The 72,089-nt window shown below is 35.1% G+C and overlaps 1 long non-coding RNA gene across 1 annotated transcript; it reads right to left on the reverse strand.

The window, feature by feature from the left end:
• Window positions 1-30,499: 30,499 nt before the first annotated feature.
• LOC116667126 lies at window positions 30,500-51,753 on the reverse strand. The gene is made up of 3 exons (XR_004323889.1): window positions 51,741-51,753; window positions 48,195-48,199; window positions 30,500-30,599 (listed from the first exon to the last, which is right to left on the reverse strand). It is a non-coding gene; the product is annotated as an uncharacterized LOC116667126 (long non-coding RNA).
• Between the last annotated feature and the right edge of the window lie 20,336 nt (window positions 51,754-72,089).

Raw genomic sequence — 72,089 nt, forward strand, 5'->3', positions numbered from 1 at the left:
GCGCCTAGTCAGAGGGAGATGGCTAACTTCCCAATTATTTGGTTTTTATCTCACTTCATCCTACCCTCAACTTGGTTAATATATTTCATATATAGTTTTATCTTTCTTCCCAATACAATCTTAAATTAATTTTCAGTTAAACTAATTAATGTTCAATTAAGCAAACTTGGAATATAGCGAAAATAATAGCAAACAGAATAAATACACCTAGTATGATACATTATCCTCATTTCATGTATACTGTTTCATATACTTAAAAGACCATAATTTCACTAATTTTACACCCCTTTAAAATCCCATTTCACGTAATATATTTTGAACATTTGGTCTCTTCCATCTCATTGGCGGAGGGGGGGTTGCCCTTAAGAGGATTTTTTAGGAACCAATGAAAAACAGGATTTTCAGAGCACATCAATGCTTGGCTTTTCCCTAGAATTTCAGAATCATCTAACCAGGAAGCTAAGAACTTGTTGATTTAAGAATATGTGCTCCATGTTAGTTTAGGTCAGACATCAAGATTGGATTCACACACAAGGATCATATCAAGAGAGATGCTTTTGTAAAAGAAAATAGGGAGGTATCTGTGAAAAGCTGGGAGACCCATGTGACTAAGATGCCAGTTTGACATTGCAGAGAGGGAGAAAAGGTTGAGGGAAGTATACTTAACTGCTATACAACGAAGTCCTTGAGTCATTAGAGAAACCCTGGTTTGCCTTAATATACCTGTCCATCCCTCACCTTCCACCTCATTGGTTGATAGCAGCCAAATGAGAGATATTGCCTATGGGCAAATTAGACAATAGATTTCAAACCTCAGCTGTTGGACTCTTTCACGTTCTATTCTGGTCAGCCGGGGACAGTCTTATGATTGCCCCTGGTCGTTTATAGGTAAAGAAAGGGCATTTAAAGTTTTCTCACAGATTTTTATTTACAGAAGTGGCACCAATTCATCTTTGGACCAAACATCCTTTACCTTAGGAAAATCAAAATTAATCTTTAAGTTGATTGAAGTCATTATTTAAAAATATAACATTTGGCATGCTACAAAAATTTAACAAAGTTGGATCAGGGCTCGTTTCATACTTAAAACTAAGAGAAAGGTGAGTTTGAAGCCTAGTTCAAACCATCTCTACCCTCATCTTTACATTTCAAAACTTGGTGTACATTTTTAAATGCTCTTAATTAGGTTGGCTTCCCTACAACTTTATCTCAGATATCATTATTCTTTCCTACATATTTTCTCTACTTTTGGCAGCTTTTCTCTCCTGCTGTCTCAGTTGCTGCTTGTGTTCATGTATAATTGTAGCTCTTACCTGAAAGTACCTTTTTGGGTCTGTAAAATCTGTTCGGTGTTTCCGCTGCAGTTGAATTCTATTGTTAAGCCATCCAATGCCACAAAGCAAAGCTTCCGGGATTCTGCAGCAGAAAGGCATTACGCTGCATTCTTTTGTGTAGGGGTCATTTGCTGCTCTTTCAAAAGGGGTTTTCTAGTGGAAATAATTATTTGAATCTGGAGAAAGGGCATTTAAATTTCTCACAGATTTCAGTTTATACGAGTAGTAGTACGAGCGTGTATTTTGAGAAAATCATCTTTACTTTGGGAAAGTAATTAAACTATCTTTTACTTACAAAAATATTAAAGAAACAATGTCCCATTGTCCTTAGAATAATGTCAAGACTAACCTGAAAGCAGATGGTTGAAACTGAAAATACTGAGGGTTTGCTTCAGATATTTAAATGATACATTTAAAATTTTTAAGAATACGTATTTTCCTAAATATGTATTTGGGCTTAACTCTCTGATTTTTTTTGGCAATGTAGCTGTTGTTTTAATCCAATTATTTTCTCAAAAAGATTCTGTGAACAGAATATTTCTGGGAGCATTCGTAGGACTGATGTTTCATGCTTTATATTACAGGAAGGGCTGGGAACAGAATCTCTACCAGGATGCTGGGGTCTTATTCATGATGCTCTTTTTGAATGAATCTCTCAGTATTTAAGAATTCTTTTGTCATATGTTTTGATTTTCCTCTCTTAGCTACTTTTCTGTTTCCAGGGAAGGAAATGCATATTCCCATTGCCAATCATTCTGCAGTGGGAAACTAAATGGCCCTCGGAAGTGGGAAACAGTAACTTTCCTCTTGCTCTACATCCAAAGTCTGGATCTGAGACAAGTGGGAAGGGGGCAGGGCACAACCACTGAAGGAAAGAAACAACAATTGAGGATAGGACAAACTGGTGAGAACCAAGATGGTGGAAGATTCAACTTCTAGTAGATCTTGAGTCTCACGGCACATCCACAAAAGTCATGACAGTTCCCAGGCTGACCTTAAAATGCCAAAAGGTGGGTGGGACTCAATTCCTGGAAATCCCCACCCCTTTCCCAACATAGTTGGAATAATCTCCCCACTCATTAGCATATGAAATTACCCAGTATGTAAAAACTAATAACCCTACACCTCATGGCTTCTCTCCCTCTTGCCTTTTGGCATGGCCCGCACTCTGTCTATAGAGTGTGTATCTCTCTGAATAAACTTGCTTTCACTTTACTATGCCTTGCTCTTGAATTCTTTCCTGTGGCAAAGAGCCTATATTCTCCAGTAACAAATCTCAGTTAGGGGGAAGATTTCTGGGGATGTACTTTGGTGGAGTTTGAGCAGACATCTTCCAATTGGAAGTCCTAAGATTAGTCTTTTTAGTTGCCAGTGTACATTTTTCCCAGTATTGTATTCTCTTGTCTTCAACTTTTGGTAAATATCCATATATAGAGGAATGTTTTTCCAGGAAAGAAATCACATAATTTTTCTTATGTACAAACGATACTACTAATTCTCTCATTTTAAAACATTTCTGGCAGTTACAGGAGTTTTGATTTCCTGACTTTGATAATAATGATTTCAGAGTGTGTGTGTGTATGTGTGTACGTGTGTACTTACGTGTGTACCAAAAAGACATCACCTAATATGTTCAGGTTACAGAGAATTGGGTTTTGTGTGCTAAGTTTAGGTTTGTAAACCCTTCAACTTTTTCCCTTTTCCCTTTTTATACCCTGATATTTTGATACAAATTAACAAGTAGACAGATTAGAATACCAAAGAAGGGTCTTTTTTGATGGTAATACAAACAACATGAAATACATAAATGCAAGAGCGGAAGGAACATGATAACATCTACCTCTCAGTATTGCCTCTTACAGAATTCATTCTCATCGATGTGATGAGTTGAGATAATTGCAGCAGATTCAGAACTTTGTATATATCATTAAAGTTGGTGTACTGGGGGAATGGGTGTGTTAAAGATTAGGGTGGTGGTTTATCTTAATGACTATATTACAGTGGTTCTCAAATGGTGAGATTTTTGCCCACTAGGGGACATCTGGCAATATCTGGAGACATTTTTGATTGGCACAACTGGATTGAGGATCCATTGCTACTAGCATCTAGTGGGTAGAGGTGGGGGATGCTGCTAAGCCTCTTGAAATGTGTAAGACATCCCCCCACAACTATAGCAATAGCGCCAAAGGTAGAAGCCCTACTGTATTGAAGTATGCCTCACTGCAGAAGGGGGAGAAGGCAAAGCACCCATGTGTGCTGAAGAACACCCATGGTGTTCCTAAATATATGCACAATCGGAGAAGGGCCTGGCTGCTTGGTAGGAATGTCCTGCTTTCCCTCGTTTGCTTACTTATAATAAAAGGTTGTTTTCAAAACATTAATATAGTCGTAGTTACCTATGATAGAGTAGAAGCCTTAGGGATTGGGTAAATGCCTCCCAAAGAGTGTTAGCAGGGATCTATTTCTTTATATTTCTGTAGTGATTTTGTCAGTACTGTTTGTCTTGTGCTCTGTCTGAAAATAAAATACTATTTGAAAGTTTGATATAAATTAAACAGGAATTATGGCAAAATATCTGAAGAGTCTGAGTCCATTTTATACTCTCTGAATGTAAACAAGTAAAATCATATTTTTTCTAATGGAAAGAGATTTCTTTATCACCGAGAGAATGGTTTCTTTAATTGCTATTGATGAATCACAGTAGATTATTTTTTAATTTCTAATTTAAGATACAGCAATAATTAATTTCACTTTTTCTGAGGAGTGTGATTCTAAATTTGCCAGAGTCTACATATAGTAGGTTGGTGATCATGACGATGTAGCTGCAATGCCAAAAACCTTGCAAATTCAGTTAAAAGACAGCCCTGTCAGTGAAAACCTCAATCTGGATATTTGACAATAAGCTGGAATGATGTCCAGATGACTGAAACTTTTACTGAATTGCCTGGCTTGTTTTGGCATCTTGATGACACAATCTATATTTACAACTCCCTTCTGACTCAGATTATCTCTTGTACTTGGTTTCTAATCTTCTATTCCAGAATGAAAAGCAGCAATTATGTCAGTAGGCAAGCCACCATTTATTACATTTATTTATGTACTCTGAATTAGGAAAGACAATCCCTGTTTTCATTCACTTCTCAATGGTGGAGTCTCCATATAATCTTAATTACCAAATCAAAGATTAAAAGTATTATGAGAATGAGTTGGCTTGTTTTTGGCCAGAACATTTTAAAAATTTAGTAGCCATGTTGGAAGAAACATCCTCTTAAGTCTAAAACAGCAGGAAAAGGTCAAGTTAAGAAGATGAAAGGGGAAATAATTTAGTTTGATGTTTATTGGTTTCAGCTAATGTTTAATTATCACATAATCTCAGCCAGCCATTGATTATTTTATAGAATTACTATTACAGTAATGTTCACTTAGTGCTGATTATGTGCCAGACATTGATCAAATTGTTCTACATGTATTATGTTATTTAATTCTCACAATATGTCATTTACAGTGAAACCTACATTTTATAGTTGAGGGAACTAAAGCATAAAGGTTTAAATAATATCCCCAACCTTAACAATACAAGTAAAGAGTGCAGCTTGGGTAAACATGACATCGATGAGTGAGATACTGCTACTACCCTTCAGAAACTTTCAGGTTGTAAGAGTTTGAGTTCCATCATGTCCTAGTTTCTCCATTACCCTTTGTACCACCAGAATCTGCATTCATGAAATAGGAATGTTGATCAAACTATGCCACTGCAGTCTGCTTTATTCTAACAAAGTATGTTAAATTTCCCAAACCTATTCCTTAGTTGGTGAAAGCACCTAGCTCACAGATTTATTGTGAGGGAAACATGAGATAGCAGTTGTAAAAACGCTTAGTAATCTGAAGGCTGAAGTTGTAACTGCCAGCTCCAAAGAGCATGATGACACTAGTTTGTAAATTACTGTGACCTCAATGATGAGATGACTAATTTAACTCCTATTTTACTACCAGCATTTAACCGCTGGGGAGTGGGAAAACCAAACCCTTTAAGATGTACTTACTAAATAAATATGAATCACCTCGGGTGTCCTACACCCTCCTTCCTTCCTCCCTTCTTTACTATCCTGAATGTTCAAATCACCTGTATCATTAGCTACTGCTGGGTAACTGACAACCCCAATACAGCAGCTCAAAAACAAACAAACAAACACCATTTATTATTTCTTATGAGCTGAAGAGGTGGTTAAGCAGTTCTGTTGATCCGAGTCAGAAGTGACTATAGCTTGTGAGTTGACTGGGGACTGGCTGGGCCAGGATGACTTGAGTAAGTGGCTTGTCACTGCTTTAAGTGGTTTCTCATCTTCCAGCAGTTTAACATGGGCTTGTTCTCATGACAGTGATAGAATTTCGAGAGACAGAGTGAAAGTACAAAAGGTATTTTGAGATCTACACTTGAAACTGGCACACTGCCACTTCTGCCACAATCTATTGATCAAAGCAAGCCACAAGGCAAGCCCAGATGTAAGGGGTAGATTAATAGACTCCTTTTTATGAGAGAGGGGGTTGCAGCATTACTTTACAAAGGTTGAGAGTACTGGGAGATGTGGAGAACCAAGATCATTTTTTGCAGTCAACCTTTTAGGCCTCCCATGGTCAGTGCTTATCAGTTGGTCAGCTCTCGTTCACGGCTTTACTCCCTTATCTGTTTAACAGTCAGTCTTTGCCTAAGGTGTCCTTCAGTTTCAGTAAAACTCCTGCAACTTCCTTACACTCTTTTACTTCAAATCTGTTAGTTTTCTTGGTTGTTGTATGGCCTGTAGTGGATATATGATTGTTTATGTTCCCTTCCAGATTGACATCCACCACTCTTGACCCCAGGGTATCTGCATTGACTGGTCTTGGCTGCTTCCAGTGTCAAGGTCAGCTGTGTGTGGTTAGCTTTCGGTATCAGTGTTCTCTGGAATCACTTCACCAGAGATTTTTCCTGAAAAACTAATCACCTCCCACTAGACACCGGGGACCAGCATATGGCCATCTACTTTTATAGATCTTAAAACCATAATTTGTGGATTTATGACTTTTTAAAACTTAGTAAGCTGCAGAGATATTGCCTGCATTGTATCTGTGATCTAGTAATCCCTTGTTTTTACTACTCTCTTTCACTTCTAGTTGGTCTTTGAGCTTTATGCCAAGCCAAAGTGGGTTTGTTTGTTTGTTTGTTTGTTTTTTTGAGTCATAAAAGAGTATCAGGATTCTCCTTCTTCAAATGTCAAATAGCTATATCTGGACCCAAAGCATTGGTGATTATGCTGAGGCAAGAATATCCATCTCAAATTGTACCTTCTTTTATGTGACAATTCACATTTTTTTAAAAAATAAATTAGGTACTAGAGCTACATGTTTTTATTTGAATATGCCATTCATTCTGTTTGTAGGGCTGAATAATTTGACCTTGTAAGATTATATCACAAAATATTAATCCATTCTCTTAATAATGGACATTTGGGTTAGTTCAAGTATGGGTTATTATGAATAAATATTTTTATATATATATATGCATGCATCTTTTTTCATTTACCCTGTGAGATGAGTACCTGGGAGCAGCTCTGTTGGGTAGATATGTGCTAAATACTCCTTCATTTTGAAAGAGATTTCTTGAGGTATAGTTTACATGCCATAAACTCACTCACTTAAATATAAAACTCTGGTTTTTGTGTGTGTAAATGTGCAGAGTTGTGTCTCCCTCACAATCCCATTTTAGAACAATTTTATCACAGGAAAAAAAGATTTTTCAATCCACAGTTTTCTTTAACGGCTTCATTTGACACAGTCAGTCTCTCTTTCTTTGTGAAATGTTTCTATGATTCCAGTTCAATACATTCTACCATTTTTATAATTGTTTTTGTGGGTTTCTGTTTTTTAATGAACTTACTGGCCTTTCTTTCTGTGACTTCATTGATGATTTCTACTTTTCTTCCAAACCCTTTAGCATTAGTTTGACTCAGGAATTAGTTCTTTTTTTTTTTTTTTTCCCCATAGTTTACATTAGGGTTTACTCTTGATATTGTACATCCTATGGGTTTTGACAAATGCATAATGACATGTAGCCACTATAGTATCATAAAGAATAATTTCATTGTCCTAAAAATCCCCTGTGCTCAGTCTATTCATTTCTCCCTCTCTCCCTCTCACCAAACCCCTGGAAACCATGATCTTTTTATTGTTTTTGTAGCTGTGCTTTCCAGAATGCCATTTGGTTGGAATCGTAAAGTTAAGTTTGTAGCCTTTTCAGACTGGCTTCTTTCACTTAATAGTATGTCTTTTAAGTTTCTTCTATGTCTTTCATGGCTTGATAGATTTTTTTTTACTGCACATGTATCTTTTCATTTACATATATGTACTGTTCATTGTTTCTAAGAACGTTTAGAGATTTAGAAAACATTACTTAGAGCAAAAGAGACAGACATCAAAAGATTGTGTTTTTTTTTCATTTTTATCAAGTTCGGCCACCATCAAACTGATGGATGTATGTCATGAGAGTGTGTGTATTTCAACTGAAATGTGACAGAGGGTACATATTCTGTGTTAATCGATGTGATTCAAACATATGGTTCATACACTGACTTTTCTGATACTGTCGAGGGTTAGGAATTTGAAAGATTTGTGAAATCATAAACTTTAAATTGACACATTTCACTATTTTTGTTGTATACAGATGTAAATACAAAAAGAAAGAGGTAAGAAAAATTACCATTAGACAATAATGGAGAAAATGACATTTTAGTTACAACCCTTTCTCTGACTACCCCCCATCCTCCCCACAGACACTGACCAGACAACTGATCGATCCAGGATGTCAGTTGCTGGTTGGGTTCCAGGTGGAATGTTCCCCTGGGGCTTGTTGTGGCTGGTGGATCCATGATAACTGGGCAGAGCCCTGTGGTGGACCAGTGCCATGGAGGGGCTATTATCCTCTGTGGAGCTTGGCTTTGGTCTGATCCTTAGGCAGCTGAGTGTGGTCCTGGTGTTGCTGGCGCCCAATGGCCTGTTTCCTCAGTTCATGTTCCAGAGACTCCACTGGGAGACGATGTTGAGTCTGCCTGTCCTCAGCTTATTGGTAGGTGTCTTATTTACCTTCAGACTTATTCAGTCTGTTAGAACTCAAGTTAATGGAAGACATGAAAAGCAGCTGGCAAAAACATTGGCTGCACAGATTGAGGAGAAATGCCACCTCATGGACAAGCTTTGTGTGGCTAAAAAGGAGTGTGCCAAGATGGAGACAACTTTAAAGAATGCCAGGCTAGAGAAGAAGCCAGTAAACATACCCAGCCTCGCTGACACTTACAGAAAGTTGATGATGGTCAACCTGGTTTGAGGAAGGAAATCAATTTTCTCATCCGAGCACTGAAGAGAGAGAGATCCCTACAGTCTATCCAAGAAGAGATGGCAAAGATGCTAAAATCGCTCAAGTTCCTGGAAGAGGTCATGAGAATCAGCACACCACAGGGGCTTTTACAAACCATCCAGGGGCCGACGCACCAAGTCCTGATGGTCCCTTTCCCAGGAGTGGGCCCTTGTATTAAAGCTGTGCTGTTTCCTCCCCTCCACTCAGGCCTCCCAAGCTGCCAGGCTGCATTCACTCTTAGTCAGATCTCCACCTGAGCTGCACTGAGGCCAGTGGAGGGAGGGCAATCCCCTCCTTTGGACCAGAGTTCCTTCAACTTTACCAGTGAGCACAGCAGTGAACTCCTTACATCTCTCATCTAAAATAGATTGGAATTCCCAGAACATACCACAAAGCATGGGGCTTTTTTTTATTAAGAAAATGTTTGGATTATCTCTTATTAGTTGTGAAAGGAATGTTGTAATTGAGACTGATCTTCTACTTAGTTTAAATCTATAGTAAGCCTCATTTCTCAAGACAGTTTGGGTAACTATTATATATCAGCAATGTAAGTGAAGTGTATATATAGTTATTCTGTGTACAAATATTGCATTATAATTTGAAGATGTATGCAATTTGTCAATATTATACTTTTAGATAGCCATAGCTTTTATTTTTAGAGTTTAATTCTGAAGTTATAAGTTTAAGTCAAAGAGGCTTTTTTTACCTGAGTCTGTATAGTTTTTTTAAAAAAATAGATGAACTTTTTAAGATGAAGTTAAATTGTACTCTTAGAAGACGTTTTTATCATTTAATTTTTATATTCTGCTGTAACAATATCCATAATTTAAAAATAAATTTGATAAATTAAAAAAAAAGAATTTCATTTTCCTCTAATTGGTCTTGTTGGACTGAGTTTTTAGGTCTTCTCTAGGACTTCAATTTTATTTCTCAAGTTTCTTTTCTCATCTACCTGAAACCCATCTATTTGGATTATACCAAATAAACTTTTGGTAAATGTATATTTATCTTTATTAGAAACAGGTGTCTTCATAGAATTTCTAGTAGTTTGGAAGAATTTGAATGTACTAGAATCATAGCATGTGTGTCAGCTGCAGTTAGCATTCTAGCTAAGGGGAGTTTATTGTTCCAGTTTTAGTCATTATAATACAGTCCTGTTTAACATTGCATGATCTGTGGATTGCCATAAACTTGGTACAAATTGGAGTGCTGATATAACATGAAATGAAGCGTCTCGTCTGAATGTTGCTTTTGTTTTGCATTTAACAAATTAGTATGTTTCTATTTGTCACTGATGGATTTCATTATTTGCTGTAAGGGTTTTAAGGGGTTTGACAGCATGAATGGTTTGTCCTACAGACTTTTGAGAACTGATAAAGCATCTTTGTTGTTTGTACAAAAGCACCACAGATATCTTATAGATGGGCATAAGGGATGGCTTGTGTAGCTGCAACATAAAATAAACCAAGAAAATAATTTTTGAGTTGCTGAAAAAAAAAAATTAGGTACTAAATATGTGTGGTTCCAAAAATCTGTCATGCTTTATTTCCATATCTACCCAGATACATAACTACTGTTACGCGTCTCTTGAACATTTTTCCAGACTATTTTTATAAAAATATGAAGAAGTTATAAATATATAGTCTTATTTTCATTTTTTCATGACAGATATATCATGCATACTTCTCTGAAGTTTGTTTTACTTCTTATATTTTGGAAATCTCTAGTTTAAAGAGAGCTTTCTCATTCTTTTTTTTTTTCAGTTGCAAAGTATTCCATTGGATAGATGTATTATACTTTATTTAACCAACTCCCCTACTGATAGACATTTAGGTTGTTTTCAGTCTGTTGATATGATAAGCAATGTCTCAATTCTCCAGTAAGTCTGAACATAAGTTGAACATTTCAGATATATGCAATAGTATCTACAGGAAAAAATAATTATTTGCATTATGGCTGCTGGATTGAAGAGTCTATATCTTTATAAGTTTTATATGTTGTCAAATATACTACCATAGAATTTGTACAAATTTACATTAATACCATCCATAATCAAAAGTGTTTTGCTAAGCTTCATCAACAAGGTGAATTCTCAAGCATTTTTTTTTTTTTATTTTTTCCAATTGGACAGATATAAAGCAATATCTTAGAGTGATTTTATTTTGTATGTCTCTTAGGAATAAAATTGAACACCTTTTATATGTTTCTGAACCATTTGTATTTCACTTTCTTTTAACTGTTTATTCATATTCCTTATTTTTTTGGTATTTTCTATTTATTTCCAAGAGTTCTTTACATATTAATATTTCTGATATGAATTTTAAATACTTGTTCACAACTTATTTTTCATCTTTTTATTGTAAAAATAGTGTTTTTATTTTAGATTTTGCAATGTAAAACTTACACACATATATACACAAATTTATCTATCTTTTTCTTCATAATTTGCAGGCTTTGAGTATTGGGAAAAGGCCTTCTCCAATCCAAGGTTAAAATATTTTCCAATTTTTCATTATTTAATTTTTAAAATTTAAATATTTGAGTATATTCTGGTGTATGGTAAAAAGTATAGGTCAGAATTACTTTTATAGATGTTTATCTAGTTGTCCCAACACAATTTATTGCATCTTTCCTTTCCTAAGTGATGTTACCATCCATTCCTAGTTTGCTGAGTTTTTCTTATTAGTAGGTGCTGGATTTTATCAAATTATTTTTCTGCATCAATTGATATGATCACGTAATTTTCTTTTTTAGCTTGTTGATATGATGTTTACATTGATTGATTTTCTAATGTTGATCCCACTTTGCATACCTTGAATAAATCCCATTTGACCAGTATGTGATTCTGTTTATACACTGTTTGGTTTGATTTGCTAATATTTTGTTGGGGATTTTGCATCTATGTTTGTAAGAGATATTGGTCTGAAATTTTCCCTTCTTGTAATAATCTCTGTCTAGTTTTCATATTAAGGTAATGCTGGCCTCATATAATGAGTTAGGAAATACTCCCTCTGCTTTCATGTTCTGGGTGAGACTGTAGGGAATTGTTATGAATTCTCCTTTAAATATTTGGTAGAATTCACCATTGAAACCATCTAGGCCTAGTGCTTTCTTTTTTGGAAGGTTATTAATTATTGATTTAATCTCTATTTACTGGTGTAAGTTTGGATAGTTTGTGTCTTTTAAAGAAATAGGTCCATTTCATCTAAGTTATCAATTTTGTGGGCATGGAGTTGCTCTTAATATTTAATATCCTTTTAATACTCACAGGATAAGTAGTGTTGATTATTCTTTCATTTTTTATATTGGTAATTTGTGTTTTCGTTCTTTTTTCTTGGTTAGCCTGATTAGATGTTTATCAATTTTATTGATTTTTTCAAAAATCACCTTTTGGTTTTGTTGATTTTTCTCTGTTGTTCTACATTTAAAATCTTCTTTAATTTATTCGCTGATTTTTATTATTTTTCTTTTTTTCTGCTTTGTTTTAGGCTTAAACTGCTCTTCTTCTCTAGTATCCCAAGATGGAGGCTCACATTATATATTTAGATCTTTCTTATTTTCTAATATATGCATTTAATATTATACATTTTTCCTCTAAGCACTTACAAATATTGGTAAGTTAGTCATTTTTATATAATTCAAAATATTTAAAAACTTCTCTGACATTGTGTTATTAAGAGGTATCTTGTTAACCTGCAAATACTTGGAGATTTTTCTGATACAGATTTCTTATAATTCCAGTATGGTGTGAGAATATACTTTGTATGATTTGTATTCTTTTTAATTTGTTCAGGTGTGTTTTATAGCCCAAAATGTGGTCTATATTGGTAAATGCTTCATATGACCTTGAGAAGAATGTTTACTCTTCTGTTGCTGAATGGACTATTCTATTAATGTCTACAGATCAAGCTGACTGATAGTGATGTTTATGTCAACTGTATCCTTAGTAATTTGCTGCCTGCTTCATTTATCAATGACAGAAAGAGGCATGTTGAACTTTTAAGCTGTAATAGTAGATTTGCCTATTTCTCCATCAGCTTTTGCCTCACCTGTTTTGATGTTCTATTGTTAGATGCATATATGATTCTTATATCATCCTGGAAAATTAACCTCTTTAACATTATATACTGACTGTCTTTATCCTCAGTAATCTTCCTTGTTTAGAAGTCTGTTTTGTTTGAAATTGATATAGCTATTCCAAGTTATTTTATTCTTTTTGATGGAATTTTAAACTGGATTTTTTTAAACTTTCTTTCTCCTAGTTCATTATTCATGTGTAGAAAAAGATTTATTATATTTATTTTGTATCCTGCAACTTTACTGAAATCATTTATTTGTTCTAATTACTTTTGGGTATCATGTCATCTGCAAATAGTGACATTTTTACCTCTCCTCTTCCAATTTGGATGCCTTCTACTTCTTTTTCTCATCTGATTGCTGTGGCTAGGACTTCCAATGTTATGTTAAATAGAAGTGGTGAGAGTGGGCATCCTTGTCTTCTTGAATTTAGAGGAAAGGCTTTCAGCTTTTTGCCATTGAGTATGATGTTGGCTGTGGTTTGTTGTAAATGGCCTTTACTATGTTGAGGTATGTACTTTCTATACCCACTTTGATGAGATTATTCATAATTACCATGAATGAATGTTGAACACTGTCAAATGGTTTTTCTGTATCTATTGAGATGATCATGTGATTTTTATCCTCCTTTTGTTAATGTGGTATATCACATTGATTAATTTTGGATGTTGAAGCATCCTTGTGTCCCTAGAATAAATTCAAATGGATTGTGATGTATTATTCTTTTTACATATTGCTGGATATATTTACTAATATTTTGTTGAGGATTTTCATATCTATATTTACCAGTGATATTGGTATGTAATTTTCTTTTTTGTAGAGTCTGGTTTGAGTTTCAGGAAAATGGTGGCCTTGCAGAATGAACTTGGGAGTGTTTCATCCACTTCAATTTTTTGGAGTAGTCTAAAAAAGTTAGGTATTAGTTCTTCCTCATGTATTTGGTTGAATTCCCCTGTGAAACCATCCAGTCCTGGAATTTTCTTCACTGGGAATTGCATTATAAATTCAATTTCACTACTAGTGATTGATCTGTTCAAATTATCTGTTTTTTCTTCATTCAGTCTTGGCAGGTTATATATTTCTAAAAATTTGTCTGTTTCTCCTAGGTTGTCCAATTTGTTGGCATATAACTGTTTTGGGTGTTCTAGTATGATTTTTTTGTCTCTCTGTGGTTGTCGGTTGTTATTTCTCTTCTATCACTTCTTATTTTGTGTCCTCTCTCTTTTTTCTTGATGAGCCTGGGTAAAGGTTTATCAATTTTGTTTATCTTTAAAGAAAAAAAACAGCTCTTGGTTCCATTGATCTTTTCTATTTTTTTTTAATCTCTGCTTTATTTAGGATCCTCTCTGATCTTTATTATTTCTTTTCTTCTGCTGACTATGGGCTTTGTTTTGGATTTTGTTTGGTCCTTGTATACTGTTTGTAGGCATGTAAATTGGTATACTCACTATGAAAAAAAAGTATGAAGTTTCCTCAAAAATACAAAATTAGAACTAACATATGATCCAGCAACTTTGCTCCTGGGTATGTATCCAAAGAAAATGAAAACACTAGTTCAAAAACATATATGTACCTCAATGTTCAGAGTTCACTATTTATAAGAGCCAAGACATGTAAAGAACCCAAGTGTCCATCAACAGATAAATGGATAAAGAAGAAGTGATACACATACACACACAGACACTCCACAATGGGATATTACTTAGCCATAAAAAAGAATGAACTTCTGCCACTTGCGGCAATGTAGATAGACTTAGGGAATATTATGCTTAGTGAAATAAGTTAGACAGAGAAAGACAAACAATGTATCATACCACCTATATATAGACTCTAAAAAATAATACAAACAAATGTATATGCACAACAGAAAGTGACTTACAGATATAGAAAACAAACGAGTGGTTACCAGTGAGAAAAGGGAAGGGGTAGGAGCAAGTTAGAGGTATGGGATTAAGAGATACAAACTACTATGTATAAAATAGATAAGAAACAAGAATATATTGCATAGCACAGGAATTATAGCCATTATCTTATAATAACCTTTAATGGAGTGTAATCTATAAATATACTGATCACTATTCTGTACACCTGAAACTAATATAATATTGTAAGTCAATTACACCTCAGTTTTATATATATATGTATATATATGTATGCATGTATGTATGTATATATGTATCTTTACACTACATCTCCTTTCATTGTCTCATTGCTTATTTTTTTAAGTTTCTGAATTTGTGCTTTGCATTCATTTAGAATTAATTGTTTTATTATTTTATTCAATTTGTGTACAAATGTTGGATCGTATTTTTTCCTATTTTGAGCAACACAATTTCTAATAAGTGGGGATTTTAAAGTCTACTTAATACATTTTGCTTCTTTTTCAAAGATTTTCTTTTTGTTGTACTTTGTATAGATGAAGTACCAGTTCTTTTTCTTTTTCTTTTTCTTTTTTTGCTACTTACTTCTGAATAAGTTAGATTTTCCTGAACCTCTTTACAGGGCATCACTCTGCATCAGTAGTGGGACCAAAGCCCTGATTAAACTTTAAGGTTTTCTAAAAAAGGGGCCCCTGTTTTCCTTGCTGCCACAGAGACAGTATTCAGCCCACCTCCTCTATTCTCTGATTCTAACAGCATACAGGATAGTTTCTGCCTCCAACACTGTTATCCCTCAGTGTCTCAAGAACCTCCATAATGGGACATACCATGATCCTCAAGGTAAATTTTTGAGCTTCCAGACATTTATGTATGTCTTGTGGTATTTAGGGCTGTCTACTGATACTAGTCTCTCTCCATATCTTTTGCACCTCCACTTCTCCTCCCCTACACTCTGCTTCTTCTCCAGCTCATTCTTGCTCACCTCAGCTCTTGCTATGGCTGTTGTAAATTCAGGATATTGCTATAGCTTTCAGAGTAAACCTTTCCTAACCAGGGAATGAACCCTGGGCTCATCTCTAAGATCTGCTGACCCTAGAATCCCTTGACATTCTCCATTCTTCTTCCCACTTGGCCACTCTCAGCTGATTTTGACTTTTGAAAGTAAAATTAGCAAAATTTAGTTTGTTTATTAACTTTTTGTTTCTCTTATTATTTTGTTTGATTCCCAGGAGGAGGAAAAGATAGTGAAATATGCTAGAAGTACTCATACCATGGACTTTTTCTGGAGAATTTTTTCTCAGAAAACCGCAGTCGATTTTTCCTCACAATATGGATTTGAGCCACACTGATTAATGGGACATGTTGGAATTTTTGTAACTGAAATAGTCTGGGTTTTGACTAGGAAGGAGTGGGGTCTTACTTCTAGTTTCCCTTCAACAGGTGTCTTTTCCATCCCTAAGGAAATTCAAATATTATAAATTTAAAAACAATATGAGGGAACAGCACTCCCAAGTTCTGATCCAACTGCAAACATGTCAATACTCAGTTTCCTCCAAATGTCAAGCCTCAACATACTAAAAAAGTCAAACAAACCTCTTGAGAAATGTTACTACACACACTTCAATAATTCAAAATGAGGTAGCATATCAAGCTGGCCAAGAGATTGCAGAGAAATGTGATATACTCTTCAAGCTGAGAATCATGACTATTATTTTACTTGTCACTTCTTAAAACTAAATACTTCAGTTTTCTTAATTTTATTTTAATCTCTGCTTTATTAATATATTTACATATAAATTAGAGAGAAACATTCTTCATAACATTTCCTTTGATGCCTTTACCCGTTTTCAAAATACTCCTTTCTCTCCAGTTCTCTTTTGGCTTTTTCAATAGAAACAATCTCCAATAATCCTTGCAAACCTAAAGTGGAACTAATTTAGATTTAGCCTGATAAATCCTAGAAAGGAATTTATCTTCATGTTATTTTTTAACTTACTTGAATCCATACTGCTTGGTGTGGATTCATATAAGGTATACAGTGATATTATTTTTAGTTTAATAGATATTGAGTCCTTACTGGGGAGAGGAGGGTAATTTATGCAAATATCCTATGGAGAGAATAATCATTTTTATTTACTAATATAGTTTAAGTAAAAATCCTTCTAAATCAAGCAGTTCATTATAAAGAACATGGGTTAGTAATAATCTATTTGACAAAATGCAAATTCTGACTCCAAAAAATTGATTTTAATGTGGAATTTTGCCATTTAAATCTAACTCAACAATCAAACACTGAATCTTGACTCTGAGCAGAGTTTTGCTAAAAATAAAAATAAGTTCCTAACTGAAGAATTTGGAAATAAGATCATATAATTCTAAGATACAAAGTATGTTATATAAAGTGACCAAGAATAGCCACATGCAAAAAAAAAAAAGAAAAAAGAAAATGGAACGCTATCTTATACCAGACACAAAAATTATCTCAAAATGGATTAAAGCCTGAAATGTAACACCTGAAACCATAAAACTCCTAGGGAAAAAAAACATAGGCTTTAGGTTCCTTGACATTGGTCTTGGTGATGGTTTTATGGATTTGACACCAAAAGCAAAGGCAAGAAAAGCAAAAATAAACAAGTGGGACTACAGTAAACTAAAAAACTTCTGCACAGCAAAGGAAACCATCAACAAAATAAAAGGTAACCTCCTGAATTGGAGAAAATACTGGCTATTCATGTATCTGATAAGGGGTTAATATTTAATATATAGAAAGAACTCATTCAAGTCAATAGCAAAAAAAAAAAAAAAAAAAAAAAAAGTAAACAATCCCAACAATTAAAAATGAGCAGAAGATCTAAATAGACATTTGTCCAAAGAAGACAGAGAGATGACCAACAGACACATGAAAAGATGCTCAACAGTATTAACCATCAGGGAAATGCAAATTACAAGAGATCACCTCACACCTGTTAGAATAGCTATTATCAAAAAGACAAAAAAGTAACTTTTTAGAGAGGATATGGAGAAAAGGAAACTCTTATGCAGTGTTGATGGGAATGTAAATTGGTGCAGCTGCTATAGAAAACAATTCAGAGGTTCTTCAGAAAGTTAAAAGTAGAACTATCATATGATCTAGCAATTCCACTCCTGGATATTTATCTGAGGAAAACAAAAACATTGGAAAAAAGATAAAGATGGTGGAGTGGAAGGACTCAGAGCTCACCTCCCACCATGAACACATCAAAAATACATTTACACATGGAGCAATTCTCACTGAAAACTAATGCCATAAGAAAGATCCACAGGAATTGGGTAGGAAGGAAAGCAAAGCTGTCAGTTCAGGACCTGTGCCCTTGGGAAGGGACTCAGAAGAGGAGGGGGATTACAAGGATGGAGATCCTCCCCAGGGAGTGAATGGATCAAGCCAATATTGGGGACCCCAGCCCTGAGGTCCAACACCAGGAAGATGAATCCCCTCAGCTAGTTTGAAAACCAGTAGGACTAGTAGGAGGGCTGTAAGAAACCTAGACTCAGCCGATGAAGAGCACGCACATACTTGCTTTCTCCCCAAACAAGGTGAAAGAAGCAAACTGAATCTGTACGGATTCTGGCCAGTTTCCTGAGAACATCCAGGCACATGCCCCAGCCTGAGCCAAGTGCTCTGTCTGGCCCTGCTTACTCCTCAAAGCAGACGCAGCTCCACACTAGGGCAAGGACTGCCGCAGCTGAGGAGGGTGCTTGGTTATGAGGGAAGAAGCCAGCTCTGACCCAGAATGGCATTTAAAGGAAGTGGGGCAGACAATACTGGTACTTATAGAGGCTATATCCGGAACAGTCCTGAATTCCAGGGCCAGGACCATCACAGCTCTCACCCTGACCAATACTGAGCCCCTGTCCCAGCCACTCTTGTTCCAGTACTGCTCCCCTATTGTGGAGGGTGCTGCTGCTGGTGCTGTGAGGGTGGGAGAGCACGCACTTAGAGGAAATGCTCAGACATGACTCTCAGGGCTTCTGCCTCAGCAATCTGGGACCCAACCCCACACCCAATAGGGTAGTGTTGACCACTGAGCAGAAGAGAAGCCCTAGGTCACACGTGGCTCTGGCTCTAGCCAGCACACCCTGGTGGAAGATGTAACTTGTGTTCACGTCAGATCCAGCTCTCCCACCAAAGCCACTGGGCACGTGGAGACTATTCAGGGACATTCCCATATGAGGATACCCCATCAAGCCTGCAGTAAGTAACTCTTTCACCTACTTTCATAGAGACAGAGAACAAACAAAGTGAGAACATGGAGGAATTTGTTCTAGTTGAAAGAAAAAGAGAAAACTCCAGAAAAAAAAAAATCTAATGAAATAGACATAAATGATTTACCAATAAAGAGTTTAAAACATTAGTAATAAGAATGCTAACTGAATTAGGGAAATGAATAAATGAGCACAGTAAGAATGTTAAGAAGGAACTAGAAAATACAAAAAAGAATTGGTCAGAACCAAGGAATATAATAAATGAAATGAAAAACATACTAGAAGGAATTAATAGCTTACTAGGTGATACAGAAGAATGCATAAGTGATCCAAAAGATAAAGAGCTATGCATTTGCATGTTTGGAGCAGAATGTTTGTATAATGGGGAAATTAGATGTATTATGACCAATTAGGACAAATTACAATTTTGTAGGCAGAATTAGTAGGAAATGTCTTGTAAGTATGGCAGGTTGATCACATATATTTATTTTCACTCCTACCAGGACCTTCTACAATGACAATTTTAAAAAATAAATGGAGATAATTATATCGATATATAGATGTGTAGATTAGATTAGATTAGATAGGTTTCCTATACTTGTGTAGATAAGTGGTGGAGACCACCTTATAGATTATGAAGTTACAGAATCAAAGAGTTAGAAGGTACCATAGATCTTATCTAGTCTAATACGTTCACTAAAGTTCAGTCCCAACAGGTAGTTTCCCAAATTATACTTTAGGACATTGCTAACAACCTAAAAGTTATTCCTTTTATTAGAGTGAATGCTGTTTTTTTAGAAACTTCTATCTTCTAACCTTAGTTATGACTTCTGGAGGCACACATACTAAGTATAATTTCAATTTCTAATGATAGTACCTGAGATATGAGAAAGTAGTTTTTGTTTCTTACTGAAAACTCCAGACTAACATCTTCATTTCTTACTTAAAACTTCTCCAGACTAACATCTTCAACATGATGTGGGCCCATTCCCTTCCTGATCACTCTATTCTCAGTGTCTTCCATGTTGCTAATTGTCCACATTTTGATATTTTGGTGCCCAGTGCTAAAGAAAATTATCTGGATATGAGTTGATCAGAGTAAGCTATTTTATGTCTGTCCCCTGGATATGTTTCTAAAGTTGGAATGTCTCTATAAAGAGGATAATGCTTAACCTTGGCCCCTCTCTGACACAAAAAATATTTTAGAGATAGAATATTGGGATATTATTATTTTAACAAATACACAGACAAGAGCTATCTTCTTATCAATAAAGGGATTTTAAACAGATATATTAAGTTCCTTGAGATAATGAATTACTCAGATGACAGATCACCACTCCTATTTTTAATTTACTCTACATGAAGAGAAATGAAGAAAACTGTTCTGTAGAAACATCAGTAATAGGAACTTGATTTTCTCCTTTAAGTTACCCAGTCAGAGGAACATAATTAAGCCCAGTCAGAGGAACACAATCTCTCCTAACAATTCTTTAAAGTCAACTTGATTCCAATCAAACATTCTATCAACCAGTTTCAATTCAGTGTCTTCTATAGTATCACCTAACACTGAGCAGAAATAAAAATGAATCATAAGACAAAGTTCCTTCCACAATTTTGCCACAATCTGGGGGAAAGATAAGGATATAAATGAAATTATTAGAAATATAACATGGTATATCTTTTATTCTACTAAGTGTGTGAAGCATCCTCCAAAAGATGTATGTCATTCATACAGATTCATAACAAATATGATCATATACTCTGTGTCTGGCACTATCATTTTGCCCTTTTAAAGTCATCTGATAAGTAAAAACAAGCAAAAAGACATTCATAATATATAGTATAAAAACAGTATGAAAGATGGCATTAAGTGGAGTCAGAATCTTAGTAAATGGAAGTAATTGATGATTTTGTGTCAATACATTATTTTCAACTTGATTATTGAATTTATGTTTAATGGAGATTCCTCATCTCCCTGTGGTTTTTCAGTTAATTAAAAGAAAGTTTGAAAAGTTCCTTAATATCCATCCTATACACATATTTAATAACTACATAACTCCTCTAATTCACTGTCCATAAACTTATGTTCTTAAATTTTATTGGGATATATCTGACAAATTTGTTGTGTTTGTTCATTCAAGTGACTGTGAACTACTCATTTTTGTAAGTTGCAGTGTTTTTTGCTTTACAATAAAAGTTACCTAAAATTACTTTTTTCTCCATGGCTCATGTAGAGAAAGCATTTAAATTATATTTGATTAAAATTATGTCCTACTGGTTTGTAACAAAAACCTACATCAAGTCACACAAGAGGAAATTTGAACTTAAATATCCCACTACCTTATTATTGCTTTCAGTTCCCTTTAATAATTATTAAGTATTTAATAAGTATGATAACATTTGAATCAAATAAAATATGAAAATGGTCTACATACATCTTTGAGTTTAACTAATTTGGAGGCTACTGCCTATAACTCAAGGGGTACACTTAAAGTCAGGGATGATTTTCTACAAATGTTACAAAAAGGCACTTGCATTCAATACTAATTAAATACTGGGTATCAAGTAAAGATCAGCTAAATGTTATTTTTAAAATTCTGACTCAATAAAATATAACAGAATAATAACTGTATCATTAAAGTATAAATATTATTTGAGATCCATACTTAACAAAAACCAATAAATCTGTGACACCAAAAAGTTATGTCTTCTTTATCATTTTAAATTGTTAGTGTAATAGTTATCTATTGTATAATAACTTACAAGCAAACAGTGGCTTAAAACAGCAAACATTTCTTATCTCATCTTAAGGGTGGTTTGGTGGGTGATCTGGCTCAGTCTTTCTTAACCTTGCAGCCAAGCTCTCAGTTAGGGCTGTGGTCATCTCAGATTGGACTGATAGATTTGCTTCCTAGCTAATTAACATAGCTGCTAGCAGATCTCAAAAGCTCTGCTTCTAAGCTCATTCATGTAGTGCTGGTAGGCTTATCATATGACCTTTTCTTTGGCTGCTTGAGCATCCTCACACATGGCAGCCAGTTTTCCCCCCTCTAGAACTATTTCAGAATATATAGAACTATTTCAAAACATATTATCTGGCTTCCCCAAAGCATGTGCTTTGAGACAGAGAGAACAAGAGAACAGACTTAAGAATTGACAGTGATCACAGTCTTTTTAAAACCTAATAACTTGTTTATTTTTAGAATTCATGTTGCTAAAAATTACTAGAATGCAATAATGAATATATGTATGTTCATGTATAACTGAAAAATTGTGCTGTACACTGGAAATTGACACAACATTGTAAACTGACTATAACTCAGTAAAAAAAATGTTAAAAATTACTAGCAACAAATTATCTAGGGGTGATTTTAAAAAAGTAAAAATAAACTAATATAGAGCAAAAAGTTAAAAAAAAAGAGCTCTAATATCAACAGTGACATCCTATAACTTCTGCTGTATTCTGTTCCCATTCAAACAGAGAGGAAATAAGCTTCACCCATTGAATATAAGAGTATCAAATAATCTGTAGATATGCTTTAAAACAACCACATTTAATTACTAACTATAACTTGGAAAATCTTGCAGAATTTTTAGAAGAGAACTTTGTAAAAAAATTCCTCACATTTTATAGTTGTAAAATAAATATATCAAGGGAAATACCTGGGATATACATTACTAAAAAGTATTCTCAGAGTCAGAAATCTACTTGAAATTCTTACTTAGAAGACTCTACTTCAAGGTATGAGTAGAAAGTTACGACAATTTGACTCGCCCCCCCACCGCCAATTGTAGTAACTGTCATTGTCATAAAGCTTCTTTCCTCTAAATCCAAGCCTGATTTTTCTTACGTCATCTCTTTTAACAAGTTTAGAAAATCAATACTATAAGTTTCAGAGAAAGTATGGTATGCCATATCTTTCTTCAGTTTGTTGGTTTCTTCCTTCTTCAAACCTGGATGAATTTAGACAGTTTTTCCTGAGTGTCAAACCCATTTTTATTTTATAATCATCTTTCCCAGAAAAGACTATGCAGATTTTACATATTCTTCCTTTCTCGTAAAATTAATTTACATTTTATAAGCTATTTCTAAACGGGTTTTCTGAGGGAAAGGATATTTAAAGGCATCAGAAGATTTTTTTCCTCTTGGAAACATATTAAATTTTTCTATTGGTAAGCATAATGTGAACATTGAAAATAAGATTCTTCAATTATATTTAATTGGCCATTTTAGGAAGCTATTTTTAAACATTCAAGAACCATTCAAATTCATCTTGTGATTAAATGGCTAAATAATTTAGTATTGGTATAACATTTGATATGTGGTAAAGAGAACATATTAGTTTAGCACAACTAAGAAATGTTCTACTGATGAAACTGAGAAGACACAATTGAAATTGAAAAGACAAAATTCAGACATCAGTTTCAATAAGAAGCAGCAGAATGAAACTCCTGAAAAAAAAAAAAGGAACATTACTGATGTAGAGAACAATCACCATTTCAGGAAAGAGATAAGGGAATCCATCATACTGAGGCAGATTCAGATAAATATACCAAGACTGATTGCAGGCAGAAGCCTGCAGCTTTGGAAATACTATAAGACTACAGTATGAAAGCTCCTTAAGAATGTAAATATGTATGTAAATATGTATGTAAATATGTATGACTGCCTTTGACTACACTGTGGTCACAATAAAAAAATGTAATATATTTTTGTTACTGCTGTCATTTTAATGTTCACATTTTTGGACCTGACTTATACATATTGAAATTCTGGGGACTCCAAGAATGCTCCAGCAATTTTACTTTGACTCTGCTAATTTGCCTTGACTTCATCTTAATAAACGACCATGTCTTACTCATCTTGGTATTTCCACAGAGATTACATTAGAATTTTACATGTATTAATTATTAAATTTAGTTTGTTTAGTTAAATATTTAAATGTTAGCAATGAGCTGAGTATGCGAAAAAAAAATTCTCTAAAATATCACATGTAAAAATAGTTGACTAAGTGTTAAATAAATTGATTTTTTACATCAAATAAAATTTAAAGATTTTTACATAATTTAAAAGCTAACTAAATCCCACTGAAGATAGATACATCCCTAGGATAATACAAAATTCTGTGATTTTGTAAATAACTAAAGAATTCCCTATATATAATTAGAATATCTCTGTTGACACAAAAATATAAAAATTTATAATTATTTAATTTAATTATTTAATGATATTTTTACTGCTTAATTACCCATATGATCCATCAAGCCCATGGAGAAACTTCAACATCTGGTAAAATGAATAGATGACAGATGTAATTAATCCAAATAATAAGCCACTGATGGTTTTACTGATGGTATTGCTTAACTATAAAATGCAAGTTATGCATATAGTTTTTCCCTAAATTCTAATGGATCCACACAAAAACCTTCCATAAAAGTCTAGGTGCAAAATGTTGGGTTTGTTTTTGTCCACCTTCTATGCAATCAGATTCGTCAGTTGACAGAGAAGGATTAAAGAGTTCTTTTAAATGCTTCAAATTCTGAGAGAATTTTAGAGAAATCTATTGGTAAAACCAGTATCTTTAAATGTTTTATCCTCCAGCTCTCCTAGCAGTCCTTGATGCTTTCAACTATTTTTACGTTTTAAAGCTTATTCTTTACACAACTTCTAGGGTATAATATTATTAACAGCCCTACCTTTTGTTCTCTAATTTTCCCTCCTACTTAAATATTAATTTTGTCAGATAAGAATATTAGAATAAAAATAACTACCATTAAGTAATGCTATCACTATCATTTGACACAAAAGGGAATATTTGATCAGCAAAGTAATCCAAAGGGCATAATCTCAGATTAAACAATTGACAAACTTGCTCTTTATTAAAAAAAAAAGAAAGAAAAATTATACTAAAATGTTTAACATAGATAAATACAAAATATTTTCTCTGTAATATATATGATAATGGCTAACATTTGTTGAGTGGTTACCATGTACCAAACACCATGGTTTATATATACATAAGGTATATTATTTAGTTAATTAGTTATATTATTTAATTATCAATCTCCTATGACAGAGAACTAATGTTAACCCTACTTTACAGAAGAAGCACTTAATTGATTCATGATGAAATAAGATTTACAAAAATAATTTTCTCTACTCCAGGGACTAAACTGCTGACAAATAAATAATATATTTACTACTCTTTTACTGGTACAATTCTTTCAAGTTGGGGATATTTCAAAGAACAACATACAGTAGAGCTCAATTCCAACAACTTATTTTCTAATTTTAGCCATGAATTTTTCAAAAATCAAATTTCACATGATGAAACTCAATATCTTTTCTCCCAAATTTTCCAGTGAATTGAGAGATTACTTCTCAATTCAGTTACTTCTCTACTTTTTTTGCATTTCCATACAGGATTTGGAAAGTGAAAATTGGAGGGAAAGGCAAGATGTCTGCTTTTGAAATCTTCAAAAAGAGATAGAGGGTGATTTTCACTTCACAGTTTCTTATAGTTTGGGGAGATCATTATGACTATAGCCCTTGGTAGTTTGAATGGAACAAAGAGGACATACTGATGAGGGGCCATGATCCAGTAAAAATTACACCTTAAAAGCATTAGATTGAATAATGCTAAGAATATGATTTAAATCCATGACACCATGCTCAAATAACAAATTTAGATATCTGCTTTTGCTAAGAGAGGCAAACACAAATTTAAATTCTATTAAATAGAATGTTCCACTGCCTGAGGTTAACCATGATGTCAAGAGTAGTACAAAGAGTGTAACTGATGAATCTTGGCCTCTAGAATTTGTCCAGTTTCTCAAATACTTCTAAAGTATTTTTATTTATTGAAATATAATTGACTTACAATATATTAGTTTAAGGTGTACTGTGGGTTCGTCACCAGTTGTGGGTTCTGGCCAGCAGAAGTCCCACCGAGACAGAATGAATTACTCGAGACTGTGTGGAAAAAGTCAAGAGAGTGAGAGGGAGTTGGGAGCCAACTCCTCAAGCCTCTCAAATCTCCCATATTTATTGAGTACAGGCAAAGGAGGAATGCAGGAATTTAGAGAAGGACAGGGTGGGATCACAATGAGTACAAAGGCTTTGTTTATTGTTGGTGTTTGGCTCAAGGTCAGAAGACCCTTTTTGGTAAATCATATTCATGTTGAGCCTTTCAGCTTATCAGGGCAGAATGTATGAGAATCAGCTGCTTAACAGTTTTCTTGGACTCAGGCTGCTGTCCCTGTGTCTTAGGTTGCCCCCCTCAGGGGATCTTACTTGTCACTGGCTAACCAGCCTTCTCACCTCTGAGTCTGTAACTTTTTGTAAGTTGTTTACCATTCCAGTTCAAGGCTGTTTTGGGGATAGAAGACTATCTAACAGCAGACACACCCAGCGTTTATAGCTGAGGGCCTGGGTCATTGCTAAAACCTCAACTATGCAAGTAAGGAGGTTACTAAGCACATTTGCTCTTCTTCAAGGAGATAAGCAGCTGGGGTGTGTTACAATTTGTTAACCCAATCATGGGCTCCCACAGTGTACAATGTAGTGATTTGATATTTTTGGACATTACAATGTGATCACCATGATAAGTCTAGTTATCATCTATCACCATACAAAGTTATTACAATATTATTCACTATATTCCCTATGTTGGATTTACCCCCATCAGTTATTAATTTTATAACTGGAAGTTTGTATCTCTTAATAATCTTCAACTATTTCACTGAGCACCCTACACCACTCTTCTCTGGCAACCACTAGTCTGTTCTTTGTATCCATGAGTCTGTTTCTGTTTTATGTTAGTTTGTTTTTAGATTCCACATAAAGTGAAATCATATTGTATATGTCTTTCTTTGTGTGACTTATTTCACTTAGCATTATACTCTCTGTGTCCCTCTTTGTTTTAACAATGGTAAGATTTCATTCTTTTTATGGCTGAGTAAAATTCCATTGTCTATATATAAACAACATATTCTTTATCCATTCATCCATTAATAGATACATATCTTTGCTATTGTAAATAATGCTGCATATTGGAGTGCATATATCTTTTTGAATTAGTGTTTTCATTTTCCTTAGATAAATGCCTAGTAGAACTGCTGGATCATAATGTAGTTCCGCTTTTAATTTTTTGAGAAACTTCCATATTGTCTTCCATACAGGCTGTATCAGTTTACATTTCACCAACAGTGCATGAGGGTTCCCTTTTCTCCAGATCTTCACCAAAACTTGTTTTTTTGTTGTTGTTGCCTTTTTGATAATAACCATTCTGACAGATATGTTATCTCACTGTGGTTTTGATTTGTATTTTCATGATTAGTGATAAGCAGATTTTCATGTGCCTTTTGGATATCTGTATGTCTTCTTTAGAAAAATGTCTATTCAGGGCCACTGCTCATTTTTTATGGATTGTATGGTTTTTTGATATTGAATTGTATGAGAGTTTTATATAATTTGGATATTAAGCCCTAATCATAAATATCATTTGCAAGTATCTTCTCTCAATCAGTAGGCTGTCTTTTCCTTTTTGATGGTTTCCTTTGCCAGGCAAAGCCTTTCTAGTTTGATGCAGCCCCTCTTGTTTATTTTTTCTTTTGTTGCGTTGCCTCAGATGACAGATCCAAAGCATATTGCTAAGACTGATGTTAGAGGGTTTATTGCGTACGTTTTATGGTTTCAGGTCTTATACTTAAGTCTTTAATCCATTTTTAGTTAATTTTTGCATATGGTGTAAGAAAGTTAGCCAGTCTTAATCTTTTTCATGTGACTAGCTTTCCCAACACCATTTATTGAAAGAAACTGTCATTTCCCCATTGTACATTCTTGCCTCATTTCTCATAGACTAACTGGCTTTTGTAAGCATGGGTTCATCTCTGTGTTCTCTATTCTGTTCCCATAGATCTGCATGTCTGTTTTTATGCCATTACAATATTGTTTTGATTACAATATCTTTGTAGTATAGTTTAAAATCAAGGGTCAGGATACCTCTGGGTTTGTTCTTCTTTCTCAATATTTCTTTGTCTATTCTACACAAATTTTAGGATTATTTCTTCCAGTTTTGTGAAAAACATCATGGGTATTTTGATAGGGATTGCACTGAATATGTAGATTGTTTTGGGTAGCATGAACATTTTAATAATATTAATTTTTCCAGTCCATGCACACAATATACCTTCACAATTATTTGTGTCATCTTCAGTTGCTTTTACTAAATGTCTTACAGTCTTTAGAGTACAGGTCTTTTATTTCCTTGGTTAAAATTTATTCCTAGTTATTTTCCTCTTTTTGATGCAACTGTAAAGCAAATTGTTTTCTTACTTCCTCTTTCTGATTGTTTGTTATCAGTGCATAACAATGCAGCAGATTTCTACATACTACTTTTGTATTCTGAAACTTTATTGAATTCATCTATTATTTCAAATACTTTTTTGGTAAAATCTTCAAGGTTTTCTATATAAATAACATCATGTTATCAGCAAATATTGACAGTTTCACCTCTTCTTTTCCAATTTGGATCCTTTGCATTTCTTTTTCTTGTATGATTACTGGGTCTAGGACTTCCAATACTATGTTAAATCAAAGTGATGAGATTGGATGTCTTTGTCTTGTTCCTGATCTTAGAGAAAAAGCTTTTAGTTTTTCAACATTGAATATTATGTTAGTTGTGGCTTGTCATATTTGGCCTTTGTTATGTTGAGATATGTTTCCTCTGTAGACACTATGTTGAGAGTTTTTATTGTAAAGGGATGTTAAATTTTGTCAAATGCTTTTTCTTCATCCATTGAGAAAATACAATTTTATTCTTTGTTTTGTTGATGTGGTGAATCGTGTTGATTGATTTGTAGATACTGAACTATTCTTGCATCCCTGGAATAAACCCCACCAGACCATGGTTTGGATGTTCCTTTTAATGTATTGCTGAACTTCGTTTGTTAAGGATTTTTTGCATCTATGTTCATCAAGGATTTTAGCCTGTAATTTTCTTTTTTTTTTTGTAGGGTCTTTGGTTTTGGTATCTGGAAATACTGGCCTCATAGAATGCACTTAGAAGCATTCCTTCTGCTTCAATTTCAGGAATAGTTTGAGAAGAATAAGTATTAACTCTTCTTTAAACCTTTGGTAGAATTCATCTGTGAACATGAATCATCCTAGAATTTTGTCAGGATTATTTTGTCACTAATTCAATTTTATTACTAGTAAATTGATCTGTTCTGATTTTCTATTTCTTCCTAATTCAGTCTTGGAAGATTGAATATTTCTAGGAATTTATCCCTTTCTTCTAGGTTGTCCAATTTTTAGCATATAATTGTCTGTAGTAGTCTCATGATTCTTTGTATTTCTGCAGTGTTGGTTATAACTCTCTATCATCTCTGATTTTATTTGGGCTCTCTCTCTTTTTTCTTGATGAGTCTGGCTAAAAGTTTGTCAGTTTAGTGTATATTTTTAAAGAACTAGCTCTAAGTTTCACTGATAGTTTCTATTGCTATTTTGTTTTTGTTGTTCTCCATTTTATTTATTTCTACTCTGATTTATTATTTCCACCCTCCTACTAACTCTTGAGTGCTTGTTCTTTCTCTAGTTTCTTAAAATATACATTTAGAAGGTTTATTAGGGATTTTTCTTATTTGAGGTAGTTTTTTATGGCTATGAACTTCTCACTTAAAACTGCTTTTGAACTCCCAATTTATCCCTCTCCATCCCCTTTCCCTGTTAGTAATCATAAGCTTGTTTTCCATGTCTGTGAGTCTACCTCTGTTTTGTAGGTTCATTTGTGTCCTTTTTTTTAAGATTCCACATATAGTGATATCATATGGTATTTTTCTCTACCTAGCTTACTTCACTTAGTATGGTAATCTCTAGATCCACCTATGTTGCTACAATTGGCATTATTTTGTTCTTACTTTTATGGCTGAGGAATACTTCATTGCATATATATAAACCACAATTTCTTTATCCAGTCCAATCTCTTGATGGACATTTAGTCACCTCCATGTCTTCACTATTGTAACTAGTGCTGCTAAAAACACTGAGGTGTATGTATCTTCTCGAATTAGAGTTTCCTCCAGATATATTCCCAGGAGTGGGATCGCTGTACATAGGGTAAGTCTATTATGAGTTTTTTGAGGAATCTCCATACTATTTTCTACAATAAGTGCACCAAACTACATTCCCACCAATAGTGTAGGAGGGTTCCCTTTTCTCCACACCCTCTCCATCATTTATTGTTTGTGGACTTTTTAATGATGGCCATTCTGACCTATGTGAGGTAATACCTCATAGTAATTTTGATTTGCATTTCTCTGTTAATTAGCAATATTGAGAATTTTTTCATGTACCTATGGGCCATTTGCATATCTTCACTGGAGAAATGTTTGTTTAGATCTTCTTCCCAGTTTTTATTGGGCTGTCCGTTTTATTGTTATTGAGTTGTATGAGCTGTATATTCTGGAAATTAATCCCTTGTCAGCTGCATTGTTTGCAAATATATTCTCCCATTCCATAGGTTGTCTTTTTGTTTTGTTTATCACTTACTTTCCTATACAAAAGCTTATAAGTTTGATTATTATTAGGTCCCATTTGTTTATTTTTGCTTTTATTTCTATTGTCTTGGTAGCCTGCCCTAAGAGACGATTGCTATAATTTATATCAGTGAATTTTTTCTTCGAGGGGTTTATAATATCCTATCTTATGTTTAAGTCTTTAAGCCCTTTTGAGTTTATGTTTGTGTATGGTGTGAGGGAGTGTGCTAACTTCATTGATTTACATGTGACTGTCCAGTTTTCCCAGCACCACTTGTTGAAGAGACTGCTTTTTCTCCATTGTATATTCTTGTCTCCTTTGTCAAAAATTAATTGGCCATAGATGTGAAGGTCTATTTCTGGACTCTCTGTTATGTTCTATCGATCCACATGTCTGTTTTTGTACCAATGCTATGCTGTTTTGATTACTGTAACTCTGTAGTATTGTCTGAAGTCTGGGAGGGTTATCCTTCCAGCTTCATTCTTTTTGTTCAGTATTGCTTTCACAATTCTGGGTCTTTTGAAATTCCATATAAATTTGAGGATTATTTGTTCTAGTTTTGTGAAAAACGTCCTGGGCAATTTGACAGGGATTGCATTAAATCTGTAGATTGTTTTGGGTAGTTAAGACCATTTTAACAATATTGATTCTTCCAATCCAAGAGCATGGGATATCTTTCCATTTCTTTAAATCATCTTTTACTTCCTTAACCAGTGTTTTATAGTTCTCAGCATGTAAGTCTTTCACCTCTTTGGACAGGTTTATTCCTAAGTATTTTTTTTTTCTGATGGGATTTTAAAAGGGATTTCTTTCTTTACTTTTCTTTTCCGATATTTCATTGTTAGTGTAAAGAAATGCAAGTAATTTCTCTATGTTAATATTGTATCCTGCTACCTTGCTAAATTCTTTTATCAGCTCCTATAGCTTTTGTGTGGAGTCCTTAGGGTTTTCTATATATAGTATCTTGTCATCTGCATACAGTGACAATTTTACCTCTTCTCTTCTAATTTGGATCTCTTCTATGCCTTTCTCTTGCCTGATTGCAATGGCTAGGACTTTCAATACTATGTTGAACAGAAATGGTGACAGTAGGCATCCTTATCTTTTCCAGATTTTAGCAGGAAGGCTTTCAACTTTTCACTGTTACATATTATATTGGCTATAGGTTTGTCATAAATAGCTTTTATTATGTTGAGATATGTTTCTTCTATGCCCAATTTGGTAACAGTTTTTTTTAATCATAAATGGATGTTGAATTACATCAAATGCTTTAGTTTTTATTAGCACCAAGCTCTAACCAACTGAGCTAAAATTCAAATGCTTTAGTTTTTAGAAACATACAGTCCACCAAAATTGAATCAAGAAGAAATAAGATAATTTGAACAGATCAATCACTAGAACTGAAGCAGAATCAGTAATTAAAAAAAATACTCCCTGCAAACAAAATTCTGGGACTGGATGGCTTCACTGGGGAATTCTATCAAACATACAAAGAAATTATACCTATCCTTCTCAAACTCTCTCAAAAGACTGAAGAGGAGGGAACACTCCCAAACTCATTCTATGAAGCTACTGTCACCCTGATACCAAAACCAGACAAAGACACTACCAAAAAAGAAATTATAGACCAATATCTCTGGTGAATATAGATGCAACAATTATCAAAAAAAAAATTAGCAAACAGAATCCAACAACAGATAAAAAAGATCATACACTATGATCAATTTGGATTCCTCCCAGGGACACAAGGATTGTTCAACATATGCCAATCAATCAAGGTGATAAACTACATCAACCAAAAAAAAAAAAAAAAAAAAAAAGGACAAAAATCACATGATCATCTTAATAGATGCAGAAAAAGCAAAATTTCTAAAATTTCTTTTTGATGGAGCCATTTTGTATTCATCAAACTGACTCCATCCTGACTGTAATTTTTTGTAATATTTATTCTTAATCACATGGAATTCTGAGAGCCTCAGTGGTGAGGTAAAGGGTGTAGGGATTTTCATAAGTAAAGATCTACTTATTTTTCTCTGCCCCTGACACAAAATTTATTATGTGATTCCATCATCACTTGCTCAAAACACTTTGGACATGATAAATATTAAATTTTCCTTATTTTTCTAGCTATTGTGTTTATATTTAGTGCTTATTAATATAGAGAAAACAGAATCACCACTTTTCTATATCAGGGGAATGATGCCTATGAAGCATAAAATAGTCAATCTCTACTGCCCTTTTTATATCTACAAGTCATAAATTAAAGAATGAAAACCTACTTGACATGAGTTAAATCCAGTTTTCTCTCCACTACATTATGTCAAAAACTATATTATTTTCCTAGTGGGAGATAATGTTACTTGTGTCTTCTCTTCAGTTGTCCAAGTTCTGTGAAAGTGTACAACCTGTAGGGCCATTTTTTTCCCCTTTGGTAAAGTGGTTGGGAATCTTTCAGTTAATCTAGTCTTATTTTTGCAAAATTTACTTTTATCATTTCAGGAAAGTCATACTGCTCAACAGTCAGGAATAAGGATGAAATCACTTTTTTTAGGTAAAAAGAAATGTCTCCATGTTCTATATTCTTATAAAAAAAACTTTCTTCTTGCTGTTAAATAGAAAAAGCATCTAGAAAGTAAGTACTTTCAATGGCAAGTCATTTTTAACTGTATAATCATATATTTCCATTATGATGGTTGAAATAAGTGTAAGACAACTCTTTCCTGATTTAGTTTTTCATGGACTTTATGCAGCAAGTATTTTATTTATTTTTTAAGATCTTCCAGAGTCTAACTGGCTCAATTTTTATTTCATTTAAATGTTTTCCTAAGATTCTTAAGATCTCCAAATTTGGTGATGTTTTCAGAGTGAGTATTATATGTATAATAAGCAATGATAAAATATTCATTTTAGTTCTTCCTTGACCAACTGCAGGATTGGACATAATAATAACAAACTATTATCTGTATTGCACAAATGTATGCTACTTGAGCTAAACACGAAGAGTTTCTTAATGGAAATGTCTTCCTCTTCTAGATCCCTTGCCCAGGTAGCCTGTCCTTTTATTTTATGGATGAATTTGCAGTCTAATTAATTTTCTTCTATCTTTTAAGAGGACTTTGGCCATACAATGACAAGGACAAATTTTCCTTGCACTGTATTCCATGGGCACCACAATCTAGACGACTGCATTAGCAACTGCAGCTTGGCAACAGATTTTCTGGAATCAGTCCTAAGAGTGACTCATTCTTTTTGACAGTCTCTGTAAAGTCAAGTCCTCCTGTAAGAAACTCTTACTTTCTTCTGAATACTGATACACATGGCCAGAATGTTGGAGAGGGGAAGAGAGTCTAGATAGACTTCAACAAAATGCTAGTCTCACTCTAACTACAACCCCCAAAGAACAATTATATTATAGCAACAGTAAAGCCCCTGAAATCTCTGCCATATACTGTTTTCCTTTACTTCTAGAACCATTTTTTGACCTTGTATGTGACATAGAGAATGTATCTTAACCATAAGTCTTTAGATTTATATAGCGTCTTCATTACCATGACTCACATTTCCAGAGGCCATGCTCCTTAGCTGCAGTTGGTATGCTTATCTTATAAGTGCTTCATGTCAGTGGATAAGTTTTCTCTCCCTTTTCAAACATACACAATAAAACGTCACTCAAAATTAATCTGAATAGAGGTTTAAAATCTATCTTATATAATAAAAATATTTGTTCACAGAACCAACACTGATTATATTCCCCACTAATTTAATTCAATGTGTATTTATAATAGAAAATGCTGATTTATCATGTGACCAAGGTCTGAGCTGGATTCTTTCACATACTTTATCTAATTTTGGTGTATATTCAGCATTTTGCAGAAGAAAAATATGAGGCTGCATGTAGTTAAATACACAATTTCACATAGCTAGAAAATTACAGACCAGAAAAGTAAGCCCTAAACTGCTGACTCCATGCTCAATACTATTTTTATTAAGTACCATCATTATCAAAAAATAATAAAAATGGTATTTATTGAACACCTATTCTGAAATTGTATATGTACAAGATGCTATAGGCTTTATTTTGTTTAATCTTCACAACAACACTATGACATAAATACTATAATTAATCCCACTCTATCAACGGAGAAACGAAAATTCAATGAATCACTGAGATGAGATATAGCCAGGTAGTGGGTTCCAGAGTACACACAGCTAACCATGCACTACTCCTGAACATCTCATTTAAAATAGTGTGAGAGCACACTGTAGAACTTGGTCATTCCTTAAGTATTTAGCACTCAACTGCATGTTAAATTCATCATAAATTTCATGGAATCACGCATCAGTCACAAGTTCTGTTTTTCAGAATCTCCATGTACACACATGAATTCAAATTTTCTGGCTCCACACCATTTGCCTTTAAAAGTAGAAATGGTGGTAAAGACAAGAGGGTGTAGATAAACAGAGAAATGAAGAACTAGTTCACCTACTTTTTTCCTTCTCATTGACACTGAGCCAAGCCAAGGTGATGCCTGAGAAGGGGTGGTGGGAAATCCCAACATACTATGCTCATGCTGATTCCTATTTGAAGTCCAGTCTGTGCCAAGGCTTTCTAGAGATAGTATTTGAACAAAGCCTAACTCCTTGACTTACTGTTTTTAGTGTTTTTATTGAAGTGCAAAATACAAGCAGAAAGTGAACAAATAATAAATATTCAGTTTGATACATTTTCATAAGCACCCAGATCAAGAAACAGTATTATGGACATCCCAAAAGCCACTGTCATCTCTACTCTAGTCACTGCCCTTTGCAGTAAGCACTGTCTTGCTTTCCAATGATATAGATGAGCTTTGCACTGTATACTTATATATAAGTGGAATAAAAGGTTATGTACTGTCTATTAACTCAAAATTATGTTTGTGACTTCACATCATTCTATTTAACTGCAGAATGGTCACTCATTGTGTAATATTTCACTGTGCGAAAATACAATTATATATGTATTTATTGTACCATTTATGGGTATTTGGGTAGTTTTCAGTTAGGAGCTAATACAAATAGTGCTGCCCCTGGACTGTTATCTTTGAATTGATGACATCTCTACTAAGGAGGTAAAAGGGGACAGCACTGATTTTACATTACTTCTATAAACACAGTAGTTTAAATATATGATTCAGGGGCTACTAGACAGCTTCAACTGTTCATAATTGACTCCCTGATTTTCACATTTGATATGTGACATTCTGCCACTAGTAACCCAGTCCCTGAAAGTAAACAATGTTTTTTCCTAAAGTTTTAGTTTTAAATGCAATCTCATTTGGCAATATCTTGGAATATTTTAATCTTGAGGGTCCAGGAATCCAAGGTTATGACTCACAACAACATAAGCCATCTGAAATTGCGTGCATTAAAATTTTTTGTATGCATGGGTATACAGCAGACATTTCCAGTTCCCTGCCCATATCATCTTGGAATTCATTTCCACCCACACCTAAGTTTGTTTACTTGAAAGCTGTAACTTTATCTGTGTGTGCACATCTGATTTGAACATAGAATGAGCAAGAAGTTCTGTGATGTTAATAATCCCAGAAGCAGCATCCCTTGGCAAATGATGGAAGAAGTTTGGAGGATAAATATTTCCATTCCTCTGTTTCTGATTGGGATAACTCAGGAATGTAGTATGCCGTCTCCAGATTTCCTGAGCAGGATGGAGTTCCAGTTGCCCATAGTGATAACTGGCTTGATCATGCACCCTTTATTGGCTTCCTACCTTTAGCTCTCTTGCTTCCATATTCCTCTGCCTTCATTTCCTGGGATCATCTCCCAAACAGATTTTTTTTGCACTTGAATCGTGACAGTTTATATCAAGTTGTGCATGTGTGTATTTGCACGTGCATATACATTTTGTCTGATAAAATTCCCAATGTCATCAAACGTATTTAAGAATAACCATCTTATCATGAATTTGTTTGTCAAATCTTTTAAAAATAGCACTTGATTCTGAAGGGAGCACTGTGAGGAGGGTTAGCACAGCAGAACTGGCTGCTTGTTCCTTGCATGTCTCCAAAGGACATCTGACCTTTGGCCAACCCCTGGGAATTTGGCCTTCAGCAGACTCATGTTGATAATTGATAGCTCTGTTGTATATACATGGAGCAGCAGACCATGCCATATCAGCTTGTCAGGATTCTTTTGCATAAACATCAAGATTGATGGTGTGTACCAGGTTTCATTTTTGGGGTCTTGAATTTTGTTATCATGGCTGGTTGTGTAGCAGGCCTACACGACCAGCTCTCCATAAAAGCCTTCCCTCAGGAGAATCTCCTAACATGTCCTCACAGTTTACAGACAGGGAAAAGCACTTCCCATACCATGATCCCAGGTGGGAGAGGACTTGAAAAACCTGTGCCTGGCCTCTCTGAACTCTACCTAATGTATAGCTTCCTGCTGTTCTTAGTGCTGGCCCTTTTTCTGTACTAAATCTTAGCCATGGTTATAACCTGCTATTACATCCTGTGAATCCTTCCAGAGAACTGGCAACCTTAAGGGTGGTCTTGAGACCTTTGAAACAATCACTAAGTAAATTTTAGCGAGGGCAAAAATTTTTACTCCTAGGAGACCTCCTAGGGAAAGACATGCCAAGGTAACAGTTTCATAACTGGGGTAGATATCTGGAAGGCTAGGGATTAATCCCGCTCTGTTGGATTTTCTTCAAAGAGGTGTATATAGAAGACTTTTTATAAACAACTTCATTGCCTTTTCAGATTATGCTTAGGATTCACATTTAGTGTAAACAGCAAAGAAAAGTATCTGTTGTTGGTATTCAATTATGGAAAAAATTTGCGAGCTCTTTTGTCATCACCCATCCACAAAATCTCACAATTAGTAAAAGTCCTCACAAATGTGTCACCCTCTAAACCCCCAGAACTACAGAAATTCGAATAGTTAATACAGAAGTCACAAGTGGTAGAAATCTCTCCTGGACTAACTTGGGAAATGGGGACTTGGAACAAGTTTGAGCAGGAATTAAAACAGACTGATGCAAAGTAACAGAAGGATGTACCAAGTCAGGGCCAGCCTTCTATTAAAACTGGCAGGCTGGAAAGCCACATGCCTGAGAGTATAAAAATCACGAAAGTCAGAAGATGCCTTTTGACTTCCAAAGTGATTCAAGCCCTCCCAGATAACTTCCTGCATGTTAAGTAAACCAGATAAATGACGCAATATTTAAAATCTAAGTTATAGAGAAAGCTTGCTGTGCTGGGGTTATAAATGGAATCATTTTGAAAGAATCTTTCTTTCTTTAGGGCTTTCTAAACTTGCGGGGTGCAGATGCATGGATTTTGCCTTATTTTCAAGTCAATGTCTTTCACAAGTACTGTCAGAAATACTTGATCAAAATAACATTTACTTTCTTAAAATCACTAACAGCTTTTCTTTAGGGAAAAAAATCAGAGTCAGTTCAAGATGGCGATGTAGGAAAATCTAGAACTCACCTCATCCCATGGACACACCAAATCTACAGCTATATATAAAACAACTTCCTCTGAAAAAAACCTGAAACTAGCTGAGCAACTCCTTCACATCAGGTAAATGAGGAAAAGTCCATATCGAAGTGGGTGGAAGAGGCTAATAAACAAATCCCACCCCTGGTGCAATGACTCACAATCAGAAGGAAACTCACAAACCTAACACCCTGAGGGGTATAAACCACACATCAGGCACCACAACTTCTAAGACCTGCACCTGAACAATAAGCCCCCAAAATATCTGGCTTTGAAAAATTAACAGGGCCCACCCACATCTACAAGACCTAAAGTCCTAAGCAAACTGAGAAAGTCTCTCAAAGGGCTCACACATGGATGCATTCTTTTCAGGGCATAGCACAGACGCAGTCATTTGAAAAATGTTCAGGTTTTATGTGTAAGAGATTTGTTTGCTAATGATTTTCATGCTTTTTCTACCTTGCTAAAGCTAGTAGATGTCTTTTATTATTTTTTTATTCTAGACTTTTTTTTCCCTCAGTCAGTGCCATCTTTAGCCTCTAAATGGCAGGAACCACCTTCACTCTCTACCTCTGCCATACTCCAGAGAACCAGTTTCTCCTGAAGGGGAGCCTTTACGTACATCTGGGACCCCAGTATTTGCATCTAGTGACCCGGTGACCCGGTTTTAGCAGCTGCCACCCAGGGACACTTCTTGATCACTTGACTCTGAAGTCCAGGAAAGGCTTGTATTCCTAGACCCCATGGGACTGTAACAATTGGAGGGATAATTCTTGGCAGACTACCATGCCCAGGGAACTGCAGACGCCTATAAGCTTATCATTATAACTGCAGCCTGAGGCGCAGGTTTCTAATTAAACACACATCTAAGGACTGAGTATAAATCTTTCCAGAGCTCTTGGAGGGCAGGTGCCATCTTTGTGCTCCTCGTCTGCTTCACTACAGCTCACCAGAATCTCCCAGAAAGGAGCTTAAACCTGGAGCTGGAACCCTGGTTTTTGAGACTAACACTGAGGGGACACCTTTAGGTGGCTGGCTCTAGTGGCTAGTAGGGCTTATATCTGCAGCCTCACAGGACTGTACATATCTGAAAATTTAAAAATCTGCTGCCTGAGTGCCTAACTTCTAATCACCCTAAATCTAAGTTCTGACTGAGATCCTCTTCTTTGGAACACTGACATGTCTTGGCACAACCTCAACTACTGGGAGCTGTTTAAAATAAAGTAGTAGGACAAGGCTGCAATCACAAAGGTTTGAGAGATAATCAAGAGCTAGGGCAAGGTGGAATATTAAGGTTTATCTTCCATATGAGGCCACTCTTTCTAGACTGGTAGAGATGGCCATTTCATCTAGTGCATAGAAACTAACACAGAGAGTCAAGCAAAATGAGGAAACAGATGAATATTTTCTAAACAAAAGAACAAGATAAAACCTCAGGGGGAAATAGATAAGTAATTTACCTAATTAAGAATTTAAAGTAATGATCATAAAGATGCTCACTGAATGTGGGAGAAGAATGGATGAACACAGTGAGGCCTTCAACAAGATGATAGAAAAATATAAGAAAGCATCAAATAGAAGTCACAGAGCTGAAGAATACAATAACTGAACTGAAAAATACACTAGATGTTCAAAAGCAGACTAGATGAAGCAAAGAAAGATCACTGAATTCAAAGAGAGCAGTGGAACTCATTCAACCAGAGCAGCAAAAAGAAAAATGAAAAAAGTGAAGATGGTTTAGGGACTTATGGGACAACATTAAGCATACTAATATTCACATTATAGGGGTCCTAGAAGGAGAAGAGAAAGAGAAAAGTGCAGAAAACTTATCTGAGTAAAAAATGACTGCAACTTCCCTATCTTGGGGAAAGAAACAAACATCTAGATACAGAAAGCCCACAGAATTCCAAATAACACAAATCCAAAGAGACCCTCACCAAGACACATTATAATTAAAATGTTAAAAGACAAGGAGAGAATCTTAATAGCAGCAAGAAAAAAACTACTTGTTATGTACAAGAGAACCACCATAAGACTATAAGCAGATTTTCAGCATAAACTTTGCAGGCCAGAAGGGAGTGGCATGATGTATTCAAAACGCTAAAAGAGAAAAGTTTCCAGCCAAGAATACTCTACACAGCAAAATTATCATTGAGAATTGAAGAAGAAATAGAGTTTCCCAGACAAACAAAAGCTAAAGGAGTTCATTACCATTAAATCAGCAGTACAAAAAATGTTAAAGGGACTCTTTAAAGCTAGCAAAAGAGGACCAAAATTCAGTAAGAGAAAACATATGAAAGTATGAATCTCACCAAGATAAATAACTAGTAAAGGAAGTGTATCAATCACTTATAAAGCTAGTATGGAAGTTAAAAGACAAAAGAGGTGAAACTAACTGCAACCACAATAATTAGTTAAAGGATAACAAAATTTAAAGTGTAAAGGGCAGTATCAAAAACAAAATGGAGATGCAGAGCAAAAATGTAGTTTTAGAGTGTGTCCAAACTTAAGCTGCTGTCAAGTTAAAATAAATGGTTATAAATATAAATTGTTGTATGTAAGCCTCACAGTAACCACAAAGCAAAAACCTGTAGTATATACACAAAAAACGAGAAAGGCCAACAAGTTCATGGAAAAATGCTCAACTTCACTAATCATCAGGGAAATACAAATCAAAACCACAATGAGCTATATTACCTCACACCTGTTTGAATGGCTATTTAATGTAAAAGAGGTTGTGGAGAAAAGGGAATACTTACTTGTGCACTGTTGGTGGAAATGTAAATTGGTGCATCCACCATGGAAAATGGTATTCAGGTTCCTCAAAAATTAAAAATAGAACTACCATATGATCCAGCAATTCCACTTTTAAGTAGTTATTCAAACAAAGTAAAAACAATAACTCAAAAAGATATATACACCCTCATGTTCATTGCACCATTATTTACAACAGCCAAGATATGGAAATAACTTCAGTGCCCACTGATGGATAAATAGATAAAGAAAATATGATACACACACACACATACAATGGAATATTATTCAGTCATATAAATAATTTAGAATAAAATCCTGCCATTTGCAACAACATGAATGGACCTTGAGGGTATAAACATAAGTGAAATAAGTCAGGGATAAAGACAAATACCATATGATCTCACTTATGTGGACTATAAAACAATTTTTAATTTAAAAAAGCTCATATATACAGAGAACAGGTTGCTGGAGGCGGGAGCTGGAGTTTGAGTAAAATGTGTGAAGGAGGTCAAAAGTTACACATTTTCTGTTATAAAATTAATAAATCACAGAGATGTAATGTACAGCATGGTGAGCATAGTTAATGATACTGTGCATATCTGAAAGTTGCTAAGAGATTATATTGTAGAAGTTTTCATTAAAAGAAAAAAAACATTTTATATCGATGTATGGTGACAGATTTTTAAATAGATTTATTGTGGGAACCTTTTGCAATGTATACAAATCTTGAATCATTATGTGGTACACCTGAAACTAATATAATGTTATATGTCAATTTTACCTCAGTTAAAAATAAAATTTAAAAATTTTTAAAGAAGAAAAAAATTCAGGTAAACTTAAACCAATATGATACCTTCTCTATGCTATGAGTTTTCTATGCCCTGAGAAAGCAAGACAAAATAAATACCAGTTTAATTTTATGTACTGTTATTTAAACATAAACATCCATGATATCATCTAACTTAAAATTTGGTGTTATTGTAATAAAATAGTTCTGAATCTTACTTGTTTCATAAGGAAAATGTAATGTGATTTTCTAATTTTATTTAGATTTGAACAAAGTGTTACCTTGAATAAAAAAAAGCAAGACAAACAAACCTAAGACATCTTTCCAGCCCTCTAATGGGCACCCTGCTGGGATGCCACCCTTGTCTTTAAAGCCTCTGTCCATGGTCCTATCATACATTCACCAGCTGCAACGGATTCCCTATGGAGCTCCAGCCTCAGAGTGCTGAGTTACATGTTGGGACTGCCTGCAGGGAAGGCCAGAGTCTGTTTTTCCCACATGCCACCTCTCCACATTAGCAGCTCTGTTCCTCTCAGACCTGTGCATTCTCCAGTGCTGGGATTAGTTTCACATGAGGACAGGCCTGCCACTAGGACCCAGGAGCAGCTGTAGATGCATGTATCCCAGGGAAAGGAGCAGGAAGTCTGCCACAGGCTCTGAATTGGCTAGAGAACCTTCTAAAGCAGGCACTGGAGTGAATCTCCCTGCTGCATCAGGGCATAGGGAGACTGGTGTGAGCACACAGGCCAAGATGCCCTCTCCAGGGAGCTCTCCAGGGCCTGCCTCTGCCCCAGGGACAGCTGTGCTGGCTTTGGCTCCTGGGGCCTCTGCAGCAGTTGTGCAGGCGAAGAGGGGTCTCAAACAGGAGTCAAGAGCTTCCTGAACAACTGTTCATTCCAACACCCCGCTTTCTCTCATTAAACATTTGGGGGAAAGCTTCCTCACAAAAGGATTTTTAGGGCAGTGAAACTACTCTGTATAATACTATAATGATGGATATATGTCATTTACATTTGTCTAAACCCATAGAATATACAACACCAAGAGCAAACCCTAATGCAAACTATGGACTTTGAGAGTTTATGATGTGTCAATGTAGATTCATCAATTGTCACAAATGTACCATTCAGTGGGGAATACTGATAATGGGGGAGACTATGCATGCAAGGGGGAAGGAAGTAAATGGACAATCTCTGTATCTTCTCAATTTTTCTGTGAGCTTAAAAGTGCTCTAAAAATAAAGTTTATTTAAAAATTATAAATAAAAGGAAAACATGGAAAAAAAGGTCTTTGCTTCACAGGTTCCTGGGACACTTGAACAAAACTCCTTGTAGTAGGTCTCTGCAGAGTCCCTCAGTTTTAAGCCAAAGTGCCCTGTTTTAGGTAAAATATTTTGCAATCAGATCTCAAACTCACGAGGCCTTCTTTATAGCCCTCTGTTTCATCTTCCTCCTGCCCTCAGACTTCAGCCTCTGTATTTTTCACAGAAATCTTTACTTCCTATTCCTTCCTGGCAAATCTCAAACTCTCTTTTTATTTTACCCTATATACTAACAGCTCATTAAACACAGTCCAATTCATTCAGTTCATAAGAACAATTGATTTCCTCCCAGGAGTAGAGGGAAATATTTACATTCTATTTTTCTAGTGTATCAAAGAAAAGAGAAGTTTTAAAAAATCACACAATTCTCCATAAAAATGGAATGGAATGCTTCCTTTCCCTCACTAACTATTCCGGTCCCTAACCAAGTTGTGCCTGCTTGGCTGTACACACAGATCAAATCTTAAATCAATATGCTAATTTCTAATACTTCTGCCACTGCCCTAATCTAACTCACTACCATCTTTTACTTCTATCCCTGCATACTCAAATGAACAACCTTTTCTTCTTCCTTCATTTTTGAATCATTTGTCCTTAAAGAGACAGATGAGTTTTATATACTCAAAGAACAAGCAATCTTTGATCCATTATATGCTAGCTGTTGAGAAGGAATTATCTACCATGACTTTACCAGGCTGCCTTTTGTGGTAAGAGTCACTTGAGAGCAGTTAATTTGGTGTTATGGTGATAAAGAGGGAGAAGAGGGAAAATATCTTAGCATTTCTCAGCAGCAAATGTCTTCCTAAATAACATAAAATATCAAAAGTGCAACAGTGACTCTGACTATTGTTGGAGCTCCTGAGGCATTTAAAATTTAAGTGCAAGGAGAGAGTGAAAGTCTTTCTGGACCTGTAGTTTTCATTTGTTGGAGATTTTGCAGCTGCAGGGGACATTTGGACAGAATGTCTGAAGACATTCTTGATTATCCAGGGGATGCTACTGGCACCTAGTAGGTAGAAGACAAGGTTGCTAATAAGCATACTGCAACATACAAGGCGGCCCTTTGCAGCAAAGAATTATCCAGCCCACAATGGTCAGAGTCACACTTGAGAAGCTCGGCTTTAGACCATCATCTATTCTACATATGATGAATCTAAACTTCAGGGTCTCAAAAGTCCAGAGAGAAGAGGGATTTTCCCTCCCTTCACAAAGTTATGCTCCTACCAAGACTTACAATCAAAATGTTCAATCTAAACTGCAGGAAAGACATAGTTCTTACAGGAATCCAGGGAACTTTGAACATGATCACTAATTTCCTTTTATGACAATGCTAAGTCTCACTGCTTTCCTTCCGTAGAAAAAAAAATTACCTAGAAATCAAAACCAAAGTGGCCTGATTTTAGGAGAAAGGGATCGCCAAGGGTTTTCTTAAATTAGTTTTCTCACAAGAAATCAAAGAACTCTGAGAATTTGGAGCGTTCTTCTTCTGGAATATAAATAAAACTCATATAAGCCTCAGAGAATTTGAATCACCCACTCTTTGGCACCTAAAATTTCACTTGGACTAACAGCATCTGTAGTGTGTGTGTGTGTGTGTGTGTGTGTGTTTTAACACCACTAATAAGATCATATTACTCTCTTGCTTAAAACTCACCAATGGCTTCTCATTGCAATTCCAATACATCTCTCTTTCATCGTGCCTTTAAGACTCTACAGGATCAGCTCTTCTTACCATTCTAACCTTATCTTTTCCCTCTTTCCCTTTTGTCTCTACCTCAGGACTTTGAACTTATTCTTCCTGTAAAGGAAGTGCTACTTCCCCAGAGAATTTTATTCTTAGCTCCTTCTCATCATTCATTCAGGCCCTGGCAAAATGTCATCTCTTCAGAAAAAGATCATCCTATTTAAGGAAAGTCACCTCCGTGATTACCTATCATAGCCACTGTTTATTTCTTTCCTAACATTCAGAAAATCTAGAATTATTTATGCATTGTTTAATTGTTAAGTTTTTCCTCCTACTAAAATGTAATTTCTAAGAGGGCAGGATTACGTGTCTTGTTCTTGCTGTATCTACTGCATCTAGAACAGCCGGTGGAATGCAATAGGTTTGTTAAGTGTATGAATGAATGAAGTCAATGACAATAGCGAGAAAAGGGGAAGAGATCTTAGTGTGAAGATTCCAGGGCAATAGAAAAGGTTGGGGGGCAGAATAAGTCCTTGTGGGAACAAAGATGATCAAGTAAAGGGGTAAAAATGTTAGGAGTGACATCTCTAAGGAGTCAGCCCTGAAACAACATACCAAACCACACACTACTTAATTCCGAGTGAGTGAAAAGAGGACTAGGAGAGATGTTGTTTAAGGGTACAAACTTAGAAATAGTAGATACATAAGTCCTAGAGATCTAACACACAGTATAGGGAACACAGACAACAATGTAGTATTATAATCATCAAACTGGCTGAGACTAGATTGTAATTCCCACCACACACACAAAAATGATAATTATGTGACATGACAGAAGTGATAACTGTAGCTATAATGACAGTCGTATTACAATGTATAATGAATCAAATCCACATGTTCTACACCTTAAATTTACACAATGTAAAAAAAAAAAAAAAACAGTGAAAACAATCTCTTCATTCTTTTAAGATTTCATGCAACATTGTAACTTTGAGTTTATCACTGCCCATAACTCAATGACTTGGGTTTCTCCTCTGTAAAATGAGACAACAGAAGTATCTCATAGATAACATAATCTCATAGGACTATTGTTAGGATTACATTGGATGTTAAAGGGTCTTATCACAAAGTCCGGCACCTAGATTTAATAATCATCATTACTATTAGTCAGTGATATGGTTATTAATGGTTTATTGCTGTTTGATTTCATTTAATTACCATCAGTAACAAAACCAAACAAGAAAATAAAGCCTTTTTTTTTTTTTTAAAGAAACCCAGAAGGAACAGTGTGGCTGTTTCAAAAACATCAGCCTAGGGAGAAATTAGGGACTGGCACATTGCTCCAGGCAGAGGCAGAGCCAAGTGGAATATAATGAAGACGGAAGAGTTGTTTATGTCAGCAGAGAGGCAGAAGGCAGACAAATCTCTTGAGCCTGTGGGACGGAAGAGGGAAATGTAACCCAATGGACCTCTGAAGGTTTACTGTCCACAGAGGGGTAAAGAGCTGGTCTAGTGTTAATGTTGGTTGTGAGTGGAAAAGGAGAGAGATACTGAATTTGAGAAATTTTCCAGGGAAAGCAATAACCAGAATTAGAAGCCAGCTCCATATTCGAAACAGAAAAATAAACTAGAAAAATGAACCTAAAAATATTTCAAAGGTTTGAAATATAAAAGCATTCTGGTCTTTTTAGTTCTTTCTTGAACTTTCCAATTTATCAATATATGTACCTCTCCATAGCACATACTTTTTCCTCCTCCTCTTTGTATGTTTTATTTTCTTCATCCAATTTCTTTTCCTTTCCCTCTTTTTCATTCTTCATCTTTTTTGACATTTTGAGGATGTTCTCAGATGGTTTCCATGGGGAATAGCTAAAGTGAGAGCCACATTCCCTTTCTAGAGGCACTTCTAACATGAGCTTCACGGCTTCTTGTGATTAAAATAATTAATCTTTATTTGCTTCAAAAAAGTCATGAGGCTGTAAGTGTCTCCCACAAGATTGTAAACAACTTGAAGTAAAAGCATGCGGTAACTGCTTTCCATCCCTGGTGCTGAGTATTGTGCTGCCTGACACTTTGACAGCATTTAATAAATATGTTGATATTAAATGAATAAGTAGTATTTATTTATTTTCAAAAGACCATTTACTAAAAGACCCAACACAAAATGCATGAAAAAGAAACCATTGGTATAGTGAAATGGAAGTAACTTTATTCAGTGGAATTCGTCATAGGGAACATCTTTAAAGGCACTTGAGGCAGAAGGTGAGAGCCAGAAGGAACCTGAGTATGGTCTGAACCAATCCTGGGAATGAAAGGAAAAGGAAGTGGAGGCAGAGGTGAGAATTGGTAGGGGGTGGAGACAATTTTGTGATCTGCCCATGCAGTATGTCCTCTTCCTATGATCTTTCAAATCTCCAGCAAAATTTCTGAGTTCATGAAATGTCCAGGTAGATCTTTCATGGAAGCCAGTGAGAGATCAAATAGGTGGCATGTCTAACTGATGTTTGCATTACTCATTTGAGTATGGCAAACAAACAATGAAGTAGCAACCAAAAATTGAAACCATAAAGAGATAATACTTTTCTAATCAATTAACACTTAACAACTATTATTGTTTATTGATCTTTAGGTTATCAAAAGATGAACAGTCTCATACACTGGTATTGGTAATAAATATTGCTACCTCTTTTGAAAGTAAGTAGATCAAATACATCTTTTTTGAATATATAAAGTTCTTTGACCAGAAAATTCTACTTTAAGAAATCTACTCTAAATAAGCAATTGGAAATTAATAGAAGATAGTCTTTCTACCTGTAATGTTAAAAATTGAAGCTACCCAAATCTTTAACTTTAGAAATAGAAAATATCATGTATATTCACTCAATATTATACACCATTATAAATTCTTTGTATAAAAATTTTAATGACAAAGAAACATAAATATTATTTAAAGGCAATAAAAAAGAATAAGAAAAAATTAAATATTGATTTTAAGCCTATTTCTATGTCTATAAAATGTATACTTATTTCTATACTTTCCAAATTGTATACAATGAGCAGTAAGAGAAAGAAAACAAGGATATAAAACTTTATGTAGATTCCTCCCTGGTCTCTAATAGCTTATCTAATGATAAAAACCAAGTGATGGCCCTAGGGGCACAGAGCACAACCAATACCCACATCTTGGTTTCTAATACCCTTCTGCAACAGAAGGAACCGTGGCTCCTTGGAGAAATGGCTGACCTAGGACAGGAGCAAGGAATTCACAAGATGAGCCTGGAGCATCTTGCGCCAACAAGTAAGGCAGTGCTAAAATAAATGTATGGGGATATGTGAAAGGGACACAGGAGTCAGTGAGAGCTGACTCAACAGCCAAAGCTAGAACAATTTGAGAAACAAAATAGAGTAGTATTGGATTATAACCCAAAGAATACAATAAATATCCATGAGTCTATACTGATACAAATAAATGATCAAATAAATAAATAAGTGGGGGAGAACAGAGAAGTATCCCTTGCAGAAGAATTCCAAACAATTGATATAGATACTCAGCCCTCACGAGAGACAGCATATGTCTCCAGACGTTAAGCATGGGCTGTGCGTAGTGACTTCCTTCCAGAGACTACAATACGGAAACAGGGAAAAGCGAGTAACTTCCTAGTGAAGAAACTTGATAAATGCTACATCTACTAGGTGATTACGGTTAATAGTAATAGTGAAAAATCCTGGTGATACCATGTATCCTTGTTATGATATGATAAAAATGTCACTTTCCCCTCCAAAAACTAGAACCCTAGTCTAATGAGAAGAAAAAAATCAGACAAATTAGAACAGAGAAGCACCCTACAAGATACCTGACCAATACTACAAAAACCTGCCAAGGCCATCAAAAACAAAGAGTGTGAGAAACTTCACAGCCAATTGGAGCAGAAGGAGATGTAATAAGTAAACGTAAGATGATATCTTGGATGGGATCCAGAAACAGAGAAAGGACACTGGGTAAAACCTAAGGAAATCTGAATAAACCATGGACTTCAGGTAATAACGATGTATCACTAACATTATATCAACACTGATTCATTGTTTGTAAAAAAAAAAAAGAAACAGTACTATACCAATGCAAGATGTTAATAATGGGGGAAATTAGGTGAGGAAGGGGTCTATGGAAAATCTCAGTACTATCTTCTCAATTTTTCTATAAACTTAAAACTGTTCTAAAATACAAATTCTATTTAAAAAAAGATGTGTAATTTTATGCAAAAATTATTTACCCAACTATCAAGTATGATATATCTCAAAAGAAGCACCTTCCATTTATATTTTCTTAGGAAAATTCTAGAAAAAATGTTCTACCAAAGAGTTGCAAATAAGAAAGAGGAAAAATGGAATTTAAGACATAGGTGACAACAAATCAATTCCAAAGGTGATGGCATAAGAAAATCCTAAGACAAGTCTGAGTAGCCAGTGTAAACAGCAACCAGTCCAGACTTCAGCGGGAAGACAGAAGCAGAGATAGTAATAGGCATGGCTCCAAGCGAAAAAATTGATTTGTGACTTTATGTGTATGTGTGTATATAGAGAAAAATTTACATTCACACAAATGATAGTTATATAGGAAATTAAGAAACAAAAACAATTTCAAATATAGGTAATTATTATCTATTAGGAAAAAAATTGTACAGAAAAGGAAATATGGATAATATTACAATAGTCACGATAATGTAAGAAAGTTTGACTTCAGTGAAAACTTACAGAAATGTCATCTAAAAGTAAGACAGGTATTCCCAGCTTTTCCAAAGTTGGCTTTATGCCACTTGTGTTTACAAAAGACCTATATTAGTACCTGTTTTTGCTAACAAAAAGAAATCCGAAGAGGATTTTCACTTTAACGAAAAAAGACCAGAAGTGAAATAACGTTTAATGTTTGTTCTGCAGGAAGCCCTGATAGAGGGAGCACCCGCCTGGAGCAGAGAAGAGTGGCATCGCCAAATGCCTTCCTCAGGAACTACTCTCAACATCTGAGCATCCAGCTGCCAAAGCTTTGAACTGTGTCTGTAAGCATCTGTGCTTTATCTGGATTTATTTCGCGCATCCGTTAGCAAGCTGTCTCCTAAGGTGATTGCTTCTTCATTTTATGCTGTTTTGTTTTATGACAAATTTCATAGAATACTCTACTTTTGGACAGCAGGGGAAACCTGACACTAGATTTCAAATGTGGAGGAGGCATTTGGAGGAGATGTGTAGGGGACTGTAAGGGAGCTAAATCTTTTTCATTTCAGAAAATCAGATGCTGTACTTATTCTGTCTTTAATTTGTTCTTTTCCTAACTTCATAAAGTGAATGTTTAAACCATCGATTTTTAAACCTTTCTCTTTTTTTAACATGGTCATTTCCTTCTATAAATTTTCTTCTTAGTCCTGTTTTGGTGCATCTCATAATGTTTTTTAAATTATATTTTTAAATTAGCATTTAGTAAAAGGATGTTTTGTAAACATCTAAGTCTACGAATTTTGACACATGAATAGATTCTTATATCAACCACCAGAATAAAGATATGAACAGTTCCATCACACTAAGAATACTTCAACATGGTATCTCCCATCATCCCTTTCCCTTGACTCCCAACCTCTGGTAACTACTGAACTGTTTTCCACAGTGGTAATTTTAATTTTTTGAAAATGTTAAATAATGGAATCATGCAATTTGTAACCTTGTAAGGCTGGCTTCTTTCAGTCAGTACAATGCCTTTAAGATCCGTCTAGGTTGTTGCATGTATCATTCCTTGTTGTCATGGAGTAAAAAAGGAAGATGCAGTTGACATCAACTAATTTTGGGAAGGCCAAGAGTAGAGCAGGTTTGAAGGAAAAAACCTGTTGTTTAGTATTAGATATGTTTAGTTTGAGATGTCCATTTGCCATCTGAGTGAAGATGTAGAGAAAGCTGTTGGATATTTGAGACTGCCTTATCTATTTATTCAAAGAGAGAAACATGTTCTCTCTATATAGATATGTATATATAGTAGAATATATCATAATATATATATATATGTGTGTAACTATGCACATATACACTGAAGACTGACACTTGAGGGAATTGAAAATTGAAAGGTAAATGAAAGAAGAAGGAATCAGAAAGAAGACTTAAAAATAGTGATCTCAAATGCAAGTGGGACCACAAGCGACTATAGTTAGTTCAAATCTAAGTTAGGTGATTGTATCACAGAAGTGGAAGTTAATTACTTGCAAATTAAGAAGTATAAAGACTGAAAATTGAGCATTGGAATTATCAATGAAACCTACTGATAACTTTAATCAGTACTGGTGGAATGCTGAAAACAAAAGCTTGATTTTAGAGAGAATGAGAGGGGTGAGATTTGGAAACCTCAAATAGAGTTTTGCTACAAAGGGAAATAAAGATACCTGGTTGTTACTCGGAGAAATTAGGACCAAAATAAGCTGCTGTTTTCCTTTAAGATTGGAGTGTTACTGCATGTTTGTAAACTTTGGGAATAATGTGGTAGAGGAGGAAACTGGAGAGTACCTAAAATCGAAAAATGAATAACAGCAGTATAAATAAATAAATAAATAAATAAATAAATAAATAAATAAATAAATAAATAGATAGATAAATAGATAGATAAATAGATAGATAGATAAATAGATAAGTAAGTTATTCAGAGGTAAAGATCAGATAAAGCTTAAACTAAAATTATCTGACTCTGAGAACAGTAATCAGGAGAGAAGTAAAATAGTGTGGGGCAAGTGACTGTTGTTTTTCCTTATAATTCTTGTTAGTATAACAAGCGTAGAAGTACAAGTTCAATCACAAATCTAAGTTGAAACTACATCCTGTTAACTCTGAATTGAAATGACAATAAAATGCAACTTTCCTTCATAGTTAGAACTTTTCTACACAGAAAATTCCTTTGGTTAACTCTTTGATCCCCAAGACTGGACCTCTAATGCTCCTTTCTAATTTTTTGCATAGTTAGTATCATCTGTTGGATTGAGATTTTTCCAATTCTACATGGAATTGCACCATTGTGAATTCAGTAGTTAAAATAGACTGCCAGTTGCAAAACTCCCTGAGAAAACTCTAAGAACTTATTATCCTGAATGGTTTCCTAAAAAATAACAACAAAGACAACCATATAATCCTTGTTCTATCTAAATGCAAGTGTTGGCAAATTGAAAGCACCCACCTGCTTGGTAGTGCCACCTGACAAGCCACTGTTTTCCTCCAGTCTTTAGAACAGTAGAGAAGCCTAAAAGTTGTCCACAAATCAATCCTTCTGTAGTGGATTAATGACCCACCCATAGTTACTACAATACATTCTAATTTGCTATAGATATTTAGGGTTGGGAGGACCCTTGGCTAAAATGTTTCAGAATCAAAAAAGCTCAAAAAATATTTCAATTTTACCCAGATTATTAGTAAAAGAACCAGATAACGAATTTGAGATATCTTCACTCTTGGCCCAACTCTGCTTGGCTGACAAGTTAATTATCTTTTCCTTTCTATTTCCCTAGTCCTTCCAAGTCTTACTGTTAGTTCCTCCTGACCAATTTGACATCTAAATTTTACCTGGCTACCCACTAACTCTCTAAGCTCATCTTCCACTACTCTTATCTTTGCTCACTCCTCTCTGGCCAAAGAATTCCTTCCCTCAGGCCACACACTTGTTCTTACTCCCACCTGAAGAGAAAACCACCACATAAAAAATAACCAACACCTTCACCCCAATCCTCTCTGCTTTATTTTTCTTCTTATCCTTTATTACCATCTGACTTTTCATATATACTTATTTATTTGCATACTGCTTGTCTTCCCCTACTAGAATACAAGCTCAATAAAAACAGAGAGTTCACTTATTTTTTTTTCACTGCTACATTCTCAGTGCTTAGAAAAAGGGTCTGGCTCCTAGGATAGATCAATACTTGTTTAACATAGACATAAGTGAATTTTAATAATCTAATTGATGGGTTTGAAATAATATATACTTGGATATATAAAAGCCTGACAGAAAATGTATTTTCATTTCAAGTAATCATAGAGTTGTCTCCAAAATGAGTATGTACTGTGATACAGAAAAATTTTTGAAAATTACAAAAAAATACTAAACCATACAAAGTAAAATGAATTATAAAAAGATAACTAAAAATCCCTTCTTAATTGGATAATTTAATATTCTTTTAAATAAATCATGGGACAAATAGAAAATGTAACATAAAGTATATTAAATTGGATGAGATGCAGCTAAAACCATATAGAAAAGGAATCTTTATCTTTACATTCTTATTGTAGCAAAGATGGCATATTGATAAACAAGAAATAAGAATTCAACAAAAGAAATCAGAAAAACAGAATAGAAGAAAATAAAAGTAGAACATAAGTACTAGTAAAAATTAACATTAACAAGGCAAAAGGGAAATATCAACAAAATCCAAAAGTTAAAGCTTTTAGAAGACTAATAAATTAGGTAAAATTCTGGTGAGATTGTTCATTAAAAAAAGAGAAGGGCATCCACACAGTCATAAAAATACACACATTCCCATGCCACTACGAACAAAGAAAGTAAGGATAGTCACAGATATACAAGAGATCTGAAAATATCATAAGAGAATACCAAGCACAACTTTGCAATGAAATGGAAAATCATAATTCACCAACTGAGTAGTCTTATAACTACTGAAGAGAAAGAAGAGTAGAATAGAATCCACACATACACACAAATAAACCCATAGTCAGTGCGTGGGTGGATTTAGATCTAGGTAGTTTTGTAAAAACATGTTACCCAACTTCTAATAAACAGATGATTCCAGTTTTATGCAAATTATCCCCCCCAAAGAAAACAAGAAAACAAAAAGAAACAGTATAATCTTGATACCAAAATTTGACAAGAATAGTACAAGAAATAAGTAGCTCAATCCCACTTTTGAACATATATGCAAAATTTCCAGACTATCTTAGCAAAAGATGTTAATTCTTATCTACAAGGGCCTTCCATATGCGAAGCCTGCACTAATCCAGCCTTGCCCGTGACTAAATAAAAAAGTATCCTTAACTCTGAGGTTATGAATAAATACCCAAGTCTGCTTCTATAAATTATGCTCTTTATCTTTAATAATAAATATTTTGGCCCCCATATTTACTCCTTTAGTTGTCAAATTATACTGAACTTCAGCAGGGAAAGGAAGAAGGGTACAATTTACTGAGGTGCCATTATTGAGTGTTTAATATATGTCAAGATCTCACCTCAAAATTTTATAATTGTTACCTCATTTAATTTTCACAATGTCCCTATGTGGTGCATTATTTATAACTGTGTAAACTGAGGAATACCAGAGTTTAAGTAACTTGCTTAGGATCATACAGCTTGTGAGGATGGAGTCATGATTTCAATTCTGGTGGAATTAATTAATTGGCTTTATCAATCAGTAGAAAACAGAAGGCATATTAACCAAATTGGAGCTCCAATTATATTAAGTAAAAATATTTCTTACTTTATATAACACTCACAAAATCAATTCCAAAAGCATCAAAAATTCAATATGAGAAATAAAACTCTAAAACTTTTAGAAAAGAACCATGAGAATATATCTTTGTGGAAGGAGAGAGAAGATTTTCATATTTATGAAACAAAAAAGCAAAATTCATCAAATAAAAGATAAGTAAAATCTGCTGCATTAAATTGAAAACCTCAGCATGACAAAGGAGATTAGAAATAAACTAAGATCATAAGTCATAGACTGGAAGAAGATACTTACCACCCATTTAACAGATAAAGAATTAGCAATTGGAAAATAAATTAATATCTTCAAAACAATAAATAAAAATGAAGCAAATCCAATAATAATCCAAGGACACAAATAGGCAATTCACAGTTGAGGAAATCAAGGTAGACAGTAAGAATAAACACATTAAACATCCAACATTTAATGCAAATAAAAACAGCAGTAAGAATCCCTCTCAAAACCAGCTGCAAAAATTTGTAAGTATGGGACACCAGGTACTGATGAAAATGTAACAGTGACTCTCATTAATAGACTATAAAATGTTAGAGCCATTTTACTTAGCAATTTGCTTAAGGCAGACACATCCTATAACCAAGAATTTCACTCTAGTTTGCTACCCTGGAGACAGTGCCACACATGTAAAGTATAAACACACACAAACGAAGGTAGATTTAACAAATGAACCTTAAGTTTTGGCAACTTCCACTTGCGTAGGCCTCTTTTCAGGAAGGGAAGGGAAGATGTTTTATTCTGAAAATTAACTCATAGTTAAACATGTCATCCTTGGTTTCAGGATATTGAAAGGTAACCAATATGATGGTGCACACACTTGGTTAGTGCTTTATTTCCATTTATTTCTTTCAACAAGCTAAACAGGAATTAAGATAGTGGGATGATAGATAGGCATGCATTACCTTCTTGAGACAGATCAGTCTCTCCTTCAGCAGCTGCTGATGACATCCACGAGCAATAGTTTCTTCCTCTTGAATCCCCGGTGTTGGACATAAACCTGTATCAGCATGACAAGAAAGCACATGTGTGAAATATTAAGTTTAATACACTCCAACTATCAATAATAAAAAGTAAATTTAGTTCACCCATGTTAGAGGGAAAAGCATTTTCTTTCTTAATGGTCTATAGAAATTAGTATTTTTAAATGTTGTCATGGGAAGAGGTAATCAAGGACTACGGTTACAAATGTAGAAAAAATGTATTATAGAGACAGGTCAGGTACTTCATTCAAAAAAATGGTATTTTTGCTTATTGTGTGATGCTTGTGACATTTATTAGCTTTTTGCATTTTTAAATGTGTTGTGAGTTCTTATTCTAAACATTTACCTTTACATCTAACTTTCTTTTGTAATTGTGTTTTTTTCTTAAATAAGGGACCCAGAATGCACATATAAAATAATAATTATACTTTTTTTATATATACAAGATGACATGCACAGGAAGGATACACCAGTTTAAGATATTGGTTACTGGTGGGTACAAAAGGAAACAGAAAAGGGGGATTTAGCTTAATCTATACCATTTTATTTCCCATTTTTAAAGACAGATTTGCTGTACATATGGTGAAATGTTAACATCTGTTTAATCTTAATGGTGGGTACATAGTTGTCTGTGTTATTTTCATATTTTTCTCTATATTTGAAATTATACATAATTATTTTAAAAAATTCATGCCATTAATAGAAAACAATGTATTTACATGAAAATTTTAAACCACTGCTATAGTTAACAGGTCACAAATTTGACAAGGTGATTTTATTTTGGGTCGTTTATCCTAAAGTAAAAAACAAAAGGAACACTTCACATGTATAAAATATTTACCATTTCTAATGGTTAGAGTTGTAAACATATAACCATGCAATGTGCTAAGCTCAAAAACATTGCTTTATTTCTTTTTTTTTCCTAAATGTCCTCTGCTTAGATTTACATTATTGATACTTTAGAGAAAAAAATTTTTTAGGACATGACTGGTTGAATTTAGGATGCAATGCGCCTCACAATGCATTCATTCATTCATTAAATATCTAGTGAGCTCCTCCCATGCTCTAATGCTAGAGCTGGATATAAAGACCTGGTCCTAAATTTTATAGAACTCACAGTCAACTGGAGAAGACAAACAACAGACAAACAAGGGTATAAGTAAAATATCGATTATACATTGTGATCAATGTTCTGAAGGAAAGAACAGTCTGTTGCTGGAGTAAGATAAGTGAGGTGGTGAGTAGACTACTTTAGGAACGTCTCTGAAGATGACATTTTAGTGCAGACGTAAGACTGACAAGGACCCAGTGTTCAATGAATTGATCAACATGTCAAGATGATCCCAAAGTTTTGAAGCTGAAAGGATTTGGGGGTGTTAAGTGCCATTGGCAAAAACAAGGAAATCAATTATGGGAGTCACTGTAAAAGGTCAGGAGAAATTACAAATTCAATTGTTAGCATACTGATTTTGAGATGTTATTAGAAAATCAAACATTGGAAGCAACCTCAGGAAGGAAATAGTATAATCAGCCAATGGAAAATTATATATAAGTTAAAATAAATTAACTGGATCTATAAGTTAAAAAATAGAAAAATACCAAGAATATAATACTGGTAGAAATAGAAAATTGGGAAATAGATGAGTTATAGAATATGAAATGATTTATATGAAGTTTAAAAACATAAAAGAATAATATATATTGATACAAGTGCACACATGTATATAGTAAAAGCATAAAAATATGCATGGAATATATGTGTATTTTATAAGACATTTGGTTGCCTTTGAAGGTACATAAAAATAAGTGGGATTTAGATATATCTGTAAAATTTTAGTCAAAAAATAAGATTTAAAGCAATCTATTCAAATATTGATATCTGATCAACACTGTAGGGGAAACTTAAAGATCTGTTATATTATTTTTCATACACTATGATCTTGAAATATTTCATAATTTTGCAGGGCATTAAACAAAAGGAAAAGCAATAAAAATTAATGAGTCCCTATTTTATTATTTTAAAATTTTTAGTTACTTCCTTTTTTTTTTTTTTTTGCGAGTCTGTATTTTGCAGTTTATTTTTGGTGGCCAAGCAAGGAGATAACTAACTTATGTCTCTGGTTTTGGCATGATTGTATCAGTCATGATTCAGTTGAAGATAACAGAAAGAAACCTAGGTAATTTAAGTAGAATTGTAATAAAGGAGAACAAAACTGACTCGATATTGGATCTGTTCCGTTGGCTTTGACCACTGAGCCCTGTTTCCTAAACTTAGTCTTGCTAGCTCTGCACTTACGTAAAGATCACCAGTTGCAGAATAGATAATAATATTTGTTTTGTTGGAGGTTTTGCAGGAGCATTATGACCTGGCCCATGTGGACAGCTGCAGGAAGAAAGAATTCCTACACCAAGAAGTTTGCAACAATCAACCACACCTCCTCCCTGGTTTTTCTGTATAAAAGGAGCCTGTATTCTGACTGGAGGAGAATGGTTCTCTAAGACATTAGTCTGCCAGCTTTCCGAATAAAGTTGCTATTCCTTGCCCCAACACCTCGTCTCCCGATTTACTGGCCTATCGTGCAGCGAGCAGAACGAGTCTGGACCCAGTAACAGAATGTCATTTAATAAAGGGAATAAAAAAATGCTTACAAAAATCACTGGATGTCTAAAGAAGCTAGTCCTCAAGGAAAGAGGCCCACAACAACATGCAAAGCTAGCCCAGCAAAAGATCTGCTGGCCTTACAACAAAGAAATGAGAAAGTGGAACTCACTGCCAGGAATTATGGAAGGGGCTCCACACATGCACATACAGCCTTAGCTTAGTCCGTCCAGAAATCAGGAAGTCGGTTTTTAAAACACCCTGCCTCTCTAGTCACACACCTGATGAGACATGTTGAAGTGCTTGGAGGGTCTCACTGTAAAGACTGTGGTGGCCACTCTCCCTTCCTTCCTCTGTGTTTGTCAGTAGTATGGAAATTGAGACATTAAATGGACATTTTAAACTTGGTGACTGTTCACCTGAAACTTTCAACACCTGATGACTGTTCACAGCAGCTTCTATAACTGATCTCCAGCTAAAGCAGCTGCAGACAGTCCCAGAGCCTTCCTGACCAAACTTTCCAGCAGTCACAGCAGCAGCTGCAAAAGCAGGGCTCTGATTCCTTCTGTGTCTATTAACTGCATAAACTGTATCACATCATGAACCCCCACTGGAAAAGAGTCCTGGAAATACAGATTTAAGCTTCTCAGTCTCCGCATTACTGACACACACAGAAGAAGGAAGGGGTGGCCACCGTAGCCTGTTCAGTGAGACCCTTCAAGTATTTCATTGTGTCGTAGAGAAAGATCACGGAGATTCTGACATTTTCTATTAGGGTCAATCCAGAAGCCAGGTACAGTATAAATAAGGGAGAATAGCTGGAATATTTACAAAGAAACATGTACTCCTTTCAAACTTAAATGTCAGCAACAAGACCAAGCTGGCTGCAAAATTGAGAGCTGCAGCTGGTCAGTGTTGGTTAGCAGCCAGGCAAATGCAGAGTAACTGGGAAAGAAAGAAACACATTTTGTTTCCATACTCATTAGTAAATTCCATTTGGAGGTCTAGCAGCTGCTCTTGATGATAAGAAACCTTGAAACTGTTTACTCCTTAAATCTATAATAAGCTAAATTTATACAATCTATCTAAAAGATTTTCACTTATTTGGCTTTAGCACTGAATTTTAATTGTCCAGAGGTCTTCTTTTCTGGCTCATTTCCTTTGTCATTTCATTTTTACTTTTATCTCCTTATAACATTCCTGAGTACAAGAGAACATTACTCTATACCTGTCATTAAAGAATGTCAGCTAATACTTCAAGTCATGAAAAAAAAAAGCCACATGAAACCACCCTCCTCCAAATTCCTGCATGGATGGAAAGGGAGAAGAGCAGAGGCAGTATTTATTTCTGAAAGCACTAATAAGGTCAAGAAAGTGTTCTCCCTTGGGGAATATTAATTCTGTGTTATTGGATCCATCCATGAAACCTATGACAGCATAAACTTTATCATCCTCCAGTCCTATAAAGTAGCTAGAACTCTGTGCTGTAGTCATTGCAAAATGGCCCTAATTTTTCACCTTTCCCAATATCGATACTCTTTACCATATCACTTTTTTTAGGGCTTTAAGGCTCTGACTGCAGCCTCAGCCATTGGCTTGCTTTACTTTGTAGGAAGTCAGCCAGGGTGACAAAAGTAAGTTGGAAAGATACTTTTTGAATTGGGCTGTAACTAACTGAATATCTTTCTAGAGATTTGTAGCTGTTAAATGCATGAGTCTATTTTTTTGTCAACTAGATTTTTTTGTCTCCCAGGGAAATGAAACAGTAAATTTAGAGTTTTGGAGCCAGGAATGACCTTAAAAAGAGCTTTACCCCAGTATTACTGTTGATTTAAAAAAACAAAAAACAAAACTGTTCCCAGATAGTTTAGAATATGCCCCATTTGGAGACACATATTTGGTTGCTAAAAGTAAGGCTATGATTCATATGTCCTGTGTCAACTCCCAAGCCAGGATTTGGTCTGTAGCATGGCTCTTCTTTTTACTCTTATGTCTGCATTTGGTTAAGTGCTTAGTGAAATACAAACTTTCAGAAGATGCTTAAAAGAGATACTTGTAAAATAATAAATAGACTTCTTTTGGCCACTAGAGCAGAATTCAGTACAGCACCACAGCACGTTGTTAAAAATGTGTGGTTGTTCTGAAACAGTTAATACAGCTCTGAAAATGCATACCTTACGCTTTCAGAGTAATGTATGCGCTGCCAAACCTTGTGTAAATCTCATTTCACAAGCCATGCTTGAGGAATACTGAAATTGCTGCTATTCACAAGACAATATTAGCAAATATATTTTTCCTATGCTAAATATATCCTTGTCATTTTTATTATCTCCTAGTGTGCTTATACTTACTACTGACAAGAAAGATTTATTTAAATATTTCTCTTTGGCCTTTAGATCTACAGAAGTCACAGAAAAAAATTTATTCTGTTTTCCATTTGTTTATTCCCTATCTTGTCATTATATTGGTAGTTATATTACTATAGGTTTTGGTAACCATCCCAAGATGTCCATTAGGCTTAGCTCTAAAAACATAAGAGAACAAATTGACAGAGTCAGTGAATCCCTCCAAAGTTTCCTTTGTTTATAAACATCTATTTCATAAATAAAAAGCTTTTAAATTTATTAGGTTTGCCTTAGTGATAGCTATTATACCAAAAACTGTATCCATAAGCTGCATTCTAATTTTTTTGTTGAAGTTTCTCAACTAATTTCTTTGCATGAATAACTGTGATCCTACATACAAAATTTCATAAGCCAATTGTTTAATATTTGTAAGGGATACATAACCTTAATTGTCCTTCATTAATCAAATAGCTGCACAGTTAACATAAGCTTGAGGGGAAGTCAGAATTCTAAATATTTGGATGAAAAAGAGTCACTTTATTGCTAGGTTGAAACTATTGCTAGGCTCCATATTCTATTTTCACACTTTGGAAATAAGAAATTTCACTTATTGTTAAGGAAACTGCACCTTATATGGTATCATTTGAAAGTCACCAGGAAATTTTATCTATTAATTCTGGAAATCATAACAAAGTTAATTTAAAGAATATTTACATAAATAATAAGCACAAATATATGATTTTAGGAAATTCACTATTTTATGCATTGATTTGACAGTATTGTTCAAATTTCTAGAGAAATTTTAAATTCATTATTCTCAATTGAATCTGTTTCTGAGAACTGTAATTCTTGGAGTACCTCATTCTAACTTTATAACTTGTCTTTAGCATTTCTTATGATATAATATCTGTATTTTACAAGTGTTTATATATCAAAGTTCTCATACCAACATTACTTCAATATAACTCTCATGACGTATTCAAAGACCTTCATAAATATTTCACTACCTCATTTTATCTCAAATTGCTGTAATGAGAAACTCTTCGGGAACATTTTGGTTGAAAAAACATGAATTCCACCCAACTATGTCTAGTTTGTGTCAAAAGGAAATTTGGAGGCTTATAAAACTGTCAATTCTGGGGTAAATTTGACTTAAGATATGTCAGTACTCCAGGGCACAAAGCATATCACCAAGTCTCTGTCTTCATGCCTGGGTGGTTGTCATTCTCAGGAATGCTTTTCCTTTTATTGGCTACTATCTCCTCTGGAAGCACTAGTGTTACTGTCAGAGCAGACAGATAGCTAGATATGAGCAGAGAAAGGGGGCTGCAGGCCAAATGGCAGGATTTGGGACAAAAAGGAGGGGCACAGGCCAAATGCAGGAAACCCTTCATCATGAAAACAACAGGGTACCCTAGGCTGAGTAAGAAAAGCAGGAACCTCTGGGAGGATAAGCAGTCACACATTTGGGGGTGAAAAGTGGCCTGGAGGCCAACAAAGAAAGGTGGGAAAAGGCAGGAATCTCCAGTGTCCCAATATAACTTCTTGCTCATTATGCCCTCATTACAATAAAATTAACCTTGTAGATTAGAAGCACCCATCGTGCACCGATGCCATGACATTTCCAATCCAGACTAAATAAGGACAAAAGTCCCTCCTCCCTTTGGGAAGGTGGAGTTGAGAAGAAAATCAGGGAATATAACCCTCAAACTCTTCCCTCCCCCTCTGCCCATTCATTTTTACATTCTATGTAACCAACTTGCCAAAGAAACTCAGGGCAGCTGCTCACCTGAGCCTTCCTGCTCTCCCCTTGAATGGGTACTAACCATTCCTTAACAAATCCTCACTTTACTTTCTTAACCTCTGCATCCCGTTTCTGAATTCTTTACGTGACAGTAAAAGAACCTAGTCGTCACTGGCAACATTACAATATTTTCAGAGAGAAGAGTCCTATTTCTCTCAGAAGTCTAGGAAAGTAGTCCAGCTATGACTCTCATTGGCTCGGGCTCACAGGTCCATGCCTGAGTCAATAACTGTGACCGGGTTATGAACTGTTCTGAAGGACTGGTCGTGGGCCACATGCCCTGCATTGAAGCCAGACGGAGGAGTTAGCCTCACTGAAGCCGCACTAACTGAGAGGGGTAAAGAAATGACTTCTCAAGAAAACTGGTACAGAGCATACAGACTCACCAGCTCACACAGCCTTATATAGCCGCAAATAACATCTATAGCTTTCTCTCTGCTTTTGACAATAAAAAAGATGTTGTGATGGCCCTACGACATTCATACCCACTGGTATAACAAAGAACATTTTATAGTACTTAATTAGCATTATTGGAAATCTGTACTCCTGTCAGATTTTCTTAATCCTGTCAGAATACCTGAATTTCAGAGCTAACATTTTCCATAATCTACCTAAAGCAAAGCTTACAGAAGGAAACCTTAGCCACACAAACTTTGTAACTGAGAGAGTTGATTGCCTGATTTTTTAAGTCATGGCAATACTCTCAGGAAGTGAAGACTTCAACTAGCAAATGAAGGAAGTCATGTATAGTGGAAGACTAACTGTGTGTGGGTATTCAAGTTTTAAATAATGATTGTCCATTTAACAGTCAGCCTGAAGGTCATTCCACCATGCAGTATCATAATGAGCTCAATATACCACTTTTTTTCTGTCCAGACAATACTCAGAACAACAATAGTATCTCAGGCAGCCATATAAGCTGTCCGAGCAACACACTCTACTTGCAGGGAATCAAACAAGAGAAGGAGGCCCATCTATTCAACATTACATATTGATGTCTATTATTTGTTAGGTACTAGGAATAAATCGGTAAATAGAAAAACAAAAATCCCTGCCTTTATAGAGTTACTATCTAATGTACTAAGACATATTGATCCTATTGTTAACTTTCCTTCTCACTTTTGAAGCCAGTGTTTGTCCTAGTTTTTTTCTGTACCATTGCATATTGAGCATCTCTGCTTGTTTAATTTATTAGTTAGTACTGACTGAAGTACTATTTGAGGTGTGATCAAGGCGTGACGCTGACTAACTTAAGGAGGTCATGACTTTAGCTATGCTATCACACAGAAAAGAGAAGAGTAACCCCATGATATCCCACTCCCACTCTTCTGTTTGTCAAGCTTACTATATTTTTGTAAATAATAATTTTGTGAAAACCATAGTTAGCTGGAGTAACATTTAACTTTTTTTTCTGATAGCAGAGGAAGAAGAGCTTTTGCGCTTATATGTAGGATTTTTATAATACATTAATGGTGACACTTTGATCATCTATGTACAGGAAGAAGAACAAGAGAGAAGGCATGTTGAGAACTGGTTGAAAGAGGATGTGGGAGTACGCTCTGCAGCTAAGCCGAGGACTCGAGTGGACATCAATATGATCACCTCCCTTTGGAAAGAGCCTTCCTCCATCTCATCAGTGAGGTCCTATAAGGCTGCCATGTTCTTATATGACCCCAATTTTGGCCACAGATTAGTGGTTCAGAACTCGTTGCATGATCCAAACTAGACAAATCGGTAAAATTCCTAGTATTCTGAGATTTAAAAATTGTGGACTAAAATAATCAATTTTTCCACTATGGCCAAAGGTATGAAACTGAGGAGCTGTTTTGGGTTTATCTTTTCAACCATGAAGAGAGAAACATTTGTCTGAGAGAACAGACACCACAAAGAGAAACAATGATGAAAGGAAGCAAGTTCTAATGGCACTCATGTCTCTGTTACAAGTATTTCTGATAAATTTCTCTTACTACTTAAGATGGTTCAGGTTGGTTTTCTGTCACTTACAAAATGTACTAACACACAATTAAATGTCACTAAGTGACATTAAAAGTCCTGATACTTTGTCCTTACAGTTTTTTAGTTTCTTTACTCTCTGTCAATTTAACCTCTTTTAGCTCCTTCCTGTTTAGTTGAGAAGCCAATTAACCAATTCCCTTATAATTGTATCTAAACTAAGGTTTAACTGCATCTAAACTAAGATTTCTAATTACATCTAAATTAAGTTTAGAAGTACTTCGTGATGGTGTGGACAGTTCTCTTTTAATTAGAGTGTCTGAGCATTACTGCTTGCGTCTTGTGACAGCTGTTCCAATAGCCAGAGGACTTGTTGCTTTCTTCTACAGGGCAAACTTCATGTATGTTAGGTTTGTTAGAGCAATCAATTGTCCTGGTTTTCCTGGGACCAAATGGCCTCCCAGGATGCTGGACTTTCAGTGCTAAAATTGAAAGAAAAAGTCCCAGGCAACCTGGAACAACTTGGTCATACTGGTTTTAGAAGTGGCCTTGTGAAAATGTGAGGCATCATTGTACAGCTGAGTAAGTGCTTAGGCTCTGGAGTTCTGGGTGAAAATCCTGGCTCTGCTGTTTATTGCATCATCTGTAACAAATTATTTAACCTATTTATATGTCAGATTTCTCCATGTAAAATGGGGATAATAATGGTATTTTCTTATTAGTTATAATTTGTGCATTGCTAATATATGTAGCCCTGAATATAATGCCTTGAACATAGTAAGGACTCCAATTTAGCTGCCATTGCTACTGTTGTTATTATTGAGTTTCTAGTTCCTATAGCTAAATTGATGGCATACATTTTAAAGGAAATTTCATACTGGACTCCCCACAAGGCTTGAGTAGAACATATGTCCTAAAATACTCTAAGCCTTTTTGTACTATGCAGATTTTAGTACCTCCATTATCTGCACACGGTCAGACAGCTTTTCTTCTTTTTAAGTTTCATGTTCCCTAACTTCACTATATCATTAGAGACTTCTCTGTGTTTAATTTATAAAACAGAACACTTCATTTGTCCTATAAAGTTTCCCACTCTTTTTTTTCCCCTTATGAATAAGCAAAAAGAAATGAGGACAAGGATAAGAAGAGGAGGGGGTGAAAGAAACGGTCACATAGTCATAAAACGTTATACTAATTAGAAAAGAATTTGGTGTCGTTACCAAATCCAAGCTTGTACTGCTCTCCAATACTACAGCTTGAGAGATAAGTTGTTGGGGCAAGGAATAGCAACTTTATTCAGAAAGCCAGCAGACTGAGATGATAGACAGCATTCCGAAGACCCATCTTGTTCAGGTATGGATGTTAGGTTCTTTTATAGAGCAAAAGGAGGAGGGGAGGGTGAGGAGATAAAGTAAAAGAGGAGATAAATTGTTACAAATATATCCCGGTTCAGGACTCTGAAGAGGATGTGTTAATTTCTTCCTTCCTGCAGGCAATCATAGATGGGCCTGGTCAGGACATTTCCTGTGAGCTAAAGAAAAGTATTTTAGCTTAATGCTTGAGCATGGGAGGCAAGGTTCCTGGAGATGGGCCATTATGAATACTTAAAGATATAGGCAACACCCCTTTAGTGATTAATTTGTAGTAAAAGCAATATAATACAAAGTTTAAAGTGAAAGAAACAGATCTAATATGGAGTCGGGTTTGCTATTCCCCATTACAGTATTTGCTCTAAATTTAAATCCAATTGGATTTGCACTGAATCTATATTCAATGGCATTCTTTTTATTTGTCCTTTTTCTCAAGGGAACTCTTTTTCTAATACCATTTCATAAAACACAGCAGTTTTAAAATATTAAATAGAACATGACAGGGTATCTTTTTAAGAGCAGTTAAAAATTGATTTCACACACAAAAATAATAATAATAATAGCTTTTACTTTTTATTGGGGGACTTGGTGAGTCCCAATACTAGGTTAAATGCTTTACGTATGCTGGATCTCATTTTTACTTTTACAACGTTTTATGACTTAAGTACTCTTCTTTGCACAGAAGATTGAAAAGCAGATGAGCCTCAGCTTAGAGAGAATAAGTAATTTTTGAAGTAATATAAATAGAATTTAAATACATTTGTTTTATTTTGCTCAAGTTAAATTGATAATTTTCTTATCTATTAATTATGAAACTTTCTGTCATATTCTAGTTCCATGAATCTCCTAATCTTCCAGGGTGTCAATAACTATAATTACTTTTGGACTACATGCAATGGCTCCTATTTGTGTATTTAGTGTCATCTAGATTTGAATATCAATTTTATTTTGTTTTTTTATGTGTTTGTTTTTTATCAGAGCAGGAGGGTTTCTAAGAAGCTATTCATCTGTCAGATACGCTCAGCTTACCTCTTATCACTGATTCTGTTCTGAAATTATATTGTGATTGCAGTAACTGACCCAATATCCTGTGACTCCCAACCTAAGTCCTTGATAGCCACTCTGATACATCTTTAACAGTATCTATGCTTCTCCCCACTTGGCTTTATCCCTTCAGAAACTAGACCTGGGTCAGAAATCTAAGGCCAGTAGGTCAAATCTCACTCTACCTGCTTTTGTAAATAAAGTTTTATTGGCACATAACCATGCTATTTGTTTACAGGCTAAATAACAGAGTGGCATAGTTACAAAAGACACTCCATGGACCACAAAGCCTAAATTATTTATTATTTGGGCCTTAACATAAAAAGCTTGCTAGACCTTAGTCAACTAGACTGTTGAACTCAAACCTGTTAGATTCCCTCTGATCTGGTTTTGCATTTGCTATGTCCACACCTAGGATTCTTGCCTGAAGTTGAGAAGCCTTCCTTCTGGCCCTCCACTTCAAATGATATGATTAAACCTCCCTTAATTATCTCCTTGATCTGTCTATATTCAATGTCATGGTCATTGCGTCTGGGCCATTGTAATGCCTTATATATGATATGTTTCAAAGAAGCAAGTTTATCTTATCTTTTACTCATTCATTTGTTCTAATTAGCTCAACAGGGAGGGGAGAGGAAATGTACTAGCATTCCACATATGGGACAATGACATCACAGGTGGCTGACTTAGAGAAATTAATTCTTTATTATTATTTCTAGCATGTATTATATTCATGGTTTGTTTATTTCCTTTTTTCAAAATGGCATTTAGGGAGGGAAAATTACAGAGAAATCTTTTTTAAAAAATTCTGGCATGATCTGACCTTTATTATTTTCTTTAAAGAGTAATAAGAGCTAAATTCTGAATAAGACTCCAATATACACATCTTTCCATGGAAGGATAGGACTTCATCAAGCAAGGAAGCCATTAGAGGATAATTGTTGTTATATCAACTTAGAGCATTTTAAAAATCATAGCCACAGCTATAGAACTCCCAATGAAAATGAGCTAAAATTAAAAATTCTCAGGTCCATAACTGTGGCTCCCTGTTGCTGGGCTACAGTCCAGATTCCTCCCCAACTGACTGGAGTTTGCATGACTGTTCTTCGAAGCAAATTTTCCCTTGTTTCTTAATCCTAATTGGGCTAGCTGGAGCAGGGCAGGCTGCTGCTGATTAAGACAACTCCCTGAGAATTTGGAATCAAGCAATGAGCTGTATAACCAAGGTCTGATGCTTATGGCCAGGATGTCTCGGGGACATAGCTCCTTCTAGAATAAGCAGCAGAAGGCCTGCAAATTCCTAGATAAAGCCTCTGCTTCCATGAATTTCTTATAAATAATAACTTCACTGGCACAGATTATAAGAAGAACAATGTTCTCACTTGAACTTAGGGAATTTTTTATTCACTGAAAATTAAGAAAATAGGGGAAGTGGCTGCTTTATAATTAAGGATTTATATTCCACTGTCATTGTAACCACAGCGGGCATGAACCACATTTTATCTCTGGTTTGATACGGAGCACTCCTTGAAACACCTGAGGCTAAGAGCAGTGCCTCTTGTACGTAGGTGATATTCCTCTCCTGGTAGATTCCAATTGCTGGCTTGATCTTCTGATTACCTAAAGCTGTTTCTCATCCATCTGTCATAACAAATAACAAGATATTTAAAAGAATGTCTGACAACCAATGTGAAAAGCTATTTAGTTCTAGTCTAGCTTTTCCAAATGGTAGTACATTGATCAGCCAGGCAGTTTAATGACTCTGCCATCTTGCATCAGCAGTTATTCTCTAAATTAAGTCATATTCCATATAAAAGCCTGATTGTTATTCAGAGCATGTCCCAGCTACAGCTGTAAGATTCGATTAAATCAATATGTTCCTGTGAGGAACAGCTTGTTGGGGGAAGGCAATGTGAAAATGCACAGGGTAACAATAGAAGAAAAAAAATTCAAGGTTTCATTTTACTAATAAAGTTTCAAGGTGTGTTTTCTTATCCTTGTTAATATCTCTTTTCAAAGACTCTTCCTTTGGAGTCTAAAGTTTTCTTGCCCCAAATGATGTGTATAAGAGCTCTTTGAAAATGAGAAGATAAAATTCAGGAGATTATTTTAGCTAAAAGCATCAGGTCTTATACATACAAGGTGAGGCATCTGGCTTGGAATAGTTGGTAAAGTGATCAAGTACCCTCATTTATCCAATGATACTAATATAGGGCAGAGTTACATCATCGCTGTCCTTGTCTCTGCATTTAAATAGTGGACTCTGGGTGGCATTCTAATCCTGCCAGGATTATAGACAAATTAGGAAGTAGCACAGAATTGATTTGAAAGACAGACCAAACTCTGTTCAATTCCAGGCCCTCCTATTTACTATGCGTGTAAACTAAGCCATCACTTAACTCTTTTGTAAAATTACTGTACTTTTGAAGCCAATGTATATGATTGATTGGAGTATTGATCCAAGTTCTTTACCCTTTGTTATGTGACTCTGTAGCTCCTCCTACCACTGACAGAGTGTATTTCCTGACCCCTTGATTTCTGGCTTAGACATGGAGTGAATGTTGAACAATGGGAAATGGGTGAAATGGCAAAGTTCTAATCAGGCCTCGACAACAAGAGGCATTGCAGGTTTCAGCTTGCTCTCTTGCCCTCTGCCATTACCATGTGAATATGGTTCAGCTGAGCCATTGATCCAAAGAAGACAAGAGACATGAGGAACACTTGCAGATGGACCTTGCTGGTGAGAATCACCTAGGCAAGCCCAAACTGGATTGGCTGAACCCTTGCTAAACTGCAAAAGCATGAGCAAAATAAATGCTTATTGTTGTGTGTCTCAGAGATCTTGTAGTAATTTGTTAAGGCAACATTTGCTAATAAACATACTTTGCAATTTATATACTTACTGATTGTACTGTGTAGTGACACTCCTAGTGAAGGAAGGTGAAAAGCACAAACATGGCAGGATATAGGCTGACTCTTAAGAAGTTTAAACGTTATTGTGGATACAGACAAATACAGTCACTACAACACTGGAAAAACTTAAGAAATTTACTGTGAAATCAAGATGGAAAGGTAGTGGTAATGTGGAGGTCACGTAAGACACATTCATTCATCCAACAAATATTTATATAATGCTCATGCTTATTATGTGCTAGGTACTGGCAAAACAATGGTTTGCAAAACAGATTCATTATCTATTTTCATAGAGCTTATCACCTAGTAAATACAAAGAGGAGGTAATATTTGATCCTGGATAGGAGGGTGAACTTTTTGCCCCCATTGGCAAAGACAGAGGAAAGACTATTCAAGCACAGTAGATGGCTTGTGTCCAGGAGCACAAAACTGAGTGGAGTGATCTGAGTGAGAAGGGGATAGGTCTTTGCTTGAATGTACAGTGGAAGATTCAGGTTCTCAGAGCTTACTCATCAAATTCCCAGTCCCCCCAACCCCCACCAAAATGCTCACCAAGTATTCTAGATCTCTAAATTTCCCTTTTTTTCTGAAATTTACTGTCATCATTCCATTCAGCCTTCTGCCATTTGTATTTTGTTTCTTAAGTGTTAACCTTGTTTCCACAACTAGGTTTTAAAGCTTGTAAATATATAGGCACTTACTATGTGCCAAGAACTGGTGGTAAAGCTTACAATAAAGTGCAGTAAGACAGTAAAGAAACAAAGTCAATGAGTCAATTACATAATATGTTAGATGGTAATAGTTACAATAAAGAAAAATAAAGCAGCACATAGAAATAGGAAAACCTGAAGCGGCATAATTTAAATAGAGTAGTCACCAAAACCCTCATTAAAATGCTGGTGTTTTCTGAAGAAAGTAAGGAAGCAGGTCAGAAAGATATCTGAGAGGAAAGTAAGCCAGGCAGAAAACAGCAAGTGCAAAGGAGAGGAGGGATCATATTTCATTGATCAAGACATAGGCATGATGTCATCTCATGGCTGGTGCAGAGAGAGAAGGAAGTAAGACATTATGTCAGTGAGCAGGAACTAGATTGGGTGGGCACTGTGTTCTCTGGTCTTTACTCTGAGTTAGAAGAGAAACCATTGGAGGCTTTTGAGCAGGGGAGTTCATGATCTGACTTACATTTTAACAGGCTTCTCTGTTGATAACAGACTAAAGAGACACAAGCATAGTTTGGAGGCCAGTATTTATGTGACAAATGAGGGTATCATGGACCAGAGTAGCAGCCACAAAGGGTTGAGAAATGGTCAGTGCTAGGTATATTCTGAAGTAGAGTCCACAGGATTTATATCAATGACTGAATGTATGGTGTGAGAAGATAAGAGCAAAGGATCAGTTTGATGTGTCTGGCCCTAGTAACTGGAAATATGAAGTTGCCAATTACTGAGACAGAGAAGACTGTGGGATGAGCTACTTTCATGGAGCATATCAGGAATTTAATTTTAGACATATTATGTCTGAGATATTTATCTCTAGGTCCGGATGTAGAGTCATCAGTCAAATTTATTAGTGTAGAATTCAGGGAAGAGATCTGTGCTCTAGACATAAATTTGGGAGTTGTTGGCATACTAGTAGAATTTAAGACCATGAGACCAGATGAGATCACCAAATATGTAACTAAAATAAAAAAGAGAAAATGTCTTAGGAGAGAGCCCTGGGAATTCCGTACTTTAGAGGTCAGCGATATTAGAGTTAACCAACAAAGATGACTAAGAAGGAGCTGACTGTGGAATAAAAGAACAAACTAGTAGAGTGTGGTGTCCTGAAAGCCAAGAATCAGACAAAGATCAATTGGGCCAATCAATGTTGCTGTTAGGCCAAAGTGAAACAGGACAACGGCATCAAGGGAGGTGATAGGTATCAGAGAGAAAAAAGCAGCACATAGGAACAGGAAATTCTGAAGGGGTAAAATGCTTTTACAATAAGATAACAACATGTTTGTAAGTTGATGGGAATATTAATTCAAAGAAAAAATAAGATGTAGGAAAGACAACAGACAACTGCCAGGGCTATGTCCTTGAGTAGTCAAAAGAGATTGGTCTTGAGAGTTGGTGCCTATTTCTGTATTTCCATGGCCTACCACAAGTCTAACTGGAGTTCAGAATATTTGTTGACAAACTAATTTCTCCCATGGATGAACAAAAAATAAGGACTATCATAAGACTGAGAAAATAATTCTTTGGAAAACATTTCATTATTCATTCAGTTTTACTGGCATGACTACTTGTCAGGTATATGAACAAGTATGTTCAATTTCCTTGAAATGTGGAGTTTAAAAACATTATCATATTTTCTCAGTATCAGAACACAAACTACCCTGTGGAACATAGTGTAATTCTAGTGAAAATAATGCATCTCTTTAACTAGTTATTCATGATACAATAAATGTCTAAAGCTAATCACTGTTATGCTGAGGATTGTTATACAAGTCGATGAATATTAATTACTAATTAGTATGCATCTAGATTTCACTGTTCACGTGGAACATGCATATAAACGGATAAAATGAAAATGCATCCTAGAAATGGAATTACTATTTTATTACCTAATTTCATCAAACTCTAACCCCACTATGATCCCTGTCTCAAATGCAGATTTTTTCTTAAATTTATTCTTATCTGAATGATTAGATTGCAGTGAAAAAGAGTGATGTCTCCTCAAAACAGTAATATTTACCAAGGTAATTATTCATACCTACATATTTTCTTGTATTTTCACATTTGGAAAAATGTGGTTTTCCTCTCAATGTCTCAAAATCACTCAAGTCCTTCTGACCCAATTCTAACAGGATCTATAAAAACTTTTCAAGAGAAAAAAAAAAAAAACACTACAAAGTATCTCTTATAGGTCTAGAGCACTTTACAACCTTTAAAGTATTTTCAAATTTGTCCTCTCAGTTGATTGGATCCTTATAACTCTCCTGGGTCTCAGAAGCCAGCCAGAGAAAATCTGAGAGCAGCTGTTAGAGTAGGAGTCAAAGATTT

Source organism: Camelus ferus, chromosome 2, assembly GCF_009834535.1.
Source record: "Camelus ferus isolate YT-003-E chromosome 2, BCGSAC_Cfer_1.0, whole genome shotgun sequence".
NCBI lineage: Eukaryota > Metazoa > Chordata > Mammalia > Artiodactyla > Camelidae > Camelus > Camelus ferus.